This window comes from Aristolochia californica, unplaced genomic scaffold (genome assembly GCF_029961685.1).
Source record: "Aristolochia californica isolate CCGP_79_NKW_82.1479 unplaced genomic scaffold, dmAriCali1.0.hap1 SCAF_3, whole genome shotgun sequence".
Lineage (NCBI taxonomy): Eukaryota > Viridiplantae > Streptophyta > Magnoliopsida > Piperales > Aristolochiaceae > Aristolochia > Aristolochia californica.
In genome coordinates, this window is record NW_027181992.1 from 9619358 (window position 1) to 9688942 (window position 69585).

General features: G+C 37.9%; 6 protein-coding genes and 1 non-coding gene across 19 annotated transcripts in view; 4 read left to right on the forward strand and 3 right to left on the reverse strand.

Moving 5' to 3' along the window:
* LOC137958867 (acyl-CoA-binding domain-containing protein 4-like) overlaps window positions 1-3151 on the forward strand; it is a 13453-nt gene extending 10302 nt beyond the window's left edge. For all 3 annotated transcript variants that reach the window (XM_068806051.1, XM_068806054.1, XM_068806053.1), the window contains 6 exons: window positions 195-283; window positions 400-483; window positions 752-1123; window positions 1282-1803; window positions 2143-2202; window positions 2740-3151. In XM_068806051.1, coding sequence (XP_068662152.1) covers window positions 195-283; window positions 400-483; window positions 752-1123; window positions 1282-1803; window positions 2143-2202; window positions 2740-2820 — 1208 coding nt within the window. In that variant the 3' untranslated portion in view covers window positions 2821-3151. The remainder of the gene's footprint in view (window positions 1-194; window positions 284-399; window positions 484-751; window positions 1124-1281; window positions 1804-2142; window positions 2203-2739) is intronic.
* A 9188-nt stretch (window positions 3152-12339) lies between these two features.
* On the reverse strand, window positions 12340-23936 carry LOC137958999 (probable serine/threonine-protein phosphatase 2A regulatory subunit B'' subunit TON2). The gene is made up of 12 exons (XM_068806249.1): window positions 23471-23936; window positions 23020-23111; window positions 22823-22885; window positions 22449-22547; window positions 21891-22049; window positions 20313-20384; window positions 20027-20159; window positions 16283-16347; window positions 15543-15618; window positions 14932-15033; window positions 13848-14040; window positions 12340-12816 (listed from the first exon to the last, which is right to left on the reverse strand). Exons 1-12 carry the CDS (start codon window positions 23607-23609, stop codon window positions 12579-12581), a joined length of 1431 nt encoding a protein of 476 aa, XP_068662350.1. The 5' UTR covers window positions 23610-23936; the 3' UTR covers window positions 12340-12578.
* On the reverse strand, window positions 13227-13343 carry LOC137960731 (small nucleolar RNA snoR104). The gene has a single exon (XR_011114278.1). It is a non-coding gene; the product is annotated as a small nucleolar RNA snoR104 (small nucleolar RNA).
* A 486-nt stretch (window positions 23937-24422) lies between the features above and the next one.
* LOC137958812 (DNA polymerase zeta catalytic subunit) lies at window positions 24423-56718 on the forward strand. Of its 6 annotated transcripts, none has more exons than XM_068805956.1 (24): window positions 24423-24616; window positions 24737-24819; window positions 25055-25112; window positions 26151-26200; window positions 26315-26427; window positions 27405-27447; window positions 31569-31637; window positions 31760-31915; window positions 32055-32211; window positions 32323-32414; window positions 32507-32935; window positions 33611-34862; window positions 37045-37266; window positions 37348-37772; window positions 42584-42729; window positions 43007-43589; window positions 44726-44872; window positions 44979-45254; window positions 45950-46057; window positions 53770-53975; window positions 54197-54500; window positions 55120-55779; window positions 56052-56227; window positions 56512-56718. In XM_068805956.1, the coding sequence occupies exons 1-23, from the start codon at window positions 24490-24492 to the stop codon at window positions 56223-56225; spliced, it is 5880 nt and encodes a 1959-aa protein (XP_068662057.1). In that variant the 5' UTR covers window positions 24423-24489; the 3' UTR covers window positions 56226-56227; window positions 56512-56718. The 6 variants fall into 6 exon arrangements, with proteins under 6 accessions (XP_068662057.1, XP_068662059.1, XP_068662056.1 ...); XM_068805958.1 differs by lacking the exon at window positions 56512-56718 and having other exon boundaries at window positions 55120-55603; window positions 55727-55779; window positions 56052-56417; XM_068805955.1 differs by lacking the exon at window positions 56512-56718 and having other exon boundaries at window positions 56052-56417.
* Window positions 56719-60115: 3397 nt separating this feature from the next.
* LOC137959957 (proline-rich receptor-like protein kinase PERK3) lies at window positions 60116-62258 on the forward strand. Of its 6 annotated transcripts, none has more exons than XM_068807387.1 (8): window positions 60116-60218; window positions 60333-60517; window positions 60608-60831; window positions 60983-61109; window positions 61181-61252; window positions 61346-61532; window positions 61612-61762; window positions 61904-62258. In XM_068807387.1, exons 2-8 carry the CDS (start codon window positions 60367-60369, stop codon window positions 62150-62152), a joined length of 1161 nt encoding a protein of 386 aa, XP_068663488.1. In that variant the 5' UTR covers window positions 60116-60218; window positions 60333-60366; the 3' UTR covers window positions 62153-62258. The 6 variants fall into 6 exon arrangements, with proteins under 6 accessions (XP_068663488.1, XP_068663491.1, XP_068663492.1 ...); XM_068807390.1 differs by having other exon boundaries at window positions 61630-61762; XM_068807391.1 differs by having other exon boundaries at window positions 61675-61762.
* A 41-nt stretch (window positions 62259-62299) lies between these two features.
* On the reverse strand, window positions 62300-63431 carry LOC137959958 (uncharacterized). Its single transcript, XM_068807395.1, has 2 exons — window positions 63276-63431; window positions 62300-62697 (listed from the first exon to the last, which is right to left on the reverse strand). The coding sequence occupies exons 1-2, from the start codon at window positions 63329-63331 to the stop codon at window positions 62499-62501; spliced, it is 255 nt and encodes an 84-aa protein (XP_068663496.1). The 5' UTR covers window positions 63332-63431; the 3' UTR covers window positions 62300-62498.
* Window positions 63432-63596: 165 nt separating this feature from the next.
* Window positions 63597-67478, forward strand: LOC137959031 (probable GTP-binding protein OBGC1, chloroplastic). Its single transcript, XM_068806294.1, has 6 exons — window positions 63597-64551; window positions 65468-65741; window positions 65932-66226; window positions 66433-66592; window positions 66689-66797; window positions 66964-67478. Exons 1-6 carry the CDS (start codon window positions 63656-63658, stop codon window positions 67066-67068), a joined length of 1839 nt encoding a protein of 612 aa, XP_068662395.1. The 5' UTR covers window positions 63597-63655; the 3' UTR covers window positions 67069-67478.
* The last annotated feature ends 2107 nt before the right edge of the window (window positions 67479-69585 follow it).

Here is a 69585-nt window from a genome sequence, read left to right on the forward strand (position 1 = left end):
GGACCACTGGAGAATGAATTCCTAACCTTTTTAGTTGATCCCTAACTATTTAACCACATAAAAAAGGCAACTCTTATTCTGTAACACACAACTGAGATATATTAACTGCTTAAGAAGTGTGCCGTCAATTGTGGCTTAAGCCAAAATTGCTAGCGTAATTTCTCTTCCTTTTACATGATCTCTTGCTTGTACAGGGCATCCAGAAACCTTGGTCTTTGATGTTCTAAAGGTTGAGTGGAGTATGGCAGCAACATCATCTACCTCATCGATTACCACCAACAAAGTAAGACATGTTACAAAAGGCAACCTTGTCCTGCATGGCACTGCACAGAGACATTGAAGTTTGTAATGTTTTCTTTGGATTAAAGTCCCTGAAAGAAGTAAATATGATGCATGCAGGGATTCAGCCTTGTACTTATCCAACATAAAGATAGGGCCTTTCTTGTTGCATTTGGAGGGAATAAAAAGGAAATGTCAAATCAGGTATAATAGATTTTATATTGTTTGTTTTATTTTGGTTGTACAGATACACATATCCAAGGTATCCCACATATGAGCACTGGAACGGAAGTCCTCACATTAAGAAAACCAACTCATGTGACCATTGAACCAAAAGCTCAATCCACCTGTTGCATTTGTTGTTTTCAGCTGCTATTTTTGCTCCTGAGAGGACTGTCCATGGAACGAAAAATTGAAACACTAACTCCTTCAAGGTAGTGAATATGTTATAATTAAGATGGATTTTTTCCAGGTTGAAGTATTGGCCATGCTAAAAAATGAGCAATCTGTGGGTCTGCAATCTATACGTGATAAAGATCCATTGTTTTTCAAGAAGTGCTCAATGGCTTCTCGTGATTTTGCTTCTCATCTTGGTGATGGTGTCTCTGGATGTCCCATTAACTCTGCTGCTAGAAATAATCTGACTGCTGGTGTGGAACACCATGGTTCTGGTAGGAGATCTCTTTCAGAATTTTCTGCAAACCCAAATTCTAAGGTTTCTCTCCACAAGCAGTTACAGCATGAGGAAGAGTACAATCCAACTCTTAAAATGCAGAAGATTCTGGAGGATGATAAATACATGGAAGTGGATGATGTCCCAGTCCCAAACATTTCTTCCTCACAGGTAACTGTTGCATATTGTGGTAAAACATTTTTCTTTTTCTGTTTCACTTTTAAAAAGTATTTTCATAACTCTTTACATTTTTAGCTCTTATCCATCCTGTCTATTCATTCTAATTATTCTTTCATTATGGCATTGTGAATTTTCACTTTAAATCTCAGGTATTAGAGTCAAGAGGCAAACCACAAGATGCCAGGGCTCAGACTGATAATATTGGGGTTTTGGCAGAGCAGGTTGCATTTGCACTAGAGCCTGAAAACTCGAGAACATATACAAAGAAAGTAAATGAAACCCTTGCTTCAGATGATGATATGATACCTGTTGACACTGATGGTAATAAAGCTTCTCGCTTAGTGGTCTCTGCAAACATTTACCGATTATATGAGACCAAGATGGCAGCTTTGCTAAGAAGGAATAACCTGCTAGAAGGACAAGTGAATGCTGCCTTGGCTAATCGTGAAATTTCAGAGAAAAATCTATCTTCTGCTATTAAGAGTAGGCTGGACACAGAGAGAAGGCTTGGTGATGCTCTGAAAGAAATGGAGCTACTCAAAGAGAAGCTTGCTGCTGTGGAAGTTGCACAAGAAGAGGCAAACAGCTTGTCCAATATTGTCCATTCTGATAATGTACGACTTGAGCATGATGTAGCATTCCTGAAAGCAGTTTTGGATGATACTCAGAAGGTACATGAAATTCTCTGCTACGTAATATCATAATCAAATGCAGTGAGAGGAAAGAGGAGTAGAGATTTTGCTCTTTTCAAAGAGGGTTTCTCTCTCTAGCTATTGATTAACCAGCCAAACATTGAAAGCATTGGTGGATTATCTCTTGCAGATGATTTTTAGGTTCATTAACATGGTATTCTCTTCAGGGGAACTAACAGTTGCTATCTCTGTTAATTATAGTAATTTAAAATAATTGATTTTAACAAGGACATTCTTGCATTCATTTTTGCTCTTTATTAACTTGCCCATCTCTCTTTTGTGTCATTGAAATTCCGTTCAATTTCATTTGCTTTGCAGGAACTGCATTCGACCAGAGGAGTGCTTGCTGGAGAACGATCAAGAGCATTCCAGCTTCAGGTACAGCTTTGTTGGTGATAGGATCAAGCTCTCTAATGTGTTGAGTCATTGTTTTGCTTGATCTATTAGATTTATTTAGAGGCTCCCTAAGAGTGAACAAATTTGAGTTCCTCCAATGTAGCGTCGTGAACTTCCAGCTGTCATCTCTAGGAATAAAATAGTCCTTCACCTCCTTCAACCAGCTTTCTCCTGTCATTTAGGAGGAAGATAGACCAAAAAAGGTTCAATATGTTTGCAGACATTAGTTGCAGAATGAAGGTTGCTTTAACAATGCTAGATTGAGCACTAGCCTGCCATTCCATAGCATAATTTGAAGGATTTGATCACCTATGAGCTTAACCTTCCCACCTTTGGTTTGCTCTCATAGTTATAAAGTTAAATGAAGAACCAATTGCCATTTAAACTTTCCCACAGATGAGAGTTGTTATGAGAAATTTGTCTCAATGAGGCTCAAGCTGACATTACATTCCCTCAAAAGTTAATCAAAGGAACATGATGCTATAACTGATATTGTTTTGATGGACTCATGGAGTGTAGGTGGAAGTATTTCATCTCAAACAAAGATTACAATCTCTTGAAAACAGAGCTCCGACACCGCGGAAACCATTCCATGTGTAGTCCTTGTACTTTCACATGGGCAGACATTTTTGTTGGCACCATTCATCCACAGCAGGAGATCTGTCTCTGTTCTTAATTCGTGACTGTCTTGTAGATGAGCAATTGCCTTTGTGCATATGTTGATGTAATTTTGTCCTTGTAATTTAAGTTGTAACAGTATATGTATTTTTTGATAAACTTTTTGTTAGTTTCTCCTTGTTTACTAGTCTCTTGATATGTCAAGTTAGGAAATCTGAACTTATTGAGGGAATGAGACCCTATCATGAGCTGCGTACAATCACATTTGAAGACTCAGTCTTGCACAGTACCACATGTGGAGTCTCAATAGCATGCCATCTCAGTTCACATTTCTTTTGTCTATATTAATTATATTCTTAGTTGTTAACGTTTCTTTCTAGACATTGCAACATTAAGAATCCTTTCCTATTCTTACTAGTCATAAAGACAACAAGTGAGAATCTACATGGGCTGAATTTAATTTGGTGTTTTGTGAGCATTTTGGACTGAGAGAATATGAGAATTTACATGATGCCTCGGCCAAGTTGAACCAAACTGCCATTGGGCACGTTTACCAAGTTGAATTTGAAAGATTATCTAACCAGGTAGGTGGGTGGCAGTAGGAAGCCAACGTGGGCTGCTTCATTAGTGGTTTGCACAAAGATATAGTTGCTGTAGGAAGCCAAGGTGGGCTGCTTCATTAGTGGTTTGCACAAAGATATAGTTGCTGAAGTCATCTCCTTCAATCCTAAATTGATAGCAGAGGCTACTTAGATTAGCCAATGTGAAAGAAGCAATATTAAACATTTTTGTGTAGTTTTGGACTACATCCTCATAGGGGGACTGTGAAAACTGTGACTGCATAAAAAACTTGACCTCAGTTTAATGTTGTTGAAAGTCATAGACAAGTTTAAGTGGCATTATTGTAAATATCTTATGTTCTTTGTCTTTTCTTTACTCTCTCTAGGGTGAAAAGTATACTTATAATTTATGTGATCTTGACATCTATAAATATTCTCCCATCCTCTCTCTCTCTCTCTCTCTCTCTCTCTCTCTCTCTCTCTCTCTCTCTCTCTCTCTCTCTCTCTCTCTCTCTCTCTCTCTCTCTCTCTCTCTCTCTCTCTCTCTCTCTCTCTCTCGTCCGTCCATACTTCTATCTTCTTTCACTACACATTTCTCTTCTTTTCCTTTCTTCTTCCCTCTTTTCTCCTACAATCTAAGTTGAAGATTTTAATAGTATAAAATCCTGAAATAAATATGGTATTAGACATTGATTTATGTCTTGTACAATCAATTGAGGTAAGGCGTTTTAAGAAGTTAACCGATGAGGAGATGGACAATACAAGAGCTCAAGATTAATGTTTTTAACTATGATAAGAAATTATTCCTAGGCCAATTCTATAAAAAAATATCAATTACACTTATTGGAGGAGTCAAAGGATAGATCAATGGAGGACCATGAGGAGGAGCAATTTGAGCTGTTAGAGGGCATGTTGACTACAATGTTGATACACACAATGGCTGATAGTTACTCCCCAAGAACTATGAAACTCATTTGTTTTATTAGGAAGTTGGAGGTGGTGATTCTTTTAGATAGTGGTAGTACCCATAAATTTATTTGTTGGCAGGTAGCTAAACAATTGGGTTTAGAGCATACCAGAATACCTACTTTCTGAATGATGGCCTAGGAGTGGCCAATATCTTTTCTACTTAGACTATTTTCAAGCAAGTTTCTTTATAGATTCAAGGAGCTTTATTACTCATAGATTTCTATATTTTGCCTATCAAAAGGACTAATCTTGTCCTCAGGTTGCAATGGTTTCACATATTGGGCACAGTAAAGTGGAATTTCTCTAATTTATTTTTTAAAGTTTGATATGGAGGGAAAGTGCATTCATTGATAGAAAGGGCACACTAGAGATGGGAACTTTGCAATGGCAGTTAGTGCTTTTCAGAAGGAGGGGATCACCAAGGCTATCTACCTAGGAATGGAAGGGGTCGACTTAACAGAGCATAAGGTAACTCCTACACCAACTCTTGTACTTCCTGTTTTAGATCATTTTTTTCAGAATTATTTCAAGGTCCCAAAGGGCTTCTGTGTGAGTGCATCCATGACCACAAGATATCAATTATTCTAGGGGCTCCTTAAGCCAATGTTTGACCTTACTGTATCCACGCATAAAAACTGGAGAATAATCTTTGGTGATAAGTTTAGGGTTGAAGAGGAGAAGAAGTAAGAAGAATTAGAAGAGACTAAAAGAGAAAGAAGAGAGGGAAAAGAGGAGCTCATGTGGAAAGGAAGAAGAAAGGAGAGGAGCTCGAGTTATAAGCCCATCCTCTCTAGGGTTCTTATTTATAGAATTGGGTACAAACCCTAATACATGATAAAGGTAAAAAATACCAAAAAATACCTTAGTAATTATAAGATATTCCACTCAACCCCTTAACGACAAGATATGTCATTAGGGTGTCTTTAAAACTCCCCCTCAAACTAGTGCAAAAAATAAAAAAATTCAAGTTTTGAACAAGTTGAAGATAGCGGACCAACTACTACGGCCTTGATGAAGATGGCTGTTAATTGATTCTTGGAGCAAATATATTGCATAGATATAACACCAACTTGTTGTTTTTCTCAAATAAAATGGCATTGAATTTCAATGTGCTTTTTCTTTCATTAAAAACTGGATTGGTTGCAATATGAATAATTGTTTGGTTACCACAATGAAGTTGCATGGGCTTGGTTATTGTAATTATGTGAGTGAGAGGCATGAGTTATTATTATGATTAGATGTTATATTCCCTTTTTTTACGCATGTACTAGGGTTTCTACCCTAAAACTATAAGTGTCAAACTAAGGGAGAGGGGACCAAATATGTGTTCAAATTTTCTCGCTTTCTCTATCTCCTTTCTTGCATCACCTGCCTAGCTTTCTTTCCTAAACTCCTTTTTGTCCTTTCCCCCTTTCTCCTTCTTCTTCACCCTGAACCCTAATTGTTCTAAGCATGAAACCCTAGAACTTAACATGGCATTAGAGCAGGGATTCTAGGGTTTCAAGTAATGTTACTCCCAAAGTGTTAAAAGTGTGCAAAGGAGTTTTTTTTTTCAACCATTGAAGGAAGCAAGGTGTTGAATTTTTCAAATTCCAGCAAGGTTCTAAATCAGATAAATGGTTCATAATCCCTGAAACTCATTTTAATTCATTCAAAACCAAGTCCCAAACATTTCATTTTTGTTTTAGCTTTAATCTCCATGATTTGGTGAAAAATAAGCCTCTTCATAGTCATTTACGGCTGAATTTTGATTTTTTGTAAGTTCTTATATCTCAATTGTTTAGCCATGAATTACATGCCAAAAATCCAGGCATTTAATTTCAAAAATTCCCTTTTTCTAGTGTTTTAATAAATAAAACTAAAAAATCACTAAAAATATCATAATGAATAATTATTCAAAAATAGTTCACCTTTTGATTTTTCTTGACTTTATGAAGAGGCCAAACCCAATTACCACCACAAATCAAAGCTTGAACTATATTTAGTGCTAAGGAAGAATGATATGGGTTTATTACTCTACCTAGGCACTAAAGGTAGACTCTAAGGCTATTGTAGATATGCGAATTACAAAGATGTCTACTGCCATCTTAGATAATACCCGAAATTTCAAATTATTCATTTTCCTCCATTCTAAAACATTAAAATCATATTGTGACATTTTCTAAAAAAATATACATACCTTCTTCAAGATAATTTTTCAATTTTGACTTTGGTGAAGACACTATTTCCACTTGTTTCACATAAGTCATTAACTTTGACTAACTTAAACTTGATGAAGAATGTGACCTTCGACTTCTAAAAACACCTGTTGAGCTAATACTTGAAACAATTTCTTCATTACTAATTTTCACATTACACTAGGCTATATAATCATCATAGATTTCAAACAAGGTCCGTCGAACTAAGTTTATATTCATTTTAACTTCCACTTTAGAATATACCTCTAGAAAACACATTTTAATCAATCTTAATTTGAGCCTTGGATCCAAAACTAAAGAAACATCCATCAACATGTTGCATTCACCCCAATACTCCTCAAATTTCTGTTTCATTTTACCAACCTTCGTCCTAATGAAAACATTTTCATTTGTAGAATAAAAATTCAAAACTTATTTTACCCTATATACTTCTCTAAGGTACAAATTAGAAGTAGGGTAGTCACTCCCATATATGATATTAGTGATTGTATTAAATACTTTTAGAATCTCACATACTATTTCAACCTTTTCCTATTCATCAAGACTTGGCAAACAATCATAAATTGGCTCTCTATCTTGAAATCTAGGAAATGAATCTTTGAATTTTAATGCATAAAACAACATGTCAAAGTAGAGTTCCAACGAGTTAGACAATCAATAACCAACCTTTCTGCCCCTAACTGTAATTGTTGCACAATTTAAGAAAAAATGTGAAGTTTAGCCTCAGTCTGATTAATGAATTTAACACTCTCACGCACATTCTCAATGATATCTGTAATTTCAATAAGACCATCTTGGACCAATAAGTTTAAAATATGAGCACAACAACGCATTTGAAATAATTTTTCACCACAAACCAATTTCCTATTTCTTGAAAAAGTATTTTTCAAAACTCTCAGACAAATATCATTATATGCAGCATTATTAACCGAGATACTAAATATTTTATTTTTGATTTGGCAATTTGTCAAACACTTTTAAATAGCATATGTTATGTCAACACCACAACGTGGAGGAACATGCACAAAACTCAACTCCTATTTTTGTAGCTTCCAATTACTATCAAGGAATTGCCCAGTAATAACCATGTATTCAATTTTTTTATTTTGGGACTTTCAAAGGTCTATGGTAAGACTAATTTTGTTAATCTCTTTCAATAAATTTTTTAATTTCTTTTTTCTACCTCATACACTTCCAGGTACTCCTTCATATTAGTTTTACGAGATATTTTTTTCATAATTCACATTTGACATTTTCATTAAAAAGTTAAATACTTCATCTTCCACTATCATGAACAAATGCTCATGCATAAGAATCCAGTGGGCAATAAACATTCTCATTTTAGTTTGATCATATTTGCCTCTAAAATTGATAAAAAGAATGTCAGATGAACCATTATCAATAATAGACCCCATTGGTTGAAATTTTATGGTCTTTTGCTTCTGTAATGTCACTTTTCTACTAGGATAATGTTTCAAATATCGATTCATATGTGAAGTCACTCCACTACCAATAATACTCAAATTGGATTTACAATGAACACGTTGAGCCTTTTTGTACCATCTAGAAGTGAAATTTCTTTTATCTTCATCCACACATGAGACATTTTTTGTCTTTTTGTATTCTGGATAGAGCCGCTTTCTTCCTCAATTTGGGTACCTTCATCTAGGCTCATTTCAATTGCATTAGTAATTTGAGAGGGATAATACTCATGAGGAGTTGAGTCATTATATATGCCCACACTAGAACTAGTGTTAGCTATAGATGTCACATGAGTAGAAGATGTTGACATTCCTACTGGCTACTTCTACAATATATATATATATATATATAAATAAAAATAGCAATCCAAACAACAAAGGCAGTTCCATATTATGTTGTTTATTCCATACAATCACTATTCACTGAAACCATGTTTGTCAATGGTCATGGAGTCTTCTACACTGAAAATATACTGCTTCCAAATAATTCTTGTCATACCTCTAGATCCTTGTAGATCCCTCATATTTCCCAAATTATTAAAATGTTCCTATATGATAATGTACCCTAAAATTTTTGCATTTCTAACTATGATCCAAGTATGGGCTGTTTTTTTTTTTTTTTTATGAAATGTGAATTTTATTAAGAGAAACAAAAGGAGCTAACTCCTGACAACAAGAGATTGCAAGGAGGCTCCTTGCTTGGCTAGAGCATCAACCACAAAATTTGCTAATCTTGGAATGAGAGACCGGAAACACTCCAAGAGATTTACAATATCTAAAACTTCAAAAAAAACATCCCAGTGACGCCACAAAGGAGTAGAGGCATGCTGGCACCAACCGATCACCACCTTAGAGTCTCCCTCGATCAGGATAGGTCCGAAGCAATGATCACGAAAAACACGAAGCCCATTGAGGAGGCTTTGGAGTTCAGCCATTGTGGAGTCTGCAATACCAAGGGGCCCAGAGAAAGAGACGATCTGGTTTCCAAGAGAGTCCCGGATCATGCCACCAAACCCAGCTAAGCCAGGGTTACCAAGAGAAGAGCCGTAAAAAATACAGTTTAAGGACTCCAGCAGGAGGCGGGGTCCATTCGCATGTAACAAGAGGCTTCGAGGAGAGGTGGAGCTGGGCTAAGCTTCTCCAATTATTCCTGATGGATGATCCAGAGAACGGGGAGAAGGCCTTTCTTGAGTAAAGCTAAGTAGTAATATTGCCTAAGATGGTTTCAATAACTCTATCTTGAGTGCTAGGTTTGGCATTGAATCTTCGTTGATTTTGCTCCAGCCAAAGACCCCACGGGATGAATGCAGATATAGCAGAGATCATCAGTTTTCCAATACCGGGGATAGGAGTTCCAACAAGCAGACGACATGTGGCTGACAAATCCTCAGGGAAGCAGAGTTGGAGCCCAATTTTGTTAAGAATCGATGTCCAAATCCCCCAAGAGAAAGGGCACAAAAGGAGCAGGTGGCTGACAGTTTCTTCCTTTGCATGTCAGAAAGGGCAAATGAGTTCAACTCCGTGGTTATCACGAATTCTGAGGTTGTCAGCAGAGAGAATTTTATTACGGCAAACACTTCATATGAAGAAATTTTATTTTTAGGGGGACACTAAGACGCCAAGTGAATTCCACAGCATGCTTGGGACCCCAAGTGATCTCTCTTCGAATAACAAGATAGGTGGAGCTGACAGATAAGGAGCCACTTTTATCTGGCCACCGGATTAGCTTGTCTGATTTGTTAGCTTGGATTCTGGTTGACTGCAAAGTGTCCAACAGTTGACTGGCTTCAAGACCTTCTTAATCAGATAAGCCACGATGAGGCTGAATGTTCCATCCCCCATTATCAGCAACTTTACTAATGGTACTATTCCTCAATCTCGAAATATCGTGGAGGCTAGAAAAAGTGCTCTGAAGAGGCATATCCCCCAACCATAAATCTTCCCCAAATCTGATATGATGGCTATCTCCCACATACAATCGGACTGCTGTTGAGCCAATATTTATGAAATTTATGCATAACCTTGTATTTCCAACTTCTTTAACTATTTTCATTATTACTAGCCCATCTACTAGTAACTAGTTCTCGAGTAGGTGTTAGTTTCAGATTGTTATTGTTTTCAATCATATATGTGAAATCCAATATTTGCTTTGGTGTAGTTGGTGGCATGCAACAAACCTAGCTAGCTAGGAACTAGTTACTACAACTAAATAATCGGGGGTATACATATTAGCTAGATGCAAGCCATTATGTGGCCTACCTATTGCTAATCAATGGTGTAAATGTGATGATACATGGATCACACTAATTAGTGAAAATATTATGAGGGCTTCTTAGAAAATATATGATGTTTTACGTGCAAAAGGTATTTTACTATAGAAGGAATGAAAATTAGTGCTCCCTGGATCATCAATGACTATTGAAGCATTTGAGTCCCTTAACTCATCCTGTTTTCTTAGAACTACTAGTGTTCAGGGTCATTCTTTACGGCAAAGAAGCTCCTCTTAGCACCAAAAGAAAGAATATCAACCAAACATTGGTGTTTTGCTGAAATGTCTTTTAGCTTTGTAGAATGCCTTTTCATGAACACAAGGAAATGAAGAGAAAAGCAATAAAATTGAACGCAACAAGAAATAACCACAGAAGAGCTCATCAGTAACATACTAATTTTAACTTTGTTTGCTTTAATAAAGTTAAAAGCAAATGCAAAAAGAAATAGCCATAGAAGAAGTTGTCACTTACCGATTTTTAACAAGCATTGGAAACAAAGTTAAAAGCAATAACAAGAATTAAGTAGATAAAATATTTAACAAGTCAAATCATAAATAACGTCACTATCTCTTAATCTTCTTTAATGAAAATTAGCAGTGATAAAGGAGAAACAAAGGGTACAAGAAAAAAACCAAAATTTTCATAAAATTGAACCTTGTGGAGCTCAAAATCATTAAAAAAAAAAAGGACAAACTTACCTTTTAATGTCAAATTTCTTATGTTAGCAACACTAGAAGTCAATTATAGCCGATAGAGAAATAAAAAGGCTGAGGGATAGGCTAGGGCGAGGTCTGGGGAGGAAGAAAATTGACAACATCATCTTAAAATAGGGCAGCTTGTGTCACCAATTTTCTCCCAAAAGTTTCAAAAAGAGTTTGAACTGGGCTACTAGAGTCTGAGACTGAGATTTTCGATTTTGAAAGAGTTCAAAATCAAAACGAAAAGTAAAAAATAAAGCCCCCATCTCCCGAGTGCCAAAAGGGATTTTACTATTTTAGTAATGGAGCTGGCTACAAATTGAACCGCGGCTCACATGAGTTTGGCTCGGTTACTTAAACGAGTGCGAACTGCTGTTTGAATCGATCAGAACCGAGCCTGGACTAAGGTGAGCTCAAGCTCTTTATGAACCGACTTGGTTTGGTGCCTCCCCTATGATCGCTAATATAAATTTACTAAGATGTACTTCTTTGTAAAAGCTCAATTTCTTTTTCGGTTTTGACCTTTGATCAAGGTGCTTGTCCCAAAAGAACCTTTGAACTGTTGACTTTCAGTGGGCTAAAAATGTGAGTGGGCTAACTTTTGAAACAAAAGAATTTATGTTTTTCTTTTCTAATCTTTATTTAGCTAGCACACCCATGAAAAAACAATCTCACTTTAAAAAGTTAAAAGTAATTCTTAAAATTCAATCTGGCAAGTGGCATCCTCCTAATGCCACTATCTTGGCTGGTTACACTCCAGCAACCCACAAAACATCCCTTGAAGGATTGCAGTGTTTTTGCTGTTCTATGGCCCGCATGTGCATGTGCTTCTTGGTAGTAGAATACCCTAATCTTGTGTGTATAATGAGTAAAAATTCTCTCGTCAGTTCTAATAGCTTCAAGGAGACCTAACATCATTTTAAATTTCCAAATACAAAGGCTGCTGCTTTTAAAAGCTCTCTTCTTTTGCTTGCATCTTAAGCAATTTGTACTGCTTGCAAGAGTTCTTTTTATCTCTAAGCTTATTTCGTAACCATCGTGATGCTGTGATTTGATCAATACCATTGTGTCCACAGGTTGCAGATTTCCCTCGAGTTGTTGTGATCAGTTAAGCTGATCTGACTGGTAGGCTGGAAAAATGTTACTGAGATTCCACTGGTGTTCTTACAAATAAAGAAAGAAAGAGCCAATCCAATGAGAGCTTGGGATGTGAACTTCATTAAGTCAAGATAAAAAAATCCATTAGTTGTAAATTGCTCCATATGTGCGAATGGTTCACTTGAGGAGAATTGGTCCCATTTAAGAGACTATTTACACCTTGACAATGGACACAAATCTTTTATATTGCAAAGCTCTTTTAATTGATAAGTTCTCACAAGTTAGCTGCAAACGGGCAGGTCTGGCGGGGTATGGAAGAAATGTTGCTGCTGGCCTGGCTGGACCAAAGCTCGTTGCACATTAGGACAACAATTTTGAAACTGCAAGAATTGCTGACAGTCTACTCACAGCTAAGGTTACAATTACAATACAAATAGTTACTTTACATATATCCACCTGCAACAAGTCACTCCTCTTCTGGCTCTTCTTCTTCCTGTAATAGATTTTCTCTATTGTCATGAGCCCAGAATCCTCGTACATCAATAAGCATGCTGCCCACAGTGCCACCTTGTTTGCAGGCAAGAAGATCGGCAAGTGTTATTCTCAGAGGATCAACAGGCTTTACCATATCCCAGATTTCATCCCTCACGTCTTCAATACACAGCTCATAGTTTCCACCCTCAATCCATTTCTGGTGCACATCCCTGTAACCAGAGTTCTGGTAAGTAATATGGCTTCTCAAAACAGGAAATGCTAACGGTGAAATTTGAAAGGTTTACAGTTTCTAGACTATTAAAACAAAGATAGGGGAACTATACAAATTGACAACAGATAAGAGATCCATAATAGAACCAGAAACATGAAAACATCAGCCAGTGCATACGATAAGAAAAATCTGGACCACCACATACATCTTACCACAGCTCAAGCACGGATAGGCTTGGTTGCGACTACTAACCAAGATAGTGGCAGAGTAAATTTTTTGGAAATGAGGAATGCATATATCATCAACTATATTTTTAGGACAGAGCAGTCTAACCTACATCTTGTGAAAGATGCCAAGTGTCAAACTTTTGCTATTTATACACTACTCACAGACTATACAGATACCACCAAATGTGCTGCACTAATGAGACTTGCAGAACTTGCTCACAGTGCTACAAGCAGGAACATACAGTATTACTGTAGGAAGACTGTATCGGGTAAACATCAAAACTTATGTATGTTGCCCTTCTTTTCTTCCATGTTTTGATCAACCTATAACTAAAATAAAATAAATTTTGATTTTAGCCTGAGAAATATAACTTCACATGGATCTGTTAAGAAACTTTATTGGTTACACGCCCATTTAGAAAAAACTCCTCTCTGCATTTGGTAAAATACCAGTACGGTCATTCCACAAACACATATTGATCTCATCAGATTACAGCATGATAGGCTACTTGTCAGAACCTTATAGTCCAAGTTTCATATAATTCTGATATGTATTCTGTGAGTTATAAGAATTTTTGTAAGTAGGGGCAATTTTGTCCAACTATGTAAATTAACTTAAGTAAGAGGATAAGAGCAGGGCTCGAATTTTTTGAGCCCTCAACTCAACACAGCATACTGCTGCTTCTCTTCCCTCTCTCTTCTTCTCAATTTTCCTCCTTAAATCCTCTCAAGTTTGTTATTTTCAGCATTTTACATGAAATAATATAAAAACAAACAATGAACAAATCTACAACATATTGACCTGAAAAGTGTGTGGATATCAGCTGTTGTAAGATAACCCCTTCCATGAAGATCGAGGCACCGAAACAAGTAGGTCAGTCCTTCTGGCGTGTCTTTGTTTTCCAATGCCAAGACGAAATCAAGGAAGCTCTCAAAATCCATTTCTCGAGCATTACCCCCTCCACTTTTGCCACGCCGAAAATGTTCATCAAATGCTGGAAATAATGCGTATGAGGTATAACACAGTCAAATTAACTATAGGAGAACAGAAACCATGTTCCACCACATAAGAGGAAGCAAAATGCAGATTCAGTTATACCGGCTTTATTTATTTATTTATTTTTTAAATGAAGTTATACTGGCTTTATTACAAACTACAATCAACCGAAATACTCAAGAAGGGTAAATTTGACCAGAAAGAGAACAATGCCATGATAAAACAACAACAGAGTAATTAAAGAGAGCCACTAGATGATGACAGAGAGTACCGGTGGGAAATGCCCATTAGAACTTGAACAAATAAAACACAGGAATGTAGCAACACGTGATGGTAAATGGTTCCTTTGTAAATTTTCTCTGTTAATATATATACATCCTTTTCAAAAAAATAAAAATAAAAAATGTGATGGGAAATGGTTGGCTTAGATTACTGAGTTTTACTGATTTCATATATCAAAACAATAAAGATGGCAAATGCCCATCCAGAATTACACAAAGTGCAAAATGTCCAGTATTGAAACGGTTCGAACGGAAAACTTAGGAAAAAATATTTGGACAAAAATAAAAAGTAAAACTACACCAATAGGTACCAGAACATACAAACAGATCCACCTATCACATGACATGAGTTAATGTGCTCACAAAAATAATTTTTCCAATCCACTTTTGCTTTAAATACATCTTGGTAGTTCACGCTCAACAACAACAGTAGAGCACAAAGTATTCATGTAGAAAAATAAGATTTAAGAAAAAACTAATCAGCCAAGTCTGATATCCCATGCAAGATAGGTTGCACCTTAACATTTTAAAACGATAACATAATAAAATGGTCTTTTTCTTTTTTTTTCTGAAGAAACTAGATAAAGAAGTTGTGCACAATTCCTCACCCCTCTCAATGAAAATCTCTGTCAAAGTTGCATCTGCATATTCTCGTAACTCTTGCTTGCTTAGTGTGCCATTCATATCTTTATCAAGAGCAAGAAACATATCTGCCACAATGATGGACAAAAAAACTAAGAACAACAGAAAGTTGGAAGCAGATACATTTTAAGAAGGAAGATGTATGAGTGAGTATAGAGAATTAGAGGCATATAATGAGAGAATAAGTATCTTCACATGATTAACTTTTGCAAGCTAGGTTTTAAAAAATTCCACCACACCCTATGCCTGCACTGAATTTGCAGGTAGTATCCCCTGACCATCCCCATGGTAACATACGCAACCCGCCTAAAGCAAAAGGTTAGTTAATTAACTCCATTGGTATCTTCTTCTATCCTGATACACTAGTTGATTTCCTCGAACAAGATATAGAACATTTGGGAAATTTGCAATACGACTCACTGTTTAATATTTAACATTCAAGAACCCTAAAGAGATGATAATAAAAGTAGTGGATTGCAGAACATCACCCGACAAAATTTTCAAAAAATTAGAAAGATCCAGGAATAAGCAGTCCTATCATTCCCCACTTTCATGCAAAATAAGCATAAAAACTTACCACATATTCGTTGTGCAGAAGCCAAAGAAAACCAGTTTTCAGCTTGCTCAGTATCAGTGGCCTCTTCTTCACTTTCCTGATACATAAAAAAGAAAAGAAATAAACTCCAGGTCAAAAAGTCCACTTAGATCCTAGATTCTAGAAACAAATATATCTTTACCACACGTTTAAGTATTAAGCACATATGTCAAGGTGCAAACACGCAGGATGCGCAGGACATGCAGACCATGCACATTTCATCCATAAATAACCTAGTTCAGATGGAGCAGAGGAATCTTCTTCCACTGCCAGATTTTCCTGATAAATTAGGTGCTTCTCGTTGGAAACATTTTGGAAAGCCTTTAACGGACAAGTCCTCTTAAAATTACAACTCTTTCATGAAGAAGGTTTTGTTTGCCTATGCCCTATTTAAGAGTGTTTCCATTACAAAGAAATAAGCAGAGTACACCCTTCAATAGAACTAGGAAAATGCTTCCTTCCTGAGGAACAAACTGATTCTTTTCAATATTTCAAATTCCTAGCTTTTTTAGAGAAGCTCCCTTTGCCTCTTTACGAAGCTGGATCTTGGAAAAAGAGGGGCAACCAATCACCTACTTTGGTGGAAAACCTTCATGGGTCCAAGTCCAGCCTCAGTAAAGATATATCAGAAATTTCTACGATAAATGAAAACAGATATATATAACTCTCTGTCTAACAGATCCATTGACTGCAGAAGAGACCAACCAACAGATTCAAACTACCTGATGCAGTTCCATGAGTTCCTGGAGACAGTTACTAAGCAAGATCTTCTTTATGCAAGCCTTCCCTGTCAACAGTCATAAGAATCCCTGTTTCAGTGAAAGCTGAAATCACAAAAGAACAAGAGAACCATTTGAAAAACCAAGTCAAGGCTGGGGGTTGTGAAGAGTAAACTTGAACTTTATGGAAATCATGAACCTTCCTAGATCTCTCAATCAACCATTCATAGTTCCTGGAGTATCAAAGTTCATCCCTGATAAACTATCTAAAGAGGCTGCAAAGACCCAACTTTTAAAGTTCTTCCTTGAATTTGTTTTAAATTCTATCCTTTCTCATTTCAAAAAAAAAAAAAATCTATCCTTTCATTTACATATCTCATCCTTCACAATATCTCAATATTAAATTCATTTTACCATTACCATCATCATTATCAAAGTCTTAACCAACCGTTTTGGGTATGCTACCACCTCCATAATCAACAGGTTTTATGATCCACTCACAACAATCATCCATGTCATTTTTGGCCTGTCTCTAAATCATATAGAATCTAAAATACCTACAGTTGTCAAAAAGAGAGAGAATGTAACAGAACCAGTTAAACAGAGCAAAGAACTCTGTTAAGAAATAAGGGTATTTATGTCCTTTCAGTCTGTCAGTCTGTATTGTCCCACAGGTTTAGCAGAGCTTCTAGGTTCATTTCAATTGAATTATGTCAGGAATTAGAAAGTACTTAAATGTTGAGAGGTGTTAGAGTAATGAGGGGCATAGTTGTCCTTTTTATTGTGATGAATAATAGAAAGTTAGGAGAAAACCTCCCATGAGACTGACATCTTCTATGGCAGTTCTTCCTGCCTTCTTTTTCTCCTTCTTCCTTCAATCTCTCAATTACTCAATCTTACTTGCTATCACAGCAAAACTGGTAAGAAGTTTGTCTTTAATCTCTCTCCTGCTGTCTGCGACCATACCAAGGGAGAAAGTTTTGATTTTTTTCTGCTGAAGAAACTTAAAGGTTAGTTTTGTGCCAAAACAAGTTGGTTGATGGTTTGCTGTGGTTCTCAACTGCATGTTAAGAATACATGCCCCATGCTGGTTTGAGTTGAGTTCTGTGGCCTTCCTGACACTGGCAACAGGTACTTAACCTGTTTTTATGCCATCTACTGCTGCTGCCTTTTATGCCCAGATGTTGATTGTTGCTGGAATTTTAAGGACTTAAATTTATGCTCCCATCTGGGAGTCCGGGTCTGCACAAATAAGGAAAGGTTCTGGTCTACCTGTTTCTGCTTAATTGATTGCTTATATGTTGCAATTGTGCCTGTTTGGGTGCTCAACTTGCTTGAATCAAGGTGTTTCTCATCAGTAATCGTAAAGTTGTGATCTGTGTGAGCTATTTCAGCAGATCTACATGTCTGTTTATGCTGTGATTGGTTAGTGGCTGGGGCCGTTTTATGGTTACAGGTGATTTTGAAGGTACGAGTAAAATGTTTGTTCCCTAGTTGTGCTGTTGTGTCGGACCACAAATCGGTGCAGATCTTCAATTTGTTGAAGAGTAATTTTTCGCTATGTTTTTGGGCGTTGTTATTGGGGATTACTGGTGCTGGTCTGTTACTGTTTTTGTGTATGTGGCGGATTCCGGAGAAGTGGAACTCCTCCAAAGGTCTCAGAGAGTTCTGAGTCTAAGGATTCTAGCTCAATTCCATTCACATCTGCCAAACTGAATGGGCAGAATTATTTAAATTGGTATAGATCTGTCTGCATGTTCTCGAAGGCAAAAAAAAGACCCAAGTATCTTTGAAACAATCCGCTTCTCCAATGACTGAGGATAGGGAGGCCGAAGAATTTTTTATTTTATTTTTCAAATTATAAGATAGTCAAATTATGAGCTGGCTGGTCAACAGAATGGAGTCTCAGGTTAGCAACCAGATTATGGCAAATGAAATGTGAGAAACTCTTGAATCTGTATTTGAGTATTGAGGCAGCTACAGGCAAGAGTGGTATGTTATTGTTTCAAAGGAAATATGACATTTAAAAAAAAAAAAAAGGAAATATGAGTCAAGTATGTTACATGAGGATGGATTCTTGGAGACTAAACTAGTTGAGGTGCCCATGGAAGTAAACCCAAATCTCCACAATGATGAGAGTCCTTTACATAAGGACAAGACCATATATAAAAGGTTAGTTGGTAAGTTGATTTATGCTACACTAACCAGATCAAGTACATCCTTTGCAATTAGAGCCAATTCATGGAGAATCCCCACCAGGTTCATCTAGAGGTAGCCCAAAGAATTTTGAAGTACTTGAAAGGAGCATCGAGAAAAAAGTTATTGTACATACAGCATGCAAATTTGGAGATTGTGGCTTATTTAGATAACACATGGCCAAAAATGGATAGGAAGTCTACGACTGGGTATTGTGTATTTGTTGAAGAAAATTTTATGAAGTAGAAGAGCATAAAAACAAAATATAGTGGAATGATCTAGCACAAAGGCAGAAAATTGTGCTAGGGTACACACTGTTTGTGAGTTTATGTGGATAAAGTCAGTGGTGAAATGACTGATAATTCTATGAATCTAAAATGTAACAACCAAGCGACCATTTTTATTGCTAGTAAAACATATAAAAGTCAATTCTCACTATATTCGTGATGCTATGATGAGAGGGACATTATTTTTCATTATGTTATGTCTACTAAGAAGATTAGTGATGTCTTTACAAAAGCTCTTGGGCAACGTGAATTTATCAATTTTGTAACAAACTAAGGATATTTTTACATATATGCTTCAGCTTGAGGGAGAGTATAAACAAATAAGGGTACTTATATCTTTCACAATTTGTATTTATGATAAGTTGTGTCCCTCTAGGTTTATAAGAGTTCCTAATTTCATTGTAATTGAATTATGTCAGAAATTAGCAAGTACTTAGATGTTGAGAGGTGTTGCTATGATAAAGAGCATAGTTGTCTTGTTATTGTAGTTTCACTTAAGTGATGAAATAAGAGAAGATTAGGGATCGATTAAAATTGTTAAGGAATAATCCCACATAGATTAGTGAATAAAAAGATCTTGAGTTTATTAGTTGAGAAAGAGGTTTCCTAAGTCTGCTAGTCATTTTGGAATGAACCTTGGACCCAACTTAACATGGTATCAGAGCAGGTACTCATATGTGGGCCTACACCTAAATTATCCACTTGTAGAGCCACAAAAGAGAGCCTACACCTAAATTATCCACTTGTAGAGCTACAAAGGAGGGCCTACACCTAAATTATCCACTTGTATAGCTACAAAAGAGGGCTTACACCTAAATTATCCCCTTGTAGAGCTACAAAAGATGACCTACACCTAAATTATCCACTTGTAGAGCCACAAAAAGAGGGCATACACGTGAGGGGGAGTGTTAAGGAATAGTTCCACATGGATTAGTTAGTACAAAGATCTTCAGTTTATTGGTTGGGAAAAGGGTTTCCTAAGTTGGCTAGTCATTTTAGGATGGACCTTGGACCCAACTTAACAAAAGCATCCAACAGGACTGCCATCTTCTACAACAGTTTTTCCTCTAATTCTTCATTTCTTCTTTTCATTTTTCCTTCCTTCTATCTCTCAACTACTCAAATCTAACAAAACTCTAATTTGATAATTTATTTCAGATGTATCAGAAACAAAGACCAAAATCCTACTTTTAAAAAGGCCAGAAATCACTTGTTGGCAAGCAACAGATAAATTTGTTGAAACAATGAATGAGGAAATACAAACCTCGCCTGTGAGGATCACAAAAGAAAAAGAATTTGTGTGCAGCTATCCTACAGTACATTTGAACAAAGGCAGCAGGCATGTCCCGAAGCTGTGCCAGATTAGGAATAAGACCTCTTATGTAAGCTTCCATTTCCTGCATATGTAGGACCAGACAAAACTTTTCATGCTAAAAGATACCAAATAAAAAAACAATATAATAAAGGAGAATTAAAATAGTCTCATAAATAGTGAATAACTTATAGATATAGAGAAAGACCAGACAACAAAAAACAAAAAGAGGCAATACATGAGGTTGGAGGAAACCATCAGAATCCTCATCAAGCTCGCTCATATCAATTCTGGCCTGAGTAAGGGAAACCTGAGGAAAAGCCAGCAGATAGCATGTTAGGGTGCAGTGATATTTACTACAACAAAATCTTTCCAATTTTGTTTTCCAATAGGTAGGAATAGCATGAGGGCAAACTTTTCTTAATAACAAGCAATCAGAATCTAAAATGACCAGATGAGCCAGAAATACACAACGAAAACACAACATTTTAAGCGAAGATTCACACCCACTTCCATTTCTTTTATTTTTCATTTTATATGATGTTGAACAAACTAGTGCAAGTCTAGAGAAGATGCGAAGCATTTCACTTTTTACTTTTTTTTTTTATTTGGAGATGAACATTACCTCTTTCATAGACAAGAAAAAGGGTGTTTAATTGTAACAACAATACCATGTTAGCAAATTCTTTAAAAAATAAAATAAAAATACAATTATCACAAAAAAAGGGATAAATATAAGCAAGATGTCTGCCTTCAAAGAAATATAAGCAGGATGACTATCTTCAAAAAATATAAGCAGAATGTGTACCCGGTTTCAAATGAATTTTGTGCCAAAGTTGAAGTATTTAATACTAACATTTTGAATTTTGTACCAAGATCTAAAACAAATTCTCTTAGAAGTTCAGAAACAACACAAAGACTTAAAGTTGGTTGGTGCACTTCTCATGTTATCCTGTCATCAGCTGGTGTTCAAAAGATAACTCCCCTCCTTGGCACCATTGACCAATCACTGATTATATTGCTGACATTGTGTCATCCATTCATTGCAATTGGAACCTCATTCCTAGATCAACCAATTCTTTGGCTGATAAATTGGCAAAATTCGGAACCTCCCAACTATCTCTCATTGTTTGGGAAGGCTTCCCCTCTTGTAATCTGCTCGTTTGAGCTCTCATAATAAAATTCAGTATCATTTCAAAAAAAAAAAAAAATGTTATCCTGTAGCAGGATGCACACCCCGAATATAATCTGATTTGTCTAATGGCAGATATACGAGTGGGCTCAAGAACTTAAGCAAATGGAGAAAATCCAGAATTAGTGACAAAACTACTACTGAAACAAGAACAGGCACAATCCTTACAGTTCAACACTTTCAACAACCAAGTCTATGACAGATCAAGTAAATCAAGTTGGTTGACCACTTGGGAAGAACACAAGAAAGTATTGAAAAAATACACACTCAAAGCTATCTAATACAAGAAAATAGGTCTGACAGTCAAAATATTTCAAATCGGCCTCGATCTCAGCACAAAAGAAAGCACCTAAGATGCTATGAATGAGCTTAAAGAGTTTTTCAAAAAAAAAAAAAAAAGCTTAAAGAGTTTCTGTCTTCAAATTACCACAACCATCATATCATAGTACAAGGACTAACCTGATCGTAGAAGTATACATATTTAAAGAAAAAATCTAAAGACAACTAGTATTCCAAAAATCAACGACAATCACAAACTCATACTTGTTTTCTCTGTCATTGAAATAAGCATGTGTGCATATAGACGGCAAGAAATAAGGCAGATTTAGACAATAAGAAACTCACCGTGCGCATCACATAAAGATAGAAAGGCAGAATAGCTATCCTTCCAGATTCATCCTTCTCAAACTTCATAAAGTTTGAAGGGCTGAAAAAACGTCGACACTTAGGGCCAATTTGTTCAGTGCACACAGATGCTATGTGGCAGAAATCTTCATAGTTCATCTGAAAAGGAATGTCCCAATGATGATAAGCTATAGACAGATTTTTGGAGTTGAGAAGAACTACCAATGCAATAATCAGCGATCATAAAAAAATTTAAGTCACAACACCAGTAGCTACATGAGAACATTTTAATGAGCATGAAAAACTCCAGCATGTGGCGATAACTAGAATATCATCGGCAAGGTTATTAGAGAAAGATGAAGGAATCGCATGCTGGACAAGTCCCCATGAATTTAATAACTACCACTGCAGCAGATGTCAGTGGCCTCATCATGAGCTATTTAAAAGAGCTGCCAAGCCCGACACAGTAGAGAGACAATAATTATGATGACAATGATTTTACTCAAAGAACCAGCCCTGTGCCATATGAGGCTGCATGAGTGGAAGACAGGTACAGACCTTTTCAGCACCAGTTGAATCATCGATAACACAATTTTCTCTTAAGCACACCCACATAGCATCCAGATCATCAGCATTCAGCAAAAGATCCGATTGCTTCTGCATAGATGAAACTTGGAACTTGAGCCAAACATTAAGCGCCGAAAAACTCAATAAACAAGCCAAACAAGTAACAATATGAGAAGCGAAAAATTAAATTGGGTCACAGAGGTAAACATAAATAATGGCACAAGTAAATGTAGTTCATCAAAATCAAGGATCTCTAATCAAAATTACATGACAGACAAGATAAAGAACTTAAAATCTAATGGATTGGGGCATCATTTCCTTTGAGACTGCACTATAAGACATTCACGATAATGAAGGAAAGCTACCTTTAAAAATCGGAACTTTGCTAGCCTCTGAACTCTGTGACTGATGGACCCTTCTTCAGGCTTCTGTTACAGAGAGAATAAGCTAAGTGAAAAATCAAGCACATAAGCGATTATAAGTCACTAAGTAACTTCTGGTTATAAAATTATATTAGTAATGATAATTTTGCCTATGATTCAACAAAAGTTCTCGTACATACCTTCTTATAGAAGCTTGGAATGGTGCCAGCTTCTGAGTTCTTCTGCTGCCGTTCCTTAAAAATATCTAGTAAAATTCTCTTTGTTTCCAGTTCTGCGGGGAAGAATATGACTCCATTAGTGATTGGGACAAAAGGACAGATGGCCCTTTATTCCTCAACATATGTTGGAATTTAAGATAATATCAATGATCATTCATTTTAGTCTCCCCTTTGTCCTGTTCCAGAAGCCTACATCAAAATCAGTAACAAGGACGCATGTGCTGCTCAATCTTCTCGAATACTGAGTCATTAAAATGAAAACTTACATTTTGATCGTTAAAACAATTATTGAGACTGCAGCAATCTCAAAATGCACTTGTATGCAGCATCAATCATGATCTTTAGTTGCCACATTTATCTGACATAGCAAATGAGAGAGGAATAACTAAATAAATAAGAGTGAAGGACTCACCCATAAGAGCTTCTGAGCCAAGGCCGGCCCCGGATCCGATGAAGCGCCGCAGGTTTCGTACCCACAGCATGGAAGAGGCAGCAGGGACCTTCTTCGCCGTGGATTCGTGGCTTTCCCCATCGCTGGAACCGCTATACATTATTTGAACGAACTATTCAGGAACTCTTAAGCGACTATGTCAGGGGTGGAAAGGAAGCTTCTGGACGAGGAGAAGCAGTAACTAAGGGTACTGGGAAGTAAATTAGTGAAATTTGGGGAAATCGCGAGTATAGGAGAGATGCGGCTGGGACTGAGAAGGGGCAACAGTGAAAGAAGCAGCTTTTTGTTGCGGTGATGGAGACACGCTGGATGGAACTACGATTCACTGCTCTCGGGAAGAGAACTATCACATGCTGATCGCCACGAGACTCCGTTACATGGGAAGGGAAGGGAAGGGAAGGGAAGGGAAGGGAAGGGAAGCAAGCCAGTGAAAGTGAGAGCGAATACGGAAAAGGGTTCCGAAGAAAAACCTGTTATATTTTATATTTTGAATGTTATATTTATTTAATCATTATAGTTTAAATTAATTGCACCTTAAATAAGTGATTTTTATAAATATGTGTTTTATGATTTTTGATGTTGTATTTATGTGATTTCATGATTTTCAATACAATATTTAATTGATAACTTTAGAGAGAGAATTTAGATATTATACAATCAAGCCTTTGATTATTGGGGTATTTTGGTAGTTTAATAATTAAATTTTATTTTATATATTTAAAAATTGAATTATCTATTAAGTTAAAAGTCAGAATATCTTAGTTTTAAGTATTTTATTAATAAATATAAAAAATACTTTCTAAATTTAACTCCCTAACCGGAACTAACCCCCGCGAACGTTCTCATAGTCGGTGAAGTGGTAGCTCTGTTTAAGTTCTAACACAGAGGAGACCGAAAGCGGGAGTAGCTTCTGATGTAAGTCTCCGCTGTCCGAAGTACGAACTGATATTTCCGCCTACCCAGCTCGATATCTCTGGTTTATGCCAATTGCTGTGCCAATGTCTTCACAAAATGATCCGAACGTCTTTTCAATGCGAATCGTCTCAATTGATTACTATACGGCTCCTCCGATCCCGGACATAGATATCTGTTACAGCAGCTTTCATGGTAGAGAGCAGGAGAGATTGCTACCTTGTTTTTGTTTTGTTTTAAATATTTTTATGATGGTTCCTGATAGTCTAGCGTCTGGTTTGATATGTATCTTGTTCCTTTCGTTTGATATTGAAGGTCAAAACGTCGAGGAGGTTCCAGTTATAAGGATTTACGGCTCGACTTTGGCTGGGCAGAAAACTTTCCTTCACGTTCATCGGGTGAATTTCTTTACCAACTCTAGGATAGTTGCTGTTTGAACATGTAGTCATTTGTTATAGTCCTTGATTAGGTACAACTTACTATGTTTGCAGTCAGAACACGCGAGTTGTCGTTTTTCCCCTTCACTATATCTTTCAATTCAGTTGTTCTCTGATTCATAATCTCTATACTGAAGTAGCGATTACTTTGCAATTTTATGCCACTAACTTGCTTGTTCGTCATTCTGTTTTGTAGGTTTTGCCTTATTTATATGTGCCATGTTCTGAGATCTCGTTTCAAAATCCTCAAGAAGGTACTACTTGTTTACAGTAGATTTTGTTTGTTGCACTTGTTCATTTATTTTATTCCTGACGGCTCATTATGATTCTTCACAGTTCTTTGAAGAGTATATTTTCTCTTAATTTTTTTCTGAACGCCTGTATTGAAGATTCTACTGAAAAAAAAGGAAAGAAGTGATGCACATACATAACCAAATCAGCATAAAATAATAGAAGACAACAGTAGGGTGAGGAAATCACATGGAGTGAATCTCCTCTTTTATGAAATATGTAGACAGTACAGAGTAGAATTATGATTCATTGGGAATAACCAATATGTCTCCTGCGATTTAGTTGTAATGTCTTAGATATAATCATGTTTATTCTGTTTGAATACTTGAATCTTTATCTTAGTGCATTCTTTGTCTCAAACCCACAGAATAATTCAACCTGCAATGCCAGGTTCTTAACTATTTTATGTTCACTTCATGCTTTTTTGTTCCTTTGCTCAATCAAAATGGCATGGTTGTTAAGTGCACGAAGGTTGCATGCAGCAGCCTTACTTACCCTTCACTATTTCCTGTTAAATATCATTGGGAGCATTTCTGACCTAGGTAACAAGCTACTGAAAGTGTCAATTTTTATGACTCTCTTGATCTGATTCAGAAAATCTTTAAAAAATCAAGGGAACCCGCTTTCTATCAGTTTTCTTGCTGAAATGGAAAGGCATAATCTGAAAATAGGGAAATGTCCAGATGACTGCTGGAGTTCTTCTTTATTTTTTTGAAACACTGGAATGTCCCAATTATCACCCTAAACAGGTACTTTATACGAAATATTTCCAAAAGGACCAAAATAAGCTTAGTTTTATAAATGTGGGTCAAAGTGGCCTAAACCCTTTTTTATGAAATAAACAGACAAAGAGAAAGATCAGGTATCGTAAGTAACTGGGGATTGGGGTTCATTTCTGCTTCTGCATTGTGTGTCTGGATCTGTCAAGTTGATCCAATTAAGCTTCAGCTTGCTTCTCTAAATCAGATATCTTAAGTGTTATATTCTTTTCCATGGTGTAGGCCATGAATACTTGCTGTATATATCTCGTTGCCTGGACAAAGCTTTGCAGGTATATTGTCTTTCTAAATCACTATGTTCTTTAATGCTGTTTGGTTTTAAGGCTTCTGGTTAGAAATATGTTGTGAGATTCCTGAATCACTGGAATTTAATGCTCCTTTTACAGCATAGAAGTTCTGTGGGATTAAAGAGGCAACATGTGCATGGTTGCAGTCTTGTCAGAGGAAAGAAATTTTATGGTTATCATTCCTCAGAGGACCTGTTTGTAAAGATATACTTGTATCCTCTTGCGTGGATGTTCTAGTTTAAAGTGCACGCATAATTAGACTCTTTCATGGGATTCTCATTCACAGATTTTGTGGGGCCTGTTAATCTATTTCTCGTCTAGTTCTGTTATCTTAGTTTCAGTAAAATGTGGGAGTCCTAGCAATATTTCATTAGGAGTTATCTTTGGCCTTATCTCAGCATTGTCATGCCCAGTACCTAATTGTCTAAGCTGTGGTGTTCCTGTAATTTTTATGTCATTTTCTTCTATATTTTGAGCAGAAGGAAAGAAGAAAATAGGGAATGAAAAATCTGCCTTCTTAACAAAATACAATGCAGAAAAAACTACTTATCTTACTTAAACTGTTGCATTGGGGTTCCTGGTTGCATTTTGAGTAAATTTATGGCAACTTTTGCATTGCAGCTGGTCCGTTGATCTCTGGTTTTTAAAAAAAATTATAATTTATAATAATAATAATAATAATAATAATAATAATAACAATTATTATTATTGTTTTGAAAAACATGCACCCCACCCACCCAAATCTACCTCGCAATGCTGATTTTTGACAATAATTCCAGAAGTTTCAAGGGCTCCTCCAAGCACCTGCTTCTCATTACTGAAAGAAGAGATTGTATCATTACCAATGCCATGACACAAATTTTCATCTCCTTCTTCCTCTTTAAGTGGAAGGTTCATGGTGTCAAATCGCCCTTACTTTCTTTAGAAGATATAATATTTATTCTGTTTCCTTCCTCCCCTCCCCCTCTTTCTCACTGGCATCATCATTACCAATTGCATGACCCCAATTTTTTTCTCCTGCATTCCCTGATTCCAAACAGACTCATAATATCTGTGAAAGATACTGTTTTTATTTCCTCCTCTTCTGCCCCCTTCCCCTCCTCTCCCTCCCTCCCTCTCTCTCTCTCTCTCTCTCTCCATACTTTGTGTTTATACAACAGTCATTGGCATCCCTTGACACAGGGAATAGATACTATCCTCTTGAAGTTTCTCGTGCTGCTGCTTTGCTTCTGGTAAGCAATCAGTTAAATTACCATTTATTGAAGTACTCAGACTGTATGATTCTTTCACTTATATATTCCTAATTTCTTGGAATGCTTTTTTATTGTTAAGCTACATTTTGTGCTGTATTTTCTTCTCTGCATTTCCAACCTGTCCTTTACATTTTGGTGTGCTTCATGTTTGAATTGCACCATTTAGATTGCAGTAAAAGATGGTTAATATGCAATTTTTCTGTTTTTTCTTTCCTTCAGGCCGATTAAGTAAAAAAATACGAGATTGTGGTTAAGTTCAGTACCTCTGATATAAAAATGTAGTTAAGATTTTCACTCTTTATTTAATGGTGGAAATGTTTTAGTGAGATATAACAATAGAGATCCTGCCCATCAGATTTGCAGGAGTATGGAGTAGAAAAGGATACAAGACAAAAAATAAAACAATTATTTTTGCTATTTAGTTATGAAAATTTTGAAGTTACTCTCTAAATAGTAAGAACTATTATTTTGTCAGCGTCTATCTATGTGGTATTGTCTGTATGCATCTCTTTTTTTTTTCCTGAGGAGTAGGGGCAGTAGACAAGGTTGAGATAAACGTAAATGAGTTGAAACAAAACGAGATATAGGGTGCTGTATATAGATTGTCTATAAGTACACAACCCTTTTTGGATATTTAAGTATAATTCAGTCTATTATCATACCGTAAACAGGAGGAGGTGCAAATGTAATGGGTTCTAGGGATCAGTTGGAGGAAAATTATGGTGTAATTTTGCTTCATTTACTGAACCCACTCTAGTTCTTTGCTTTTGTCATCATAGTGCACCATAAATGGTGGTGAAAGATGCCCATCACAGTTCCTATGATATCAAATGTGATTGCAGGAAAGACTAGTTTTGGCGAATAAAAGCAATGAGTATCCTTGAGGAAAGTAAAATCAATAGAGGTAAACATTTTCTTGAGAATGGGATGTAATGAATCAACCTTTTTGTTTGTGCAACGCAAAATGAGACGTTTAAATTGTTTTTTTTTTTTTTTTTTTTGAAATGATGCTGATTTTTATTAATGCAAAAACTCAACAGAGCATATTATAAGGGAGGGAAGCCTTTCCAAACAATGAGAGATTGCTGGGAAGTTCCGAATTTTGCCAATTTATCAGCCAAAGAGTTGGCTGATCTAGGAATGAGATTCCAATTACAATGTGTAGAAGATACAATGTCAGCAATACTATCAGTGATGGGCCAATGGTGCCAAGGGGGGAGGCTATCCTTGGAACACCAACTAATAACCGTCTTCGAGTCGCCTTCAATGATTAACTTGCCATGAAGACGATCTCTGAAGATTTGGAGACCGAATAGTAGAGCACTAACTTTAGCAGTATTAGAATCGGCAATGCCCACCGGACCAGCATCAGAAATAATAGGGTCTCCATTGTGACCTCTGAACAAACCACCTGCTCCTGTTGGACTAGGACATCCAATAGCACTACCATCAAAATTCAGTTTTATGTAGTCGCAAAGGGAGAATCCTAGATAGCCATTCTTGGAGCTCTGTTGGGGCCAGACATGTGGGCAATCAAATTCCAATTTTCCCAAAGGGAAACCCCCGATAGAGTGGCAAAATCCTTCTTTGTATGGAGCCAACTCGAGATGAGGCCGACGGCATGAGAAGCCGTGTTGTCTGGGGTGCTAGCTTTGGAGTTGAATCTCTGGTTGTTCCGCTTGAGCCAAATGCACCAATGAACATGCGCAAGACAAGCCGAAAGAATTAACTTGCCCAGCCGAGGAAGGAGAATCCCTCGAACCATCTCAAAGGTGCCAAAGAGGTCTTGATGAAGCCCCAGTTGGAGCCCAATTTTCCGAAAGATCTTCATCCAAACTTGCCAAGAAAATCCAGTGTAAGAGGACATGTTGGACTGTCTCTTCGCACTCACCGCAAAGGGGACAAGAAAGATCGGGGGCAGTGAAATTTCTTCTATGAAGGTTGTCTGAAGTAAGAATCTGTTCTCTGATGGCTGACCACACGAAGAATTTGATTTTGCTTGGTGCTGAGAGTTTCCAAGCCAGATTCGCCTTGTGCTCATGAGTATTGTAGTCTTGCTTTCTGATATGAGAGTAAGCCGAAGTGACATTGAATCGGCCATTATTACTGAGCTTCCAAATCAGCTTATCAACTGAGTGCTCCCGGATAATAGTACTACTGAGTTTAGTAAGGAGAGAGCAAAAAGCCAACGATTCCTCATCATTTAATCCCCGACTGAATGGGAGACTCCATGAATCAGCCACAGAGCAAGAGAGGTCACTTGCCACCCTATGCAACCCTGGGAAGTCCTCCGAGAGAGATCGGGGGCCACACCATTCATCCGACCAGAAGAGAAGGGTCCTTCCATTACCCGTGTGAAATGAGGTAGCATCTCTGAATACTGGGAGAAGCTTGAAAACTGATTTCCATATCGGGGATAGGAAGCGAGCAGTGCCACCCTCTCTCCACCATGCACACGAAAACTGAAGGTAGAACTTCACTATAGACATTTAAGTTGTTAAGATTGAGTTCGGATCAATCCTAAAATGATTAGCCATTTAGTAGGCCTATTGCTCAATCTTATAAACCAACTGTTAAGTTGGGTCCAAGGCCCATCCCAAAATGACTAGCCACCTTAGGAAGCCTCCTTCCCAACTAATAAACTCAAGATCTTTGTACTCACTAATCTATGTGGGACTGTTCCTTAACACTCCCCCTCACGTGTAGACCCTCTTTTTGTGGCTCTAAAAATGGATAATTTAGGAGTAGGCCCTCTTTTGTGGCTCTACAAGTGGATAGTTTAGGTGTAGGCCCTCTTTTGTGGCTCTACAAGTAGATAGCTTAGGTATAGGTCTGCATATGAGTACCTGCTCTGATACCATGTTAAGTTGGGTCCAAGGCCCATCCCACAATGAATAGCTACCTTAGGAAGTCTCTTTCCCAACTAATAAACTCAAGATCTTTGTACTCACTAATCCATGTGGGACTATTCCTTAACACTCCCCCTCACGTGTAGACCATCTTTTTGCTCACCTTGTCCCTGCCCCCTCCTAAATTGGGTCGGGTCAGGTTCCCCATTTAACCCAATTCATACTACCCTAAATTAGGTTTTCACCCATACCAAAATGACTAGCCAAAGTTAGAAGATTTTTTCCAAACTAATAACCACATGACTTTTTGGTTAAAATTTAACTTTGATGGTAGTTCAAGAGGGGATCAAGGGCCTGTTGGTGGTTGGGGGGTTTTCCATGATCCCTCAGCACAGATATTTTATGTTTTTTGCTCCTCTTACGGTTTGTGATTCAGCGAAAGCTGAGTTGAGAGCTTTGCTTTGTGGCTTGAGTGTATTTAGGCAGTATTTTATCCTTTAGTAATTGATGGTGACTTTCATGTGATCGTTAGCTGGTTCACTACTGTTTCATCTCCTCCTTGGAGATTTTGGTCTCTCTATGATTGGGTTCAGGTGTTCTGTGATGACCTTCAACTGTCTTGGTCTTGCTTTGTTCGGAGTGGGAATGGTATTGCAGATCAGTTGGCTCGACTCAGGCAGCTTTTGTCCAAAGTGATTCCTATCCTTTTCACCTGGGTTGACTTTTGCCTCTTTTTGTAACTTTCATTTTCGTCGAGCAAATTTGTATGTCACTTGCTTTGTAATTTTTTAGTCTTTTTTGTTAATTGTTCTCCTCAGCTAGTTGTTCCTTGTAATGTATATTTCTTACCTATTGAATGAATTTCACCCATAATCTTAAAAAAATAACCACAAGGCTTTTTTTCTGATATTAACCCTTGTGAGATCATTCCCACTAACTGGAGAAAACGGAGGGTACTTCTCCAAGTAATTCAGGACCCTCATTTGTTTCTCAAAAGAAAAAAAGGACCCTAATTTGTTTTCGCTCAAACTCACTTAGTTTCTTGCTGATTTATTCTTCCTTTATCTCTCTCCACATCTGTCTTTGTTGCTTCATGTTTGCTTATGTCTTCTCTTTTCTTTTTATATGAACCTGCTCTCTTATTTTCTGAGCTTAATAACTGATTTGGTCACAAGAGCATGATATGTTTCTTTATCTTCTGTTATGTACGTGATTGTCAGGTTTATGTTTGGTACCGATTTGGTTCTGCAGGATGGTGCAGTACTAAATACAAGTGTCCAGCCTTATGAATCACATATTCCATTTCTCCTCCAATTTCTGGTATGTGCAAGTAAATGTTCAGAAATTTAAGTTATATCTTCATTAAACAACATACAAATTTGTTGGATAGTGCCTCCCGCATTCTCAGCAATTCCTTGATTAATTCAGTTTGAAGATGTCAGGTTGACTTTAATCTTTATGGTATGGGACTTCTGCATCTGTCTAAGGTTAAATTCCGCCATCCTTTACCTGATTGTTTCGTTCCAAGGTATAGCCGCAGCATTGACCATTACAGGTGTGAAAATGAAAGTGTCTCTTGTGATCTCCCTACTTCTAAGGTTGGTATATCTGCACCACAAATAATTAGATTACTGAAAAGATATTCCTGAAATTCGAAATGAAGAAATTAAATTTCAACAGCTTTTCATTCTTATAGTCATAGTAGTTTGCAGAATGATGTATGACAATGTTAAATAGGCACATTCAAATGGCAAAGCCTCTCAAGATCCAGCAATATGGTTATTTGCCTCAACTCCAAGTCATTGGATGTGGCCGGCACCTGTTGCTGATTCCCAGGATCTGGGTATTGAACGCCAAAGTACATGTGAGCTTGAGGGCGATGCGTCTGTGGAAGGTCCATATTGGTTGTAACTGTTTTATTTTTACTATGGAAAGAAAATGTCTGTATGCTTCTACCATTCAATTTGTGGTCAAGCTGATGTTGCAAGGATTGCTTGACATGCAGACATCTTAAACCAGCAATTTAAAATGTACACGTCCCTCTCTCAAACTAGAGATGATGTAAAAATGGTTCAATCACTCGTGCCAATTTGGGAGGTTCTTTCTCACTTAAATCAACACCATTTTTTATTTTATTTTATTTATTTATTGTTATTAGGTTTATTCTAAAGCAACATAATCTTTCTCAGGAGGAGTATGAAAGGACAGGTTTGGATGAGGCTGTAAAATCTCCAGACCCAAATAAGCCACACGCTGAAGTTGTATTAAGGACCTTCTGCAATGGGCTTGAATTTGAGAAAGCATTTGCAGACTTGTGTATAGATGCACAAAGCTTGTTATCATCTCAGGATAAACCACAAGAAGAAGATGACAAATTTATGCTCTCTTTGAAGTCTATATCTGAAGGGGGAACACTGCCATCTGATGAAGAGCTGACTAAATGTATTAGTTCTGCTGGAGAATCTTTAGAGTTTTCTAAAGAAGAGCATAAAGATACTTGTGTGTTGTCGCAAGCATCACCTTGGGAAGATGATGAAGGACATTATGACCCGTGCAGACTTCAACCAACCAAGGACCAGATGTTGCCATCTGAGAGAAGTGCCTCAACTTCAATGGTGGTATCATTTAACTTTGTGTTATTTTTCTTTTGCTTAGATATCGTGGCTAATCATGTCTTAGGTACCCATGTAGAGAGAAGAGGGAAAACTAAGACTTCAAAGTTTTGTGTAAGAGTAGATGGCTGTATGAGTTTAGAAATCTGTAGGGATGAGAGAGAGAGAGAGGAGCAGAAAGAGAGAGAGGATGGAGGCAATTGATGGAAATTACAGAGCACCTGGAAGGATTGGCTAGAGCTTTGCGTAAAACAGTCAAAATCAAGCTTGAAGAGAACTGAGAGAGAGAAGATGAGGGAAGAAGTCATGGTCTTTCATTCTGTTTGTGAAAAACTGATCTAATCATGACCTAATCTCACTCAAGCATAATTACAATATAATGGACCAAAATGCTCTCAAACACTTAATGTAAACAGCAGATAAAAGAAACTGTCTAAACTACCCCTTACGTATGCTTAACTAAAATGCTCACTTTAATTACCAAGTTACTCTTATTGCCTACTATCTCTCAACGACATCAAACATGCCAGTACATTTATAACCTTGTTGAACAGCTTATCTTTTTGGATGTCCTGTTTCTGCTGTCCTTGGTTCAGAAAGCTCTTTCCTTGAGCTAAGGCCTTTCTGTTTGTCTTCTCTTCTATTTTTATCCCCTTATTTTGTCTGTTATGCTATGCTCAGAGTGTTGACAGACAGGCAATAGGACTCCTAAGGTGGCTTGCTTCTTCTCAAGCTCAAGATGATTTGTGTACTGAGGATGATTTAGTTAATGAGGCTATCCTGAGTCCTTTGTTGCCAGCGGCAACCATTGAGAAAGTTCTTGAGAAAGCTTATCTGGATTATGAGTTTGAATCACAGCAAGAATGTCAAGATATTCTTGATTCAGTTGATATAATTGATAACAATGTGGACAGGATTACATCAATGCATATGATTCCTCAAGTGGATGGCTCTTCAGATGATCAGTTTATAACTCCTTCCTGTAAGGGTAAATCTTCCATTATAGACACAGAAAAAAAAGCTTTGTGGGGATCATTGCCTTTCGCCTCAATACAAAGTGTTCAAGAGGAGTTGGAGTCTGCTGAAACAACAAATAATTCCGTTTCTAGGACTTGTGCAAGAGAATTAGAGGCTGAGCCTTCACTGGATGACACTGATGTGCATTACTCTGGCCTATGCCAAGGAAACACACAGAGCAAATGTTCGGTGAGGGACTTAATGAGACGAAAACGATCTCTCCAGGCTGAGCCATCTAAAAATGTGAATTCTGCCTTTGAGAAAGTGGTAACTGGAACAGGAGAGTCTTGCCCAAATTGTACAGCACAAGTGGATTCCAGTGGTTGTAGAGATATTTTTACTCGTTGTAGTTCTGAAAGGTTTGGGAAATTGCCATTTTCATCCTTCAGGGGATCCAGTCATGAAGGGACAGCGAGAGCTTCTGCAGATTTGGAAAATTTTGCCTTTATTAAACCAACTGAAATTCTTGAAGGTCATAAATCAGAGGGGGTGACAGTTGCAGTGTGTACGGTCCTTTGTAAATGCAGTATTCTTGAAAAGGATGCAGCTTATCGTTCTGAATCTGTGTCTTCTGGCGATCAAAGCCAGAAATTGAAGTGTTTTACTAAAGCTCCAATTATCCTTGAAGAGGGTGATAATGACACTGCAGGTGAACACTCTGCTAAGACAGGAGCCTTTTGTGATGCATCTACAAAAATTGAGAGTGATAAGAATGCTCAACTGGATATGCAAACCCAATTATCTTGGTCTGAAAGGTTACTATCTCCTAGCAACAACTTTGAAGAGTATCCTACAAAATACATTGAGATGACGTTAAGCAGAAGACCTCCCAGCAGAGAAAGTAATTCTGCAGTTGCTTCTTTGCCAATACCTAGACATGATGGTGCAGTTACTCATGAAATGTATCTAAGATGCTGTATGTAGTCTCTCTATCTAATTCCCAGTCTAATTCCCAGTGTACTTGTACTGGAAAAACTGGTTTTTGCTGTTAGAGATCTGGTACATAGGGTTTTTAAAGAATATCTTGCTACTTAAACCTGCAAAAACAACTGTTTGACCTAAAAAATCTGTGAACCTACTATCTTCACCGAGTTCAGGCTTCAACTATCACTTTCTTCAGCTTTCTAGCTAACTTTGGATTCTCTTTATCTTCAAAGAAAATTTTTACCTTCCAAATTTCTAGCAGAGTACACTGCATCATGAAGATAGGTTTTTGATCCACTTTATGATTCAAATGGCATGTTCTATTTTTACTCAAAAGTCAAAGATGCAAAAAAATTGTCTTGCCATGCTTCATTCAAAAGGAATAGGAAACCAAGTAAGATTCCAGCAGAAGTTTCTTTGATCGGTTGTGAGAAAACTAGGCTTATTGACCTACTCCACTTTCTTTGAATTGTGGTTACATCTATAATGTAATCTATGAGACTATGACTCATTTAACACCCTAATGGAGCGGAGTATGTTAAATTAAAATGTCTTTGTTGAGTGGGAAAAAGTCTTATGTTGAAAAGTGTTAAGAAAAGGGATTGGACTATTTGAGCAATAGGTTTCTTAACAGGTTAGTCATTTTGGGATGGAATTGGGCTTAATCTAACAGTGGTATTAAGGCAGGTTGTGTGTGTGGGCTGAGGCTCAATTTAAGCTCCCCAGGTTATTTGTATGTTATAGGCTCCATGAATTAGGAGACTATGTACTTTTTTGAGGGTTTGTGTCCACGTCTCAGGCCCGTTATGTATAAGCCTGGACGTAGGGTGAGTGTTGAGTGGGAAAATGTCTCACATTGAGAAATGTTAAGAACAATAAATGAGTTATAAGGTTGAGCAATACGCCTCCTAAGTGCCGAGTAATTTTGGGATGGAACCAAGCTCAACCTAACAAACGATTGGGTTAAAAAGCCTGTTGGATTGAGCCTGTTCCATCCCAAAACGAGTAACCACTGAAGAGGCCTAATGCTCAAATAGCCCAATCACTTTTCTTAACTTTTTCAATATAGGACTTTTTCCTACTCAATGCTCCTCACGTTTATACTTGCACATAATGGGCCTAAGACACAAATCTCATGGAGTCCAGAATGCACAAACACATCTCATGGAACCCCACACACTGATAAACTGGGGCCACAAAAAGGACCTCAGCTCATTCACACATCTTGTTTTGATACCTCTATTGGGTTGAGTTTGGTTCCCTCCCAAAATGACTAGCCACTTAGGAGCTCTACTACTCAACCTTATAACTCATTCACTTTTCTTAATATTTCTCAATGTGGAACCTTTTTGCACTCAACAGTTTTTTTTTTTTTTTTTCCTTTTGTCTTTGTTGCTACTATTGTAGTCCCAAGTTTAGAGTAAGGATGGCAGTGGGGTGGGTTTTTTAGGGAACCCGTTCGGCCTCTCTAAATGTGGGGATGGGCTGCTTTTTGGCCCTACGGAGTGGGGATGGATTGAAGTCCACATGGATTTGGGGTGGGAACGAATTTTCCATCATTGCACAGGGTTTTGGAATGTATACCCTTTTTAATTCAATACTTTTAAGTTTATTGAGTTTTTAAAATATTATATGATTTTATTTGTAAACTACTATGTGAGGCAGGGCACGGACAAGATTAAAATCAACCCTGTTGTTGGTTTGGTAGGGTTGCAAGGTAAGATAGGGTGGAAAACCAACCCTGTTGCAGGGCGGGGTGGGAACAAGATTGCAAGATGAGGTGAAAGGTGGAGAAGGGTTTGAAAACCCACCCCGTTGCAGGGTGCGGCAGGAACGTGGTTATGGGGTGGGGTTACGTGGTGAGCTTGGGTTTCTTAAAACCTGGCACAACCTGCTTGCTGCCATCCCTAGTTTCAAGTAATGTTATTTTCTATTTGGATGTACTTCCTCATGGAAAATTCTGTCTGAGCTGCCTGCTGAAAAGATTAATTTGATAATCACATCCATATTGGATTGAAGCAGTGTCTCCTGCAAAAAGAAGCTAGAAAAACTATAATAGGAATCCGGATGCCACAATGTCAATTTGATCTGTTCTTATTTTTTCATTTTTCAACTAGAAAGCTTAAAGTGTTACTATATACTGACAGCAGGTTTGTTGCATTTTAATTTTTCAGCAGAAGGGAGAGAAGCTGAAGATATTCCCCTATTTTTTGAGAGCTGCGGCACGAAAGAAGATGAAACAATTCCTAGTTTTGGTCATGAACGAGTGCTAGGTTGTCCTACTCACTATCAGAATGATGGTTCTCTTTCATACTTATTGACTCCTGCTGTTACTCCGCCATCATCAGATTCTGTTCATCAGTGGCTTTCACTTGAAATACCTCGAACTGCCCCAGGTTTGTTCATTCAATGAGAGTGCATGACAATCTGCAGCATATATGTCGTTGCAATTTGATGTTTAATTCATGGACTTTTAGGTACTCATATGGACCCTGAAGAAGTATGGGAAGAATCATCTTCTCCAAAGTATGATGGTACATTATTGGAGAAGAAAGAAGCTCTTCCACATTCTTTCAAGCGTACAAGCTCATCTGGCTTTAGTGAGACTTCTGTGGAATATAAAAGTGCTATATGTATGAAGGCTATCCTGGACGAATGTAATCAAGAGGTTAACAAAAACTCCAAAATGGCAGCTGATACTTGTCAAACCAATAGGTTGGCTACTGAAACATGCTCAGGAAAAGCTCTTGTTAGAGAATTGAAAAGCACCGAATGCTTGCAGGATGTATCTCAGATTTCTGGACCAGATACTAGGTCAAAGCTTACCCCTCTTAGTCAAACTGGTTTTCGTGATCCTGCAAGTGCTGGTGCTGGACAACAACTAACATTGTTGAGTATAGAGGTATGAGATATACTTCATTTATATCTTTTTTTTTTTTTTTTTTTTTTTTTGCAAACGTAGTTCATTTATCCTCATTGCAGGGATCATAATTTAGAGCCAATAACTTTTAGTTGGCCATGTCTTAGGCATTGGTATTACCTGATAGGTGAATGTGATAGAGTTTTGGCATCGAATATCTATATTCTCTTTGGTTAATCCATATCTGAGACTTATTTGTGAAAGGGAGTAAGCAATCGGCAATGATCCCATGAGGAAGGGGAATGTAAAAGCTTAGGTACTGAAACAGCATGAAGGTCTGGGAGTCATCTATTAAGTATAATGGATGAATCTCTAATTGAAGATTCTTTCTAAAGTAGAAGTATCAAGTAAGGTAAAAGCTGAAGACGAAACGTTGAGAGAAGTTGACCCTGCTGTTTAGAGGAGGAATTTTAGATAAGATGTGGTAGGTTGACCTTCTCAATTATTAGCTTAATTTAAATGGTGAGTAGTGAAAGACTAAGTTGCCTAATAAACTAAATACCGTTAGTGGAGTGCCTGAAATGCCCTTTGCATTGATAATTAAACTCAATAGTGTCTTTATAGTTAGTAGAAACAATGGTTCTCGCAATTCTGTGTTGTGTGGACTCCGACATCTGTATTCTTCTATTTTATTTTTGTACATAAACATTTTTCCAGTTGAAAATATAAAAATGACACATCAAGAAACTGTTAGTGCATAGGGAATGTTGGGTGAGAATGAATTCTCTAGAGCATGTGCCTAAAATGCATTAGTGACTAGGAAATTTAGGGCTGAAATCTACATAATTTAGAGAAAGTGAATCATCCTATTTATGTATAATGTAGAAAGTCAAATTACATCTAAGGGAGAGAAATTTTACTTTGTTTAGACAATGTTTGTATTAACGAATAGACCATCATTTCACTAAAAAAAAAAAAAAACCGAATAGTCCAACATCGATTATTGAGTAGAAAGATCTTGTGTTTATTAGTTGGGAAAAAATTTCTTGATTTGGCTAATCATTTTGGAATTAGCCTTCATCCTAAATTTACATGGTATCAGGGCAGGTGCTCATATGTGGACCTCCTCCCAAACCATTTCACATGTAGGATACATAAAGACGACCCACCAATGAGGGGGAGTGTTAAAGAATAGTTTAATATAGATCAATAACTTGAAAGATCTTAGGTTTATTAGTTAGGAAAATGGCTTCCTTACTTAGCTAGTCTTTTTGGAGTGAGCCTTGGACCGAAATTTACAGTTTAAGTGATAAAAGATGATGTAATCTTGTCTTCCATTTCAAATGGTAGATTTGAAGTAAAAAGTTAAATATCCCCACCTTTCTATCCTACACTAACACAAAAAATCACGTTTTTCCAAAAATACAAAAAAAAATTCTTTAGTTGATGCACTTTCACTTTCTCTTTCCTAGGGTGATATACTTTCTCTACGCACTAATCCCCCCTTGTTTTCCATTGTCATGAATTCATTTGAAATTTCATAAAGGTATTATCATGCACAATATAGTTCTTTTCTCTGCTTTAGATCAAGTCTCCCATTATTTGAAAAAAAAGATCTCCACTTAATAAATAGAGCATGTAAGAAGCACTAGCACGGTTTCTAGAAATAAAGAATATTACTGCTAAAGTAAATAGAAAATGAAATAGGTAAGTTTAGTGAAGTTCTCGTGGTTGAACCATGGTTTTTGTGACCATTTCCCATGTGCTTGGGTGTGAATCTTTGGTTTTAAATCACATTTAGTGTCTAAACTGTTACTAATCTAAAAAAAAAAAAAAAAAATCTAAGAGAACCATGTCCAGTTGAGAGGTTAAACCCAGCAACGGGGACTCAGATACCCCATTGTTTACATTGACCATTGGTGTGAAAGGAGGCCAGAGGTCCAGTTGGGATGTTGAAATATCTTCAGGCTGTTTCAGGAGAGCAAGTGGTAGATGTCAGATAGCAGAGAGGAACTGTGGAGAACAAAGAAAAAACGTCTGCAGTTTAGTGATCCTAATCCAGCCATTCTTTCAGCTATAGTTCTTGGTCTGAAAGGGAATGCACTAGTAAAGATGACACTCTGCTTTTACAGTTGATATGCATATTTTTTCTCTAAAAAAAAACAGATGACACTCTGAATTGGTTGATGTGAATAACTGAATGTCTTACAGATTCTGGAAATGAACAAGTATATATTCTGTCGGTTAGGGAATTCAGTGGAAGTTAGGATGTGTGCACACTCCTAAACGGTCTTTGTCTTTTCCAGAATTTGCTTTCTGGTGATCTTGAGGTAGAAGGTGATTCTGCTCAAGTGCTAAGTTGTGTCTGTAGATCATAACTTCACTCCGCATGGCTGCTACTTCTATTTTTTTACAAGATCATGGACATGTGCTGCACCTTTTTTTTTTTTTTGAAAAAGATGTATATATATAAACAAGAGAATACAGAAATTACAAAGAGGGGAGCATCTCCCTGACAACCAGGGATTGTAGGGTAGCTCCGTTTTTAGCAAGCGCATCGGTTGCCGAATTTGCGGATCTCGGAATGTGAGACCAAATACAAGATAATAATGAGCAAATTTCAATAATCTCCCAAAAAATGTCCCAATGACGCCACGGGGGAGGGGATGTACGGTCGTACCATCCGATGACCGCCTTCGAGTCCCCTTCAATATGGAGGGGACCTGTGCACTTATCTCGGAAAACATGGAGCCCATTGAGGAGTCCGTGAAACTCTGCCGACGTAGAGTCTGTGATTCCTAAAGGGCCGGCATATGAGTAAAGTTGGTTTTCTAGGTGGTCCAAGATAACCCCGCCAAATCCTAAGAGTCCGGGATTACCCAGAGAAGAACCATCAAAGTTCAACTTAAGGTAACCAGGATCAGGAGGGGTCAATTCCTGCATAGTCCGGATTTTTGTCCTCAAGTGCATCCTAGCCAAATTAAACCAATTCTCACGGATAGGAGTCCCTCATTCCCCACAAATGAGGAAAAGGATTTCTTCGTCAGGAGCCAAGAAGAAATATGCCCTACCACTCAATCCGCCACCCGATCCGCTGATTCGATTTTACCTTCAAACCTTCTATGGTTGCGCTCATTCCATAGACCCCACGGTATGAAGCGAGCACAGGCCGAGAGCAAATCGGCCGCCATACAAAATTGAATCCCCATCATGCTGAGAATGTATGTCCACATCTTCCATGAGAAGATGCATTGAAGCAGAATGTGACTTGTGGACTCAGCTTCTATATTGCAGAGAGGACATAAGGGGTCTACTGAGGGATGACCTCTTCTTCTAAGCACGTCTGCCGAGAGAATCTTGTCGTTACAAGCACTCCACATAAAGAATTTAATCTTAGGAGGAACACATAGATGCCAAACAAAAAAGATCTCATGATCCTGATGAGAAACATTCCAACCATTGACGAAACTAAATGTAGATGATATTGAGAAGATGCCTTTTTTCTTTGGCCACTAAACGAGCTTATCTGCTACCAAAGGACGAATTTTTACCGCAGTTACTGAATCCATCAGTCGACTGGCCTCTAACGCCTCAGTGTCCGAAAGTCCTCTTCTAGGATGAAGGTTCATACCACCCCCCTCGAAAGCATCAACTACTGATATATTCCTATGAGTGGATAGGAGAAACAAAATTTTGAAGGCATTCTCTAGCGGCTCCTGCCCCATCCATATATTGTCCCAAAATTTGAGGGACCAACGGTTTCCAACATAGAATCTGCAAGCAGCTGAAAATTTTGGAAGAAGTAGGTGCTCTCCAAATTGATGATAAACCTCTCCGATTTCTCCCTGACTTCCACCAATGAGTAATACCTCCAAGCTTGGCGATAACCATTTCCTTCCAAAGATTTGAGGAATGTGTATTGATTTTCCATAGCCATTTAAGGAGCAGAGCTTAGTTCATATCTTTAGATTTCCGAATCCCTAGGCTGCCCAAATTTTTTGGCAAACAGACTTCATCCCATTTGATCTGGTGGTATTTAAAAGTATCGCTCGATCCTCTCCATAAGAATCTTCTTTTGAGTTTATCCATTGTCTTACATATGGATGCAGGACAGGGCATAAAAGATAGAGAATAATTTGGAATACCTGCAATGCAAGATTTGAGAAGGGTGAGCCTCCCCGCCTTACTAAGTAACCACCCTTTCCAACTTGCCAACCTGGATTCAATCCTCTCAACCACCGGATTCCAAAGACTTTTATAGATGCGGCCGTTGAATAATAGCAGGCGAAGATATGTGGACGGTCATTTGCTTGTTGTACAACCAAATATACTAGCCATCTCTGCAAGAAGCTCAGGTCTAACATTAAACCCCATTAGAGAGGTTTTTCCCCAATTGACTTTCTGGCCTGATGCTACCTCGAAAAGACCCAGAATCGCTTTGATCTTTCTGGCTCCCTCAGTATTACCGATCCCAAATATGATAGTATCGTCTACATACTGGAGGATAGGGACATTAAATGCTTCTTGAGGGCTGATCGGAGGAAGCCATCCGAGGCTGGCTGCAGAGTAAAACATAGAGGAGAGAAATCTTAGAGAGGGTAACCAATTGGTTGATTCTCTAGCATGAGAAGGGATCTTCCATCAACATCTTCTTTTTAGGGACTCTTGCCTACTTGTTCAGTCTTAGCTTAATTTTAGGTATTTGCACTTGCATGTATTCCCCCTTTTTTAGCAACAACCTATATGATAGTTTTATCCATTCATATAGATGCTATTTATCACTGTTTGGAGGCTTTATTTTTCCACTATATATGCTTTAAAGAAATAATGATCCATGTGTGTCTTTGAGTCAGGTTGTCGCAGAATCAAGGCTGAATCTTCGACCTGATCCCAGATGTGATGCGGTGAATATCATAGCTCTTGCAATTCGGGAAGATAACCAACCCACTATTGAAGTTTGTGTTCTTGTGCGAGGGAACAATGGGGAGCAAGCTCAGAGGTATGACATATCTTAACTTACAGTGGTATTGTGTTTAGTTCTTAATATTGTTGGATTGAGTAAGATTTCATCCCAAAATGACTAACCACTTAAGATGCTTATTCCTCACTGTTATAACTGAATAGCACTTCTTTACTTTTATCTGTTTGGGACTATTTCCACTTAAACAGACTTATCTCCTTTCATTCAAAAAAAGAAAAATTTTCATCGTGATTGGTACTCGATGTGGATATACTGTTACTTCTGTATGGTTATGTTAATGCATCTGGTTTTTCAGAAATATTGATGGAATATCAGATTGCAAGATGATGATTTTCTCTGAAGAAAAAAGCCTGTTCGATCATTTTGTGAATATAATTGGCTCTTTGGATCCTGATATTATGATGGGCTGGGAAGTTCAGGGTGGATCCCTAGGTTATCTTGCCGAGAGGGCTGCACAATTTGGCATTTCTTTGCTGCAAGCTATTTCCCGAACACCTCTAGGTGAAGCAAAAGTTTCAGTTAGTGGTTCAGCAAATTCTGAAGCAGGAGTGCTTGATGAACCATTATTGGTAAACTCTGTTGCTCAAGAAGTTCCTATAATTGATGATGAATGGGGTCGAACTCATGCCAGTGGGCTCCATGTTTCTGGAAGAATTGTGCTGAATATCTGGCGAATCATGCGTTGGGAGCTTAAGCTGAGCATGTATACTCTTGAAGCTGTGGCTGAAGCAGTTTTGAGGCAAAAAGTTCCATTAATCCCATTCGGAACACTGACTCTGTGGTTTTCTAGTGGTCACGGTCGTTCCAGATATCGTTGCATCAAATACATTATAGAGAGGGCTAAGCTCAATCTGAACATAATAAATCACCTTGATTTGGTAGGTTGAATATTATTTATATTTGTATCAATAGAAAAAATTTTCTGCACATCACCGCCCACCCAGAATACTATTGTGGTCTATGGTATTTTTTTTGAAATAGGTGGTCTATGGTATTTTAAACTCACTAAACTTTAAAGATAAAGATAAAGTTAAGGGAAAAGATTGGAATATGGGTAGCCACTACTTTCTCTACTGTGAAAAGCTTCTGCTTTTCATGGTCGAATAGTAGAATTTGAGTACACGTTCTGTTTTGTACCCTAGGAGAAGAAAAACATTTTAGATATATTCTTAGAAGATCAACAATGTGGTCACCACAACAACTAAAATAAATAATTTTTTTTATTTTCATAACTGTTCCAAGATACAGCTGATGTCCAATATATATAGCCCATCAAACTGAGTTTCCTATTACTGTAGCCTTACTAAAATTAAGTTACTTCACCATTTATTCTTTTTTTTGGGTAAGTTACATTACATTACCATGATAGGACTTTCCTTCACCTATATGTAGAATTGTAGCTTCAAGGCTTGGAAGAAAGAAGATAGAGAGAAAAACAAGACTGATTCAATTTGAATAAAGAATAAAGTTGCCACAATGAGAGAGCAGCAGATGGGAATCAAGTTTGACCCTATGATCTTTTGTATTAAATTACGTAAGAATGTACAAAGTGACAATTGTACCCTTCTCTCTCTCATGCAATGTAGAACTTTGTATTTCCAAGTATCTAAGAAATAATTCTGAACCTATAAACAAGAATGCAACTAATCTGTGACTGAGGGCATGGACTAATTTACCCACAAGTAAAGAGGCCAAAGTATCCTTGTCCTACAATATTTCATACTATACTTTCTAACTTCTGTGGAGTTTTACTTTCTGAGTTGAAATAACTAGCCATGAGAAGGAATTCCAGCAGCAAGTTAAGAAGGAAATTGGACTGAATGCTTGTAATTTGCTTTCTCTTATATTTACCAAAAAAAACACCATATTGAATATAATTATTGCAGTTAACTCGCCTTTATTTCATCTCCCAGTTCGTTTGCTACTCTCTTTCTTCAAGAGATATATTAGATGTCTACTTTCTATAGTTCTGAGTATCATCACTTCATATTGACTTGCATGTCTTTCCTTAAAGGTGAATCGAACAGCTGAGTTGGCTCGTGTTTATGGCATTGACTTCTTTTCTGTTCTTTCTCGGGGTTCTCAATATCGTGTTGAATCAATGTATCTGAGACTGTCACATACACAAAACTATCTCTCTATCTCTCCCGGGAGACAACAGGTCTGAGCTGGTCTTTTGCGTGTGTGCATGCTTGTGTACGTTGTGTTAATTTCTGTATTTTTGGTAAGGAAGTGACAGGTATTGCCGATTGACATGTTCTCTCCAGGTAGTTTCACAACCTGCAATGGAGTGCCTGCCCCTTGTCATGGAGCCAGAATCTGGGTTTTATGTTGATCCAGTTGTGGTTCTGGATTTCCAGTCACTTTATCCATCCATGGTAATTGCATATAATCTCTGTTTTTGTACTTGCCTTGGAAAAGTTGCACCTTCAAAAGCCAAACAGCTTGGTGTCAGCTACTACTTGCCGGAACCCAAACTTCTGGTGGATCTAAAGGATCAAATACAACTTACACCCAATGGTGTTATGTACGTGTCACGCAAGGTATTCCTGTCTGTGGCACAACTTGCTCCTAGTTTGAATATATCTTGGAATTTTTAAGTACGATTATGGTTATTTACTAGGTGATATTGTGAATGTTGCTAAATAACTTGCTGGGGTTCACAGACTGCTTTAACTTTCTTGAGTTAGAAGAGACACATTCGTAAAGTCATGCTCAGCTGCTTCCAGTTAATTACCCCATGGGTAGAAACACCAAATTAGGATTGTGATGCCAGAAACTTGTACATCCTACCAAATTCGTATGCTGTCTTAGGTTTTAAAGTTTTTCGTCCATTTTTTTTTTTTTTTTTATGAAAGGATGTAAAAAACTATGTCATATATATATATTTGAAAAATATGAAATTTGGGGAGAAAATAGAAGAGAAAAGAGGAAAAAAGGAGACCTGGAAGAAGAGCAGCCTTGCTGCCTTGGAGAACATGCCAGAAAAGCACATCCTCCCTCTTTTTTATCGGGGTTTAAGTGATATTTTACAAAAAGACAAAAATGCCCCTTAATACTCAAAATTATATATCTCCTAAAATACATGTCTAAATTGAATGAAATTGAACCATAGGTAAAAGAAGACATTGCCTATCTAACGGCCATACTATAAGAGAAAAATGTAATGTAAAAAATGACCAACATACCCCTAAAATGATATTTTAACAATATTTTTTATTATTTTAATGAATGCCAGGTACGTAAAGGTGTGCTTCCCCGTTTGTTGGAGGAAATACTGTCTACCAGAATCATGGTAAAGAAAGCAATGAAAAAATTGACACCTTCACAGCAGGTTTTACAAAGGGTGGGTTGTGCTATATGATTTTGTTTAAACTAGTTTTAGAACTTGTTTGAAACTTTTCTGGCAGTATTGTATATTAATACTGCATTTACTTCCATTCGTTTACTTTATTGAATTTTCATACAAGTTGATTTTAAAAATATGTTCCCTGCAATTTTCAGCACATAACAGAAATTAAAAAGACCTATTTTTAAGTCTCAGAATATCAATTTTTTGAAAAAGTAGGCCTCGAGGAGACCGAAAAGAAAAATAAAGAATGAACTTCAGGTTCAACAAGTACAGCAGTACTTAGAATTTTTTTTTTTTTTTTTTTTTTGAATATTTGTATGGTGCTTTTTATTTTTTGTGAAAATTGGGGGTACAAGATCAAGTAGATCACTATCATGCAATACACAGTACATAGGGCATCCCCTAGATTACAATGGTAGGGAGTCCCTGACTTGTGGGATTGCCTTGACATTCCTTTTACTGGCTGGTCTGATAACGAGTTTCTTGATCGTAAGACATTATTCCAGCTACCATTCCATAGGGAAGTCATCAATTACATCAATTATGTAGCCTAGCTTCTAGGGGGGACTAGACTTTTTGGCCATCCATGCAATAAGATTCGCTATGCTCCCTTCAATGATTAGGTAGCCAGAAAATTGCTAGGTAAACCACCTGACTCTTGTAAGGAGGGCTCCGGCTTCTGCTTCATTTGAGTCTGTTATTCCAATAGGGCGACAGTAAAGGTGGAGAATTGAGCAATTCCAGCTACACCTGCTGGCTCGAGAATTCTTATTGAAGAACCATCAAAGTCCAGTTCTAGATACCCATCTGGTGTGTCTGTGTGTGTGCGGGAGGCAGCGGCTGCCAAGAAGGCATGTAGCTTGGTTGAGGTTTTTGAAGTGGATGATCTGCTGCCAGAAAATTTTATATCATATAAGTGGGAAAGGGAAGGCATATTTTGAAGTGAGCATGTCCAAAGTTGAATGCAATGAATTGCTATTTCCATTATATACCTAGAGCTGAATGGTTGAATTATTTTGTTTGTTTCCAACCATATCTTCCAAGGAAAGCTACAATGATTTCTAATACTGCTGGAGTTAGTGCTCTGCTGTTCGGCCTCCAAATCTTCAGGGATCGTCTCCATGGCAAATTAATCATTGAAGGCGACTCGAAGATGGTTATTAGTTGGTGTTCCAAAGACAGTTTCTCCCCTTGGCGCCACTGGTCCATCACTAATAGTATTGTTGACATTATATCTTCTACTCATTGTAATTGGAATCTCATTTTTAGATCAGCCAACTCTTCGGCTGATAAATTGGCAAAATTCGGAACTTCCCAGCAATCTCTCAATGTTTGGGAAGGTTTCCTTCCTTTGTAAATTACTCTTTTATCTTAATAAAAATCAGCATCATTTAAAAACAAAAAAAGAAAGCTACAATGATGCTTTCTGCAGAGATTTCCAAAATCTAGGAGTGAGGGTGCAATGCGTTGTGTGATTGACTGAAAAAAGGTGTTGGGGACACATATAGAGTTGCCAAACTTTTTGAGAATGGCTTCCCGTACTGAGTTGCTAATAGAATGATGTAGGAAAAGGTGATTGACTGGCTCTTATTCATCACCACAAAGCTTACAAAGTTTGTTGACGACTGTTTGGCCTCTTGTAGCTAATTCATCACAGTTTAATATTCTGATGTGCTGCTGTCCATATGAATTACACATTATTGAGTCCTAGGAGGTTCTAGGCATGCTCTTTTAGCTATACTGGATGGATTGTGGCTAGAAATGAGGTTGTAATGAGAAGCTATTTATAAAATTTGCAAAACTGAAAGTGTAGGAGAGATTAGGGTTTCTAGACCCATCTCGCTTATCTATAACTTAATTAATGGCATAGCTAAAATTACAATAGTATCTTTGCTCCCCTTAAACCCTAGGAATCTGGTTTATATAGGACAACACTTCCCTAAAAAATTAAGAAACTAAATAAAATCCAATTATATGTTCTAGCACTCCCCCTCATGCTGAAACATATAGCTTCAGCTTATTACATAAAGTCTCACACTGTAGCCTCTTCTCAGTGGCTGCCAAGGAAGCTGGTAGCGCTGTTTGTGGCTTTTGAAGTGGATGATCTACTACCAGAATTTTCGAATCATATAACTGGGAAGGGAGGCATATTTTGAGGTGAGCATGTCCAAAGTAGAATGCAATGAATTTTTATTTCGATGATATACCTAGAAAATTGGCTGAAGGGTTGAATTATTTTATTCCTTTCCAAGCATATGTTCCAAGGAACTGCTACAGGTGATGCTTTCCGTAGAGATTTCCCAAATTTAGACAGTGGGGGTGCAATACGTTGTGGGATTAACTGAAATTCTACCTTCAGTTTTCGGGTGCTTGGTGGAAAGAGGGTGGCGCCGCTCGCCTCCTATCCCTGATATGGAAATCAATTTTCAAGCTCCTTCCAGTATTCAGAGATGCTACCTCATTTCACACGGGCAATTGAAGGACCCTTCTTTTCTGGTCGGATGAATGGTGTGACCCTCGATCCCTATCAGAGGACTTCTCGGGGCTGTATAGGGTGGCTAGCGGCCTCTCTTGGTCTATGGCTGATTCATGGAGTGATCAGTCATGGAGTCTCCCGTTCCGCCAGGGATTAAATGATGAGGAACCGTTGGCCTTTTGCTCTCTCCTTACCAGACTCAACAGTACTATTATCCAGGAGCACTCAGTTGATAAGCTGATTTGGAAGCCCAGCAATAATGGCCGATTCACTGTTACTTCTGCTTACTCCCATATCAGAAAGTAATACTACAGTATTCATGAGCACAAGGCAAATCTGGCTTGGAAACTCTCAGCGCCAAGCAAAATCAAATTTTTCGTGTGGTTGGCCATCAGATAACAAATTCTTACTTCGGACAACCTTCATAGACGAGGCTTCACCGCCCCCGATCTTTCTTGTCCCCTTTGTGGTGAGTGCGAAGAGAGTCCAACATGTTCTCTTACACTGTGGATTTTCTTGGCAAGTTTGGATGAAGATTTTTCAGAAAATTGGGCTCCAAGTGGGGGCTACTTAAGGAGCTCTTTGTCACCTTTGAGATGGTTTGAGGGATTCTCCTTCCTTGGCTGGGCAAGTTAATACTTTCAGCCTGTCTTGCGCATGTTCCATGGTGCATTTGGCTCAAGCGGAACAACCGGAGATGCAACTCCAAAGCTAGCACCTCGAACAACACAACTTCTCTTGTCGTTTGCCTCATCTCGAGTTAGCTTCATACAAGGAAGGATTTTGCCACTCTATCGGGGGTTTCCCTTCGGGAAAATTGGAATTTGATTGCTCATATGTTTGGCCCCAGCAGAACTCTGAGTATGGCCATCTGGGATCCTCCCCCTTGCGACTGCATTAAGCTGAATTTTGATGGTAGTGCTATTGGATGTCTTGGGCCGGCTGGAGCAGGTGGTGCACAATGGGGACCCTATTCTTTCTTATGCTGGTTCGGTAGGCATTGCCGATTCTAATAATGCTGAAGTTAGGGCTCTGCTGTTCGGCCTTCAAATCTTCAGGGATCATCTCCATGGCAAGTTAATCATTGAAGGCGACTGGCCCACTGATAGTATTGTTGACATTGTATTCAGGGATCATCTCCATGGTGTTCCAAAGACAGCTTCCCCCCTTGGCGCCACTGGCCCATCACTAATAGTATTGTTGGCATTGTATCTTCTACTCGTTATAATTGGCATCTCATTCCTAGATCAGCCAACTCTTTGGCTGATAAATTGGCAAAATTCGGAACTTCCCAGCAATCTCTCATTGTTTGGGAAGGCTTCCCTCCTTTGTAAATTGCTCTTTTGAGCTTTTGTCTTAATAAAAATCAGCATCATTTAAAAAAAAAAAAAAAAAAAAGAATTCTTAGATTCCACCTAGAATTGTTAGGACTTGCAGGCATTGAATTAGAAATGAGAATTTCTAGGTTCCTTGCGAGCCTATCTAAAGTTAGGAAGGTTTTGAATTAGTGGCTTATCCTTGATCTAGAGGTCTGACCAGAATCTGCCCACTAAATTTCTTCTTGGATGGAATCTGAGGTTGCTCTAGAGTATTTCCTTTTCTTTGGGGATGTCCTTCCATATGCAAGAGGATCTGCTAGTTGAAGTTCCTTGGGGTAGGCAGCTATGTTGGTCTAGCCCATCTTTCTTGCCTACTATTTCCTTCATAGTGCTTCTTTTTTAGTGGTGCATCTTCATAGCCATCGGGTTAGGTGCACTGCATTCGTTGCTTTCAATTTTTTTATGCTTAGTCCTCCCTTACCTTTCTTCTGGTATACCTGGTCCCACTTTACAAATGGGTATTTGAATTGTGAGGAGGCTCCCACCATAAGAGTCTTCTTTGTAGGGTTTCTAGTTTGCTTGAGACACTTGCTAGGCATGGTGACATAGATAAGAAGTAGTTCAGGTGATTTTCATGAGTGTTGTTCTTCCTGTAAGAGAGAAGAATTTTCCCTTCCAAATGGTCAATCTCACTTCACATCTTTCGAGTATTGGGTTACATAGCTGCTTAATTGGTCTGCCAGTGAAGAGGAAAACAACATGTGTGGAGCGGTTTTTTAGCCATTTCTTGTTCACTTTCCTGATTGAGGTTGACTCCTAACAAACCATATTTGATCTAGTTTACCCTGTGGCAATTGTGTCAAGTTTAATGAGAAACCTGACCCTCACCTGTGAGGTAGGGAATGCAGGGGGAAAACGCCGTGGGTTCTAGGTAGGGATGGGTTCTCCCATGAGGTTTAATTTTTAAAATATTTTTTTAGAGCTATGTAAATGATTGAATGGGCCATGGGGATGGATTTACTTGGCAGGTTCAGGTTTCCAAAAACCTACCCCTACCCTGACAGTGCTCAAATAAATTAAAAATGACTTTAATATTCATCACCTGCTCATGCCACCAGTTCTCTAAAACAATAATATGGTCTGCAAATTTCATTATTGGTACTCTGTATGCATGTCTCTTGGGCTAGGACCTGTTACCTGATCTCTGTTTTGACCTTTGTAAATCAACGAGCATAGTGCCTTACCCACTACTATGAACAGTAGGGAGATAAAGGATCTCCCTGCCTCAATCCTTTTGTGCTTTTGAAGCATCCCTTAGCTGTCACATTGATAAGTTAGCTTGCTATCTTCACCTTCATTTTTTTTTTTTTTTTGAATCCAATCTTGTCAAGTAGGAAGTCCACAACATGCCAATTTACCCTATTGGAAGCTTTTTGAACGTCCAATTTCAGTACTATCCCTTGTTGACTCTGTCATTTTATGATGGATATCATGTACTCCGAAGGATGTATCCAAGATTTGCCTCTGTTCCTGGAAGGCAAATTGATTTTTTCTCATCAGTATTGAGAGCCCTTCAGAGGTCAGATGCTAGCTTGAATTGAGATTGATTTGCCTGAATTCTTTTGGTGAGGATTCCTTCTCTTTCTTTGCCACCAATGCAATGAATGGGACTCCTATAGTTTGGGTTATGAGTCCATTGATGTGAAAGTCATCACACATGTCTATTATGTTATCTTTGAGAAACTTCCATCCAGCTTTATAGAGTTCTGCACTGAATTGATTGGACCTCGAGTGCTTGTCATTGGACATGGATTTATTGCTCTTCTATTTCCTCTGCTGTGAAAGGGGCTTCTATGCTGTTCACTGTCTCTTACCGGATGGCCTTGAGTTGGATATTGTCTGGAAATGGTGTCCTTTAATCTTTCTCTTAGGAAAGATCAGAAAAATAGCTGATAAATGCTTCATGATTCCTTTCACATTATTAGGGTACCATTTATGTCGAGAAAAGAGATTCCGTTTCGTCTGCAATTAGTGGAGGCTATAGCATGGAAAAAATTAGTCTTTCCATCTTCCTGTTGGACCCATCTGAATCTCACTTTGTTTCCTGTACATCCTTTCCTGTGTAACTGATTTTTCGTTGGCTTCTTTGAGGAAGTCTCTCCTAATGTTCTCAGTAGTTGTGAGGGGTCTCTGCTCTTTTGTTTTGTCAATGGTTTGGATCCTGTTCAATATACTGTTTTGCTTCTGCTCATAAATGCTATTTCTTTCTTTGAATCAAGCCCTTGTCATGCCTTTTAAAAGCTTAAGCTTCTTACAGAATTGTAAGCCTGCTGCTCTTGTTTGTTCTGCTTCCTGCCACTAGTCCCCCATCAATTTGATGAAGTCAATTCTCCTTTGGTCATTGTATATGTAAACTAAAGAAGGTGGGGGGGGGGGGGGGGGGGCAGCCCCCGTGGCTCCGGAGTAGTGTCTAATAAGATTGTACTGTGTTTGTTGCTCTACTGGGTAGCACTGTTTTTGCTGGTATGTAATACTTATCTAATTATTCTTCGTTAATCAGAAACCTGTCTAATTTTGAGAGTGGTGTTTGCTGCACATATGACCAGTTGTATGCATCCCTGAAAATACTGGCTCAATGAGTACGTTGTCATTGAAGCAAAACGTAGTGGACTATCAGTGCTCAACGAGCAATACTTAGAAACAAAAATCGAACTGAATGTCTGGAATTGAAAACAAAGAGGAGATTTAAACTTCAATCAGCTCCCCAGCTCTGTTATTTTGACGAATCCAATGAAAATAGCAGAGAAGATAGTCTGAGTTACAGGACATAAGAGAAGAAGGAAATAGAATGGAGAAGAGAGGAAGAGATGGAGAGAACAAAAATGGAAGTTGGGGTAGTTGTCATACAATGCTTAATGGAGCACCCCTCTTTCCCTCTTCTTTTTAGAATTTGTGGATAACAGTTACCTGATGTTTTGAGACGTCTTCCCAAATAATAAACTCAAAATCTTTTTAATATTAGGTCAATGATTGCCTAACAATGAGGCAATGGTTGAAGACCTCTTCTTTTTCTTCTGAGCTGGTTAGTGATTCGAGGAGGCCGAGATCCATGCCTCCTCAATGGGAATCTTTTTAATATTAGGTCAATGATTGCCTAACAATGAGGCAATGAGGCAATGGTTGAAGACTTCTTTTTCTTCTGAGCTGGTTAGTGATTCTGAGGAGGCCGAGATCCATGCCTCCTCAATGGGCTTAAAGCTTTGTTGCTACATTCTCTTTCCAGCTAATAATTGAAGGGTTTCTTCTGTCAATATTGGTTGGATAAAAGGAAGATTCCCTTCCAGAGGTTGGCGTGCTTACATGAGGAAACTGTTGACTTTAATAATCTCTTATGAAGCACATTTATGAGCCGCTAATGGTATTGCTTATAGTTGGCTAAATACGGTGTCTCCAAGCAAGGAGTTGCTGTGGCAGCAGTTTTCCTCATGTATCTTGAGGCTTGACTATTTTCTCTACTTCCCAATTTTTTTAATTTTTTTTTAATTTATATACTTCCGACATTAAAAAAAAAACAAAAAAAAGCCTAAGTTGTCATCTTTTGATAAAAAAAAAATCTGTCTTTCTTCACAACTATATTAAAAAAATTATATTTGCATTGGTGCATGAATCCTCCATACTGTGTTATCATTTTGCTAGCTCTATTGTTAAATTGATACAATTTTTCTGCATTGATTCCATTGATATCATTTTTGCTCTTCCTGATGCACTATTCACTTACTGTCAAACATGCCCAATGATCTTGTCTGAGACTTATTTTCTTGTCTATTGCTGGTACTCCTGTGTGTTCTGTATTCTGCTGGTATTGAGTACCGTGTCAAACATCTTACATATTTTGATGTTGTTTGTCTCAGATATTTAATGCGAGACAACTTGCTCTGAAGTTAATTGCAAATGTAACTTACGGCTATACTGCTGCTGGGCTTAGTGGCCGTATGCCATGTGCAGAACTTGCTGACAGTATTGTCCAATGTGGCCGCAGAACACTTGAAACAGCAATTTCTTTCATTAATTTACATGATAAGTGGAATGCAAGAGTTATCTATGGCGATACAGATAGGTAAACCCTCCTTTTATTTAATTTGTATCTTGGTGCAAACTTCTGATTTACTGAAACTTCCTAGATCTTGTGCTATACACATATAGAAGTGATGAGAGATTGATTAAGAAGAAGACTTCTATAAAAAAATGGAATAAAATTGTTTATCCACTTCTTTCTGCTTTTGGCTTTGTCTGTGAAAATTAGAAATAGTTTTTTAACAGTTTTTCTTCTCTATACAGCATGTTTGTCCTCCTCAAGGGACGCACAACTGAAGATGCTTTCCGCATTGGACAGGAGATTGCATCTGAAATAACTTCAATGAACCCAGATCCAGTTGTGTTGAAAATGGATAAAGTCTATCTCCCATGTTTTCTCCTTACAAAGAAACGTTATGTTGGTTATAGCTATGAGAGGGAGAACCAAGTCAAACCTGTCTTTGATGCCAAAGGCATTGAGACTGTTCGTAGGGATACATGTCCAGCTGTAGCAAAGTTGTTAGAGAAATCCTTGAAGATACTTTTTGAAACTCGGAATATTGCTCAAGTAAGTTTCTTGGTAACCTTTTCTATTATTTGTTGTCTGATGTATCCCATAGGAGTGGTCATGGGCCACTGTTGAAACATCTCCAGTATCTTACCTGATATTACAGACAACTAGATTGGGAGAATCAAAAGGTATGCACAGTTGGTTGGAAAAAGCTGTTGACTGCTCGGCAGAGTTATATCCAATTTGAGTGTACCTTAAAAAAAAAAAAATGAAAATCGAATTTGTGTACTGTTAGTACTGCTTAGACTTTGGTGCTAAACATGTTTGTCCCAAGTTATCTTATAATTCACAATACTGTGACAGTATTGCCCCGCAGTGGTAAAATTTGTAGATTGTAGGATTCTTGTCCAACCATTTACAGTAGTTCTTTACTGAATACCCTACCATTGTGTCAGAGAGCTTGTTTGGATGGTAGCCTGTCCAAAGTGGGTTATGTGGTGGGACTGAGTTGTCTAGTTGTGTGATGCATAAGGTGTTCTACATCTTCATACTCTTACTGCTTTTGATGATACAAATGTGACTCGTGTTTAACAGATTCAACTTTCTTTTGTTTAAATTCAAATAATAATGTGCATGTTAATACTAATGTTTGTGAAGTTGGCATTTATTTATGCAGGTTAAGGAATACCTGCAAAACCAATGGACACACATTTTATGTGGGAAGGTGTCTCTGCAAGATTTTGTTTTTCTAAAAGAAGTACGTTTAGGCACATATAGGGCATCTTTACTTCCACCAGCGGCACTGGTTGCCACTAAAGCAATGAGGGAAGATCCAAGAGCAGAGCCACGGTATGGAGAGCGGATACCTTATGTTGTCATTCATGGAGAGCCTGGGGCACGCCTTTCTGACATGGTTGTGGACCCATTGGATCTACTGGACATCAATACTCCATACAGGTTAAATGAACTTTATTACATTAATAAGCAGATCATTCCTGCCTTGCAGAGGGTGTTTAGACTGCTTGGTGTGGACTTGAATAAGTGGTTTCTAGAAATGCCTCGTCCTCTCAAACCAACTCTACTAAAGCATTGTGTTAGTGAATCTAATTTATGGTCAGATGAAAGTGATAGCAGATCAGGGGTTAGCAGGAAACCACGTGGTAAGAGAAGTAGAATAGATTACTATTATCTCTCGAAGCACTGTGTGGTGTGTGGTGACTTGGCCGAAGCTTCAAATTATTTATGTTTCAAGTGCTTCAAGAATGTACCTGTTGTTGCAACAGCTATAGTTGGCAGAACATCCAAGTTGGAGAGGGACATTCATCATTTAGCTGCGGTAAGTTTTGTGGTTTATATATTTACTGTATCTATAACCTTCTTAGAGTTGCAGATGTGTGCTCATATTACTCAAAATGTGTCAAATACTTTCTGATACACAGCTTCTACTGTTAATCCGTCTCATTAAAAGGGTTACTTTTGGATGGAAGCGATCCAGTGTGGGGGGTTTTCACAACCATGACACTGAATTGCATTGAAACCATCAGATTTGCATAATAAAGCTGATGTTATGATAGTTGACGTACTGACAGATTTAGTATTGCTTCTTAGATATGCCGGCACTGTGGGGGTGGTGATTGGATTGTAGAAAGTGGTGTGAAGTGCAACTCTCTTGCATGTTCTGTATTCTATGAGAGGCGAAAGGTCCAGAAAGAATTGCATGCTCTTTCTGGTGTTGCTGCGGAGGCTGGACTTTATCCAAGATGCGCAGCAGAGTTGTTCTAACCGTGAGTACTTTCCTGTCGTTGCCGTGTAATGTAAATGGGCTTATCAATTTGTCCCGAAAACTCGTGTATATAAAAGCAATGGATAAATTGCTGTTGTGCAGTAACAATGACAGACCAAAGCTAGAAGTAGAAAGTAAAGGCACATGATGGATGAGAACCCAATGTTATGTGTTTTATTAACTTCCCTATCCCTCTCTTCTTCTTCTCTTCTTTATCAAATCATGGCAGCTCCTAGCTCTCCCCAATTCTCTAATTCTCCTCTTTTGTGATTTTCTTTCCTGCAGCCTGAACAATCGCCTCTGGCATCCGTCCTTTTTTACTCACCTCTCTTACTCAGAAATGCTCACCGATGGAGCCTAGATGGCTTCCATGATTTTTCTTCTATACGAGTTTTTACCAAAACAGTATGGTTTTCGTTTGCTTTGTGTCTTTTTAACTCTCTTTTTTTTTTCTTTATTTGGACAAATATGGGCTGGGTTTGTTGATTTTATACAAGATTTAATTGAATCATTCCTGCATATGTAAGTTTCTTTCCTTGTCTATTGTGAAGAGTTGGCTGGATATGATTCACTAGACATTATTCGATTTCTAAGTTGGTTATTTGATTAGGGTAATTTCAATAATCCTTCATATGCATTTTGATGTCCCATTTTTTATTTGATATGCCTTCAACCTGGTTAGGACCGTAAGTCCCTAGTTGTTTGGGCAGGTGCTGTACGATGTGGTTCTAAGCAGTAGATGCCATTTCGCTAAATATAGTAGAAGTTTTAATTCCGAGTGGAGCAGCAATCTAAAACAGTGATTGTGAACCTCTATAAAAATCTAAAAGGTAATTTGTAGTAAACCTATTTACCCCCTCTGGGTTTACTTGAACCAATCTATTTCAACTGGTATAAGAGCAAGTATACTCTTGAAGCTTGGTTAATATTTTCAGATCGAGTATTAAAATCCTAGATGGCTACCACCATATCTTCACAATCCTTCTCCATGAGTATGTTAGTAACTAAACCTCCACTATTTGTTTGCAGTAATTATTCACATTAGAAATATAGAATGAAACACTTTCTCTTAGACTTTGAGTTTTGACCTATGATCGGCATTACACTCCAACAAAATGGGAAGATAATATGGAAATAGAAAAGTTACCTAGAGAATGTACAGTAGAAGAGAAAAAGAGGGTTTCTCTAAATCATGAAGCACTAAATTTGTTCCTATCCTCACTTAGTGCCACAAAACACTCTAGGGTAATTGGAGTAGTGAAAAGAGGTTTTTGAAAACTGTGGAAGATACAAAACCAAATAACAAATATGTAACACTTGAAAGTAATTTTGAAGCAAGATATTGCATACCTTGAATAAGTACATCATGAAGTGATTAAATTTGACTAAAGTTCTTGGATTAGTAGAGAGACTTGGCTAAAAAACTTGGATTTTATGAGAAAAAAAAACTCAATTTATGTCAATGCAAGAAGAGATAATAGGGGGAAAATAGGGGAAAAAATAGTTTTTTTGGCAGAACCGACCTTTGGTACTTCTAATATTGATATATAAAAAAATATCGATCAGAATCACAAAAAGTTTGTTTATCAAGAAATTAGACTCAAATATATTTAAATTGACACCTAATTTGACATATAAAATACTTCATTCTTGAATCTTTTATGACCTTTTGATTTTCTTTATTCAATAGTTTAACTCTTGCAGACTCCAATGCGAATATCTTCTTAAATATTGATCAGATTGACATAAAAGTTTAGTTATAAAACTAAATTTTGATACCTTTCATCCAAGTATAACTGTGTTTCATAAAATATACTTATTTTGAGAGAAAAACACTGATAAACTTTAGACTCTTTAATCTAGCCGAAATGAGTGTTCTTTCTTCTTTGGCCAACATGACCATTGACTTTTCCGAGATCGATATCTCCCTCTAGAAAACTCAGATTGAGAATTGGTTAGATAGGTAATAAAATAGACTTATAAATATTTTTTTTGATATATAATTTTTCATATAAAGTCTTATTTTCGATGGTATAAAATGGTTCAAAGTTGAAGCTTTCTTGAACATTTGCTCCTTGAATATATTTCTGTCAATATATAACTTTCAATATGAAAAATTCAGTATGGAGGTGCGAATGCCAAGAAAAAAATAGGTTATGGGACAAGAAAGAAGGAAAAAAAATAGAATACAAACCCAAACTGCTAGAGATGATAGATAAAAAAAGGATCACATTATCTCTATGGGTTGGCCGAGTCAGCTCACATAACCCGTCCTATAACTATGTTAAATTTCTAGAAAAGAGAAAAAAGTTCACCAACTTGTTTTAATTTGAGTACATGAGTTTCTATTTATAATAGAGAAAATAAGTAGAATCTAATTACAGTTAAATTACCCTTATCCCAGTTACTCCCAAAGTTAAATACAAAAAAATGAGTCTTGAAATAATTAAACAATTATTCATAAATAGAAGACTAACATAACTAAAACACATTTAACCGAGACTCTTCTGTGGTACCTCTTATTGTGAGAATCATGTACGACTCTTTCATACCTACTCTACAATATCATTCAACAACTCTAAAATAGTAATCTTACCTATTTAGTTTGCTTTTACCCAAGTTTTATGAATCATTATTAAATTTGGGTTGAGCATTGGAAGAGGATTTATCAGGACTGGAGAACATATCTCAATCCTTAATCATCAAATATAGGGCAATCTTATTTTTTGCAAGGGAAAAACTAGGCTCCACAATAGAGATTAACCCTTGTTCAATGTCCAGAATAAAATGGATGTATCTTTGATCATATCAAAGCATACCATGAAGAGAGGATATCAATGACTACACATCTAATTTTGTTGGATTTTTTTATATATTTTTAACATGTAGAGACTTCCATCAACATCCAAGAACTGCTTATGTTGTTTGTGAATGTGAAGCTAATTCACTCACAGTTTCCAATAACATCGATTTCCTCTGCCCTGTACAGCCACACACGGGCCTCCCGGCAGATCCAAACAGGAGAACAGGACAACACCATTAACCAATCACGAAACAAAGGCAGTGTAGTAAAACAAAAGCAAAAGAAGGAAAGGAGATGATCATGGAAAGGAAAAGATGAAAAGCTGACAGCGATCAGTAACGTTTTCTGAATATCCAACACTGAGACGACGTTCATCGATTCAGAATTTGATCAAGGAACACGAAACTGCGTTGCTGATCAAGTCCCAGAGGCGGTTTATCTGCTGTCAAGGCCCCGGTGACAAGAATCTCTGTTCTTTCACAAAAATGGGACTTTGCTCTCTCTTTCCAGGTCAGGCCCCCGAAAGTCTGTAAGAAAGTGATGTGGGTATGAGAAGAGAAACTGGAATTGATAGACTGAGACCCACATTTCCGAATCACTCTAATAATGATGTCTGTGTGCTATCACAGCTAAAGTCTCTTTCCTATCTGTCAGGATCCAGCGAGTGAGATTCATGCATTTACAGTCGGTAACTACAATTAACACAGTGCAGGAAGTTTTGAAGGTTGATGGATTTTAACTACAAATTATTCTTGTTCAAGTGCAGCTTGGAGACTGTAAGAGGCTGCGCTTCTCTTGGAATTTCTCAGATTCTTCTGTAAAGAATGGTCGTCTTGTCACAGTCTGTCTACTTTAAGAGAAATGATACACTGTAGTTTGTTTCTCAGGACTCCGAGATCTCAAAACAAAATGAAACGCAAATAGCAGGAACAGTAGAAGCAGAGTGGGGCACTAGAAACCCGTCATTGTGTCTGTCTCTTGTTCTTATGTTTATGATTAGCAGCAGTAAGCCGTACGAGATCAGGTTTTTACGAGTATATGTTTGAGATTCTGCCAGTTAGGTTGTCTGAACGCTGCCGTGGTAAAGCTGTGTCAAAGACCCACTTGGCTGCTAACGTCCCAGATTCACACCACTTTATATCCGCGGCGTTCTGCAGCGGTAGCAGAAGATTCAGAGTTACTTTCTCAGGTGAGAAAACTCCCTGTTACTCTTCTGCTTCTCAATCTGCTCTCGCATCTGTGACGATTATACCTTCTACCGAAGCATTTCAATATAATTGTTTGATTGGTTTTGTTCTTCAAGGTTCAAATGTTTAGGACCCACAAACAAGACGTAGATGACGATGCCATTGGCACCAATCGTTGGAGTTACAGGTGGAGTTGCCTCAATAGTCATGGCGATCGTATACATCTGGTTTTGCGTCAAACAATGTAAGAAATTAAACAACAGAAATTCGGAGACGGCTTCTTCGGATCCTTCTGCACTAGGTAAACACTTTTAAAAATCTTCAGAAGTAAACATGATGACACCCTGCTGTTTCAGCGAGCTCAAAGTTCTGCCCATCATGGATTTTTCAGTTGAATGGAACAGGGGAGGCGGATCTTCTTCCGTGACAGGTGCCACACATGGAGCGAGGCAATTTTCACTGGATGAATTGGAACAAGCTACTAAACATTTCAGTGACAGCAATATCATCGGGGAAGGTACTTTCGGGTTAGTGTACAAGGGACTGCTTCAAGATGGGACTGTTGTCGCCATTAAGCAGCGGAGAGGTCCGCCACAGCGGGAATTTGAAGAAGAGGTAATAGTTTTCTGTTTGATCTTTTTTTTTTACACAATTTAACTCTCTTGCAGTTTTTGAGTTCAAAACCAATAAAAGTACCCACTGAGTTGAGAATTTCTCCTTGTTGTTCTTTGACAATCACCTTCAATGTATCTGTTCTTCAAAACAGGTACATTATCTATCGGAAATTTGGCACCGTAATCTGGTGACTGTTCATGGCTATTGCCAGGAAGATGGCTTACGGATTCTAGTTTCTCAGCATCTGCCGAATGGCAGCATCTGCAATCACTTATATGGTAAGTTTCTTGTACGCTTCACTGCTACTGAACTGTGAAGATATATTTACTTCGCGCAACTGCTGCTACAGATTCTGGACAAGATTCCACAACTTCTCTAGATTTCAAGCAGAGGCTGTCAATAGCTCTAAATGCTGCTAGAGGTGATTCCATTAATTTTGGCTTAAGTAAAGGAACGTCTGTGTTTAAACTCTAAAATCCGCATGTACTTTTGGATTCTCAACTGAATGTTGCAGGATTAAGCCATTTACACAGTCTTACACCTCCATTAGTACACAAAAACTTCAAAACGTCTAATGTTCTTGTCGATGAGAACTTCATTGCTAAAGTTGCAGATGCTGGAATTGTGAAACTGCTAGAGAGAACTGATGATGCTGGTTCTTTAACTCGCATTATTACAGGCAATATTTTCTGCGACCCCGAGTATGTTCTGTTCTGTTCTGTTTTAGATCGTCTTCTTAATCCTTTCTTTACTAGATAGTTTTACATTCTTCTTTACCAGTGACTGTATCATCTTCAGGGTTGGTGAGTTGAGTGTATTCTCTGAAGCAAGTGATGTTTACAGCTTCGGGGTGTTTCTTTTGGAGCTTGTATCTGGTCAAGAAACCGCACATTGTAATTCCATCCGAAACTGTGACAGCTTGATCCACTGGGTAACGAACAAACTTTTGTCTGAGCTTAAGCCTTATCTGTTTGAAACTTAAAACTCGGTTTCTTTCTTGCTTCATGAGAAACAATTCAAATGGTTAGTCTTTTCTAGCTTGCATTATGCTGTGATTATCAATATTGTGAAGGTGGAATCTCGTATAGATTCAGGCGAGCTTATTGACGACGGGTTGAGTAGCAGTTTCACTTCTGGGGGAATGAGAGACTTGATTGAGCTAACTCTTTGGTGCCTGAATCTAACCGGAGACAAACGGCCCAGGATGGAGGTTGTTGCCTCCAAGCTTGAAATGATTCTTGAGAAAGAAAGATCACTTACCACAGTCATGGGTGAAGGGACGTCTACAGTTACTACTGCAACCCAGTTATTTACTGGATAAGTAAGAAGATGCAGTTCTGGCCGTCGGTGTACATTTGGTTGGCAAATGATGAAGTATCAACTGATCTTGATGAATTATCAAGATGCATAATGGAGACGATTTTTTGTCATTTTGGGTATAAAAAACACTTGCACAACAATTTCATCATTTCCGCAGTTCACAATTCCACCATTGTTGGAGCTAGCTTCATTGACAGGAAATCAAATCGAGAAAATAAAATGAAGTACCAAGTGAACTTGGAAAGGACAAAGATCAAACCCTTTCTCACACTCTAGAGAATAAAAAAGGGGGTAAAAATCTAGTTTATTTATTGAAACTGCAATGGCGAGGAAAAGAGCACTGCAAACTACGTTGTAGTAGATTGAACACCCTTCGGAACAGGATCACTCCTCTCTAATTGAGAGTTCCTTAGCCAATTTTCAACTGCTCTTTTGACTGTAGCTTTCGCTTCAGATATCTCCGCAGCAGAGAATTTATGTTCTAAGATGCCTACAGGTCCTGGATTCAGAACATGTATCACAGTCTCAATGTCTTGTTCTACTTGCCTGTAAATGCAAAAACATGGAAGGGATAGGATCAGATCCAAGGAAGATAAATAGAGAACAAGGGTACAAAGGTAAGTAAAAGCACCACTGATTAATGGAAACCTTGAGCAGATCCAAGGAAGACAAATAGAAAACAAAAAGTCCTAAAAACTGGTTGTAAGTTCCAAAAAGCTAATGGGAATAAGCTACTCAAACACAAGATGCAGAAAACTATGAACTGGGAAATGTTCAATAAAATAAATTGAACAGATTGGACAGTTAACTGGAGCTGACCGAATTCAAGAACCATAACTGACGTAATTGAATACCACCTTTTCAATAAAGAGAGCCAGAATGAATTGGGTTCAAGGTCGAAGGAGAACGGGGGTAAGAGGAAATACATAACGACTACTAAACTCCAGAAGTTTGATTAGGGTAGTAATAACGCTATAGTCCCTCTCTATGAACTCTCCGGAACACCAAAGACTGAAGCTTTCCTACAGAATATGGTCTCAGTGTGAATTTCAAGGGTTGGAGAGGGAGCGAATTATGCTTGTAAATGAGCGATAGAAGACGGTTGTTGCGTTGTCGCTGCGTACCTGAACAAGCCTGAGAGACGAAGAGGAGAACCCATTCGGAGGAAGGGAAAAAGCATTTTCAGAGGTTGCTTCTTCTATTTCTTTATTCCCTAGGCGACTTGGCTTTTCGCAAGACAAGCGAGAAGAGAACCGATCGGTCTAGGCGGGGAGAAGATGGACGCAGCTCTAGGGCTACAATGACAGGGATGGCGACGGGCCTGTAACCGAGCTGGCTCAGGAACCGAACCACGACTCAATTGAACCGAACCACGACTTAATTGCAAATGATCCATTTCACCTCGGCTCGTTCTCTGCCTCCTTCGGGGACTTGAACACATATCTTATCTCATCTTGCCTCCAGAATCTATATTTGGCGCCCTTCAGCGTTCTCAGACGCGAATATGTCCTCTTGGGCGATTTCTTTTTCTCCTCTTTGCCATATTCCTGCTCGATCTCAGTCTAGAAATCGAAATCCAAGACACATCTCCAAAAAGCTCCCCAAGAGTACCCGTAGTCTCAAGCACCGAATTTCCTCCGAAGAACTGTCCCCTGTTTACAGATTCGCTGACGACGCTACAACCTACACCCGTCTTCCTCCAAAAGACGACACCGTTAGTCTCCCCCACCAAGTATCTCATGAGATAAAGCTCTCGGATTTGGCGCCACCAGCTGTCTTTGTCGAAGAGTCCCTGGATGAATCTCCGGCGGGATCGAGTTATGAACGAGATATTGTGGATGAATTTGTAGATAGTGATTTTCCAGAGAGCGACGGCTCCTGTGATGAAGATGAAGATTTGGGCAGGGAGGGGGATTCCTTGGAGGAGAAGGAGAAAGGGGTACCTGCGGTGATGAGGTGCTTTGACCGCGCGAAGATTTATGTGAAGGCTGGGGACGGAGGGAACGGTGTCGTCGCGTTCAGAAGGGAGAAGTATGTGCCGCTGGGTGGACCTTCAGGTGGGAATGGAGGAAGGGGTGGAAATGTGTATGTAGAAGTGGATGGATCAATGAACTCATTGCTTCCTTTCAGAAAAAGTGTTCATTTCAGGGCTGGGAGGGGCGCCCACGGCCAAGGTAGAAAACAGGATGGAGCAAAAGGGGAAGATGTCGTCGTGAAGGTGGCTCCGGGGACACTAATCAGGAATGCCGGCACAGGGGTGACGTTGCTGGAGTTGTTGTGGCCAGGCCAGCGGGCACTACTATTGCCGGGAGGGAGGGGCGGAAAAGGAAATGCATCTTTCAAGTCAAACACAAACAAGGTTCCCAAAATTGCTGAGAAAGGAGAAGAGGGCGTAGAAATGTGAGGCTTTTCCTCTTTTTTTAGCAGGATAGTAAAGCGTGATGGAACTGATTATACATGTAGCTTCCACTTTCTTTTTCCCGGAACTACAGACTGCGAAGCATGATAATGAGATCTTTAAGTTTTGATTCACACTCTTTGTAGAATTTCTGTAGGTTTATAAATTATCACGCTTCAAAGGAAAGGCAAAGCGTTTGATAGTCATTTCATTAACACGAAAGGAAACTGGATTATTTGAGGAAGAGCAGACAAAACTTTCGGTTACTTTTTTTTTTTTTTTTTTCTATTAACTCGGAGTTCAATCTGAGAAATAGATTGCTCACAATTAACGTTAGTGGTGCTGCTAACCAGGGCCAGAATTAGTTTGAAACTGGAACCAACCATACTACATATGATGGCTTAGATAATGCATGTCACCTCTCCTCAATCGATGATCACCATCATATGGTCAAACTATGCCTTCAAAACAAATTATCAGAGTATTCTCCGTCTCTTTTTCATTCTAACCCAACAGAAATTGAAGTTCCGTTTATATTTTGCTGTTGCCCTCTTAAGCTTGGAAAATGCTCAAGCCTGGAACTTAATTGTAAATGTCAGTGCTGACTCGTGGGCAAACTGTTCATGTGGTTAAGTGTGTAAATGATAAAACATATTGCTCTCTTGAATGGTTCAAAGTGCAAAAGATAGTTTTTTTATTGAAGACAGAGGGTGGTTCTCCTATCGACTTGCTTAGGTATGAGTGGCCATTTGCTTGGTATAGCAAGGCATCTTGAAACTGATATATGTGAGCTTAAGATTTATATACATCATGGTTGTGTTTGTCTGCTTATCCTTTTAAGGATTCAGTTAGCATGTACCCTTTTTTGTTTTTATTTTTTGATTTTCAACTGTCAAAATATTTTTTGTGGCTGACCAGGTGGTTAGAGTTGGAGCTGAAGTTGGTAGCTGATGTTGGAATTGTGGGTGCTCCAAACGCTGGAAAGAGCACACTTCTCAGTGTTATAAGTGCAGCTCAGCCAGCAATTGCTGATTATCCCTTCACTACATTACTTCCAAATCTAGGAGTAGTTTCATTGGACTATGATGCCACTATGGTTGTGGCAGATCTTCCTGGGCTCCTTGAAGGTGCACATCAAGGTTTTGGTTTAGGTCATGAGTTTTTGCGGCACACTGAAAGATGTTCTGTTCTGGTATAGATCCAAACACTTGGTTGCTTGCGCTTCCTTTCCTTATATAGTGCATTAGTGGGCTTCAGGAAGTTGTTTGACTTGATGTAATAACCACGAATTTTGGAGTCTTCTCTTGTGTATTGCTTTATCTCATTGTTTGTGCAGTTGTTCTGAATTAATTAACTGTACCTATCATTTTTTGGAAGTGTAGATCCATGTTGTAGATGGCTCTGGACAGCAACCTGAATATGAGTTTGACGCAGTCCGATTAGAACTGGAATTATTTAGCCCCAATCTGGTAGAGAAGCCATACATTGTTGTATTCAACAAAATGGATCTCCCTGAAGCATCTGAAAATTGGGTTTCATTTGAAAAAAAATTGCAAGCTCATGGCGCCCGTCATTTCTGCATAAGTGCGGTGAACAGGCAAGGAATTCATGAGGTGGTTTGTGCTGCCTATGAACTTCTTCACAAAATAAAGGAAGCTAGGCAGGAAGCGGAAGAAGGTCAAGTTTCTAGTTCTTCATATCTCCTTTATTTCTTCAAGCTAGATTTTCATTAACGTTTCTAATTTCTTCATATTGGCTACATTTTCTTTAGCATTTGGAAGTCCATTTAAGCTTTTCAAGCCAGAGCAGTCTCACATTTGAAATATTGTCTCTTTATTCATCTGATTCATTTATTTTATTTCTCTTTGATCATAATGTTTCAGGTTGGAGTGATCCTGCAAATTTGGATCACTTTGCAGAAATGATCCGTAAGCAACAAAGTGCTTCAATGAGTGACTTTGAAATCCTCCATGATAAGAGTTCAAATACTTGGCATGTAGTTGGAGCTGGGGTACAACGATTTGTTCAAATGACTAACTGGCAGTAAGCATTATCTTCATCCCATTTTTTATTATTTCCCTTGTTTCACTTTTTTCTGTGAGGATTGAGGAGGTTTACGAATTGAATACCCTGGAACAGATATTCAGAATCTATGAGAAGGTTCCAACATGTTTTAGAAGCATGTGGTGTGAACAAGTCCCTTGTCAAATTAGGAGTCAAGGAAGGTGACACAGTCATTGTGGGTGAGGTGAGTTCATATCGATTAATCTATCTTGAAAACAAAGAGAATTGCAACTTCAACAACTTCCACAGAACTCCAGGAATGTCAGGCTGTTTTACTGTTTAGGTGTATCAAAAGTGAATATTTTCCTTCTCTTCTGAATGTGCCTACTAATGGTTCTTCGCTACAACAGATGGACATGGTTTGGCACAATTCACTTGGTGACTCGGATCCATCCTTGAACACAAGAAGGACGGAACGGTCGAATGGCGTTAGTAATCTGGGTGCATATTTTTGAGGGCGATTATCGAACCATAAATGGCGGCAGATTGAGAAAAAATAGAGTAGTTAGCAGTCGAGGTTGGAGGTTTAGAATAATCAAATGGGTTGGGTTTAGTGGCCTCAAGGAGCAAGCTTCTTAGCAATGGTTCCTGGTTTGGCCTCCAAAAGGCTCCAAGAGTCTTTGGGGTCGCTTCTACTTTCTCTTTTTATTCCTTCTATGCCTAATTTGTTTGGTTCAGAGTTTCAGGCTGTGCGGAAAGAAGTTGTATCTTAATATCTTTATCTTCTTGTATAATATTTTTGCTTATATGTTCTTTACTAATCTTTAATATTTTTCTCTTTTGAACTCTTGAAGGTATTTTTGTTTATTATTATTTTTTCTTAAGTTTGAACATTCAAAATTTTCAAATAAAAATTATATCTTAAAATTTCATTTGGCATTGCCTATCTCCTTAGAAGATGAAGAAAAAATGAAGGCTAGAGTTTTAGAAATCACTGAGAAATGTTAAAATCAGTCTATGTAAGAGAGTTGTTCACTCTTTCCAAAATTTGAAGTATAATGTAAACTTAGATCTTTATGACATATTTTGCATTCAAACATGTTTTCATAAATATGTACATATATTTTATTCATGTTAGAATCACTTTAGGTTATTCATTCTCGTTCTTTAAAAGTCTATTAGATGAATTGGAACTAGAATGATCGATCAACGAGAAGTGCACATGCCAAAAATATAAAATATGATCAATCAACTAAGGTCTATTGATTGATCATCCAAAACATGATCAATATATGCTATAAAACATGATCAATAAACCCATTTGAATTGATTGATCAATACTGTCCAAGCAATACAAATTCTTGTTTGATTGATTGATTAGCATTTCAGCTTGATCGATCATACAAAACTTTGCCAGTTAGGACATAAAACTTTGATTGATCATAGTAATGTTATTAATTTATTGGATTTAGGATCCCATGATAAGGTCCTCGACCAAGGTGGTGGGAGAGGAGAGGAAGAAGAAGAAAAGGAGAAGAAAGAAGAGGAAGAAAGAAGAGAAGAAAAAAAAAGAGAAGTCTAGAGAGAGATGGAGCTCGTGAGAGCTCGGGAGAAAGAAGAAAGGTTAGGGACAAATTTGACAGAAGAGGGGAAGGCTTGAATGATCTATCCTCCACTTGGAGCCTCTATTTATAGTTTAAGAGAGTGTTACATTGACTTCAATGCCCTTAGGGTTACAAGCTTTCAAAAGGAAAAAACAGAAGTAGACATACATCATCTTACTCAATCACACCCTTGTGCCATCTTTATGAGATGAACACTTATTTACTCTTTGGACCACCTCCTTGACATGGGTAATGCATATTAACTAGGTGCTACTTTGAGGTGTCTTCCAATACTCCCCCTCAAGATGATGGTGAGAAAACACCTTGCCGCATATAGTGGTTAAGATCTTGAATGTGACTGGTTTTGTAAGAATGTATTTCATTTGCCGTTGTGATAAAACATGACTAAGAGATAAGATACCAACCTAAAATTTCTCTCATATAACATGGCAGTCTATCTCAATACGTTTTGTGATTAGTTTATGTTTTATGTCTCTTCTTCACTCTTACTAGGGTGAAATGTATAATTATAATATTTTACTTTTATCATTTATAAATAGAGCTTATGGGGGAGGGTTATAGACATTCTTCCTCTTCTTTTTCTCCCTAACGTGTGCTCTCTTCTTTACCCAAGATGTAATCAATGGAGTCCCGAAAATCAATAGGGTGTTTAAGAGCCATTATAGGGACAAAGATCATAAGATAATTACATCAATGACACCCAAGTTTGCCTATATCTTCTAACTATATTAGAGGAGGAAGATTTACTTGATTCTTTGATAGCAAAGATGGAAGATCTATGTATAGATGAGCTAGGTGTATTTAACATGTAATGAATATGAAGAGGATATCCAAAATATTTGAATATGAAGATGATGCTAAGGTTTTATCTTAAGCTTGGTCAAAGTTGTGGTCAACATTTTGGCTAGATTTGATGGTTACATTGGATAGTTAATATTTGGTGCTTATACCTTTGATGACTCATATAGCCATGCACTTTAGATTAGTTATCCCTTTTTTTTTGTAGGAAAGTTGTTTACTACATAATATAGTTTTCTATAATTTATGGGTTGTAGGGACAATGTAATTTTTGATATTTGTAAGGTAAAAATAGGGCAAAGAGGATTGAAAACCAATGTTGTCAAAACCAAACAAACTGAACCAATAGAAAAAGTCATGGATTGTGTCAATAGTTAATGAAATAGAAAAAAATATACAAACACTAATGGTAGCATCCCACCTACGAATGAACCCGGACTAACCTAGTTAGATCAAAATCGGTCATCCTACTAGTTTTATGGCCAGTTCGATTTTAATAATATTATTGTAAACCCTAATATAATCAATTTTTTCTTGTAAATTTTAATATAAATTAAAATTTTCCTGAAAGAAAAAAAAAAGTTAAATATAAAATTTTAAAAAAAATTA

Bases quoted from the DNA above. Each gene is read 5' to 3' on its own strand.
- LOC137958999 (XM_068806249.1), bottom strand. From the start codon at position 23,609: ATGTATAGCGGTTCCAGCGATGGGGAAAGCCACGAATCCACGGCGAAG. The intron at 20,385-21,890 runs GTGAGTTTCTTA...GCTTTTCCTCAG, and splicing joins ATCTTTATGTGATGCGCACG to GTTTCCCTTACTCAGGCCAG. The intron at 12,817-13,847 runs GTCAATATGTTG...CTCTGGTTACAG, and splicing joins GATATCCACACACTTTTCAG to GGATGTGCACCAGAAATGGA.
- LOC137958812 (XM_068805956.1), top strand. From the start codon at position 24,490: ATGCCAATTGCTGTGCCAATGTCTTCACAAAATGATCCGAACGTCTTT. The intron at 32,936-33,610 runs GTATCATTTAAC...TGCTATGCTCAG, and splicing joins GTGCCTCAACTTCAATGGTG to AGTGTTGACAGACAGGCAAT. The intron at 54,501-55,119 runs GTAAGTTTCTTG...TTATTTATGCAG, and splicing joins AAACTCGGAATATTGCTCAA to GTTAAGGAATACCTGCAAAA.
- LOC137959957 (XM_068807387.1), top strand. From the start codon at position 60,367: ATGACGATGCCATTGGCACCAATCGTTGGAGTTACAGGTGGAGTTGCC. The intron at 60,832-60,982 runs GTAATAGTTTTC...TCTTCAAAACAG, and splicing joins AGCGGGAATTTGAAGAAGAG to GTACATTATCTATCGGAAAT. The intron at 61,533-61,611 runs GTATGTTCTGTT...CTTCTTTACCAG, and splicing joins AATATTTTCTGCGACCCCGA to TGACTGTATCATCTTCAGGG.
- LOC137959958 (XM_068807395.1), bottom strand. From the start codon at position 63,331: ATGCTTTTTCCCTTCCTCCGAATGGGTTCTCCTCTTCGTCTCTCAGGC. The intron at 62,698-63,275 runs GTACGCAGCGAC...TTGCATTTACAG, and splicing joins CGTCTCTCAGGCTTGTTCAG to GCAAGTAGAACAAGACATTG.
- LOC137959031 (XM_068806294.1), top strand. From the start codon at position 63,656: ATGTCCTCTTGGGCGATTTCTTTTTCTCCTCTTTGCCATATTCCTGCT. The intron at 64,552-65,467 runs GTGAGGCTTTTC...GTGGCTGACCAG, and splicing joins GGAGAAGAGGGCGTAGAAAT to GTGGTTAGAGTTGGAGCTGA. The intron at 66,227-66,432 runs GTCAAGTTTCTA...ATAATGTTTCAG, and splicing joins TAGGCAGGAAGCGGAAGAAG to GTTGGAGTGATCCTGCAAAT.